The sequence below is a fragment of the Vanacampus margaritifer genome, unplaced genomic scaffold, assembly GCF_051991255.1.
Source record: "Vanacampus margaritifer isolate UIUO_Vmar unplaced genomic scaffold, RoL_Vmar_1.0 HiC_scaffold_27, whole genome shotgun sequence".
In the NCBI taxonomy this organism is placed as follows: Eukaryota; Metazoa; Chordata; class Actinopteri; order Syngnathiformes; family Syngnathidae; genus Vanacampus; species Vanacampus margaritifer.
In genome coordinates, this window is record NW_027520737.1 from 325515 (window position 1) to 396596 (window position 71082).

Consider the following 71082-nt stretch of genomic DNA (forward strand, 5'->3'; position numbering starts at 1 on the left):
GGGTTTCAAATTAGGGTTAGGGTTTCAAACTAGTGTTTTACATTAGGGTTAGGGTTTCAAACTAGGGTTTCAAATTAGGGTTACGGTTTCAAACTAGGGTTTTACATTAGGGTAAGTGTTTCAAACTAGGGTTTCAAATTAGCGTTACGGTTTCAAACTCGCGTTTTACATTAGGGTAAGTGTTTCAAACTAGGGTTTTACATTAGGGTTAGGGTTACAAACTAGGGTTTTACATTAGGGTTAGGGTTTTAAACTAGGGTTTTGCATTAGGGTTAGGGATTGAAACTAGGGTTTTACGTTAGGGTTAGGGTTTCAAACTAGGGTTTAACATTAGGCTTAGGGTTTCAAACTAGGGTTTCAAATTAGGGTTAGGGTTACAAACAAGGGGTTTTACATTAGGGTTAGGGTTGCAAACTAGGGTTTAACATTAGGGTTAGTGTTTCAAACTAGGGTTTCAAATTAGAGTTACGGTTTCAAACTAGGGTTTTACATTAGGGTTAGGGTTTTAAACTAGGGTTTTGCATTAGGGTTAGGGATTGAAACTAGGGTTTTACGTTAGGGTTAGGGTTTCAAACTAGGGTTTTATATTAGGGTTAGGTTTTAAAACTACGGTTTCAAATTAGGGTTAGGGTTTCAAACTAGGGTGTAACATTAGGGTTAGGGTTTCAAAATATTGTTTCAAATTAGGGTTAGTGTTACAAACAAGGGGTTTTACATTAGGGTTAGCGTTTCAAACTAGGGTTTAACATTAGGGTTAGGGTTTCAAACTAGGGTTTCAAATTAGAGTTACGGTTTCAAACTTGGGTTTTACATTAGAGTTAGGGATTCAAACTAGGGTTTTACGTTAGGGTTAGGGTTTTAAACTCGGTTTTCAAATTAGGGTTAGGGTTACAAACTAGTGTTTTACATTAGGGTTAGGGTTTCAAACTAGGGTTTTACGTTAGGGTTAGGTTTTAAAAATTGGGTTTACCATTAGGGTTAGGGTTTCAAACTAGGGTTTTACGTTAGGGTTAGGTTTTAAAAATTGGGTTTACCATTAGGGTTAGGGTTTCAAACTAGGGTTTTGCATTAGGGTTAGGGTTTCAAACTAGGGTTTCAAATTAGGGTTAGGGTTTCAAACTAGTGTTTTACATTAGGGTTAGGGTTTCAAACTAGGGTTTCAAATTAGGGTTACGGTTTCAAACTAGGGTTTTACATTAGGGTAAGTGTTTCAAACTAGGGTTTCAAATTAGCGTTACGGTTTCAAACTAGCGTTTTACATTAGGGTAAGTGTTTCAAACTAGGGTTTTACATTAGGGTTAGGGTTACAAACTAGGGTTTTACATTAGGGTTAGGGTTTTAAACTAGGGTTTTGCATTAGGGTTAGGGATTGAAACTAGGGTTTTACGTTAGGGTTAGGGTTTCAAACTAGGGTTTAACATTAGGCTTAGGGTTTCAAACTAGGGTTTCAAATTAGGGTTAGGGTTACAAACAAGGGGTTTTACATTAGGGTTAGGGTTGCAAACTAGGGTTTAACATTAGGGTTAGGGTTTCAAACTAGGGTTTTACATTAGGGTTAGGGTTAAAAACTAGGGTTTCTATATTAGGGTTAGGGTTACAAACTAGGGTTTAACATTAGGGTTAGCGTTTCAAACTAGGGTTTTACATTAGGGTTAGGGTTTCAAACTAGGGTTTTACATTAGGGTTAGGGTTACAAACTAGGGTTTTACATTAGGGTTAGGGTTTCAAACTAGGGTTTTGCATTATGGGTAGGGTTTCAAACTAGGGTTTTACATTAGGGTTAGTGTTTCAAACTAGGGTTTTACATTAGGGTTAGTGTTTCAAACTAGGGTTTTAAATTAGAGTTACGGTTTCAAACTAGGGTTTTACATTAGGGTTAGGGTTTTAAACTAGGGTTTTGCATTAGGGTTAGGGATTGAAACTAGGGTTTAACGTTAGGGTTAGGGTTTCAAACTAGGGTTTCAAATTAGGGTTAGGCTTTCAAACTAGTGTTTTACATTAGGTTTAGGGTTTCAAACAAGGGTTTCAAATTAGGGTTACGGTTTAAAACTAGGGTTTTACATTAGGGTTAGTGTTTCAAATTAGGGTTTCAAATTAGCGTTACGGTTTCAAATTAGGGTTTTACATTAGGGTTAGGGATTCAAACTAGGGTTTTACGTTAGGGTTAGGGTTTCAAACTAGGGTTTTACATTAGGGTTAGGGTTAGAAACTAGGGTTTTTATATTAGGGTTAGGGTTACAAACTAGGGTTTATCATTAGGGTTAGGGTTTCAAACTAGGGTTTTACATTAGGGTTAGGGTTTCAAACTCGGGTTTCAAATTAGGGTTAGGGTTACAAACTAGGGTTTTACATTAGGTTTAGGGTTTCAAACTAGGTTTTTGCATTAGGGTTAGGGTTTCAAACTAGGGTTTCAAATTAGGGTTAGGGTTTCAAACTATTGTTTTACATTAGGGTTAGGGTTTCAAACTAGGGTTTCAAATTAGGGTTACGGTTTCAAACTAGGGTTTTACATTAGGGTTAGGGTTTCAAACTAGGGTTTAACATTAGGGTTAGGGTTTCAAGCTAGGGTTTTACATTAGGGTTAGGGTTACAAGCTAGGGTTTAACATTTGGGTTAGGGTTTCAAACTAGGGTTTTACATTAGGGTTAGGGTTTCAAACTAGGGTTTCAAATTAGGGTTACGGTTTCAAACTAGGGTTTTACATTAGGGTTAGTGTTTCAAACTAGGGTTTCAAATTAGGGTTACGGTTAGGGTTAGGGATTCAAACTAGGGTTTTACGTTAGGGTTAGGGTTTCAAACTCGGGTTTCAAATTAGGTTTAGGGTTACAAACTAGGGTTTTACATTAGGGTTAGGGTTTCAAACTAGGGTTTTGCATTAGGGTTAGGGTTTCAAACTAAGGTTTCAAATTAGGGTTATGGCTTCAAACTAGGGTTTATCATTAGGGTTAGGGTTTCAAACTAGGGTTTTACATTAGGGTTAGGGTTTCAAACTAGGGTTTAACATTAGGGTTAGGGTTTCAAAATAGTGTTTCATATTAGGGTTAGGGTTACAAACAAGGGGTTTTACATTAGGGTTTGCGTTTCAAACTAGGGTTTAACATTAGGGTTAGGGTTTCAAACTAGGGTTTTACATTAGGGTTAGGGTTACAAACTAGGGTTTTTATATTAGGGTTAGGGTTACAAACTAGGGTTTAACATTAGGGTTAGGGTTTCAAACTAGGGTTTTACATTAGGGTTAGGGTTTCAAACTCAGGTTTCAAATTAGGGTTAGGGTTACAAACTAGGGTTTCAAATTAGGGTTAGGGTTTCAAACTAGGGTTTCAAATTAGGGTTAGGGTTTCAAACTAGGGTTTATCATTAGGGTTAGGGTTTCAAACTAGGGTTTTACATTAGGGTTAGGGTTTCAAACTAGGGTTTCAAATTAGGGTTAGGGTTTCAAACTATTGTTTTACATTAGGGTTAGGGTTTCAAACTAGGGTCTCAAATAAGGGTTACGGTTTCAAACTAGGGTTTTACATTAGGGTTAGGGTTTCAAACTAGGGTTTAACATTAGGGTTAGGGTTTCAAGCTAGGGTTTTACATTAGGGTTAGGGTTACAAGCTAGGGTTTAACATTTGGGTTAGGGTTTCAAACTAGGGTTTTACATTAGGGTTAGGGTTTCAAACTAGGGTTTCAAATTAGGGTTACGGTTTCAAACTAGGGTTTTACATTAGGGTTAGTGTTTCAAACTAGGGTTTCAAATTAGGGTTACGGTTTCAAACTAGGGTTTCAAATTAGGGTTAGGGTTTCAAACAAGGGTTTATCATTAGGGTTAGGGTTTCAAACTAGGGTTTTACATTAGGGTTAGGGTTTCAAACTAGGGTTTTACATTAGGGTTAGGGTTACAAACTAGGGTTTTACATTAGGGTTAGGGTTTCAAACTAGGGTTTCAAATTAGGGTTAGGGTTTCAAACTAGGGTTTCAAATTAGGTTTAGTCTTTCAAACTAGTGTTTTACATTAGGGTTAGGGTTTCAAACTAGGGTTTTACATTAGGGTTAGGGTTACAAACTAGGGTTTTACATTAGGGTTAGGGTTTCAAACTAGGGTTTTACGTTAGGGTTACAAACTAGGGTTTTACATTAGGGTTAGGGTTTCAAACTAGGGTTTTACGTTAGGGTTAGGGTTTCAAACTAGGGTTTAACATTAGGGTTAGGGTTTCAAACTAGGGTTTTACATTAGGGTTAGGGTTTCAAACTAGGGTTTAACATTAGGGTTAGGGTTTCAAACTAGGGTTTAACATTAGGGTTAGGGTTTCAAACTAGGGTTTTACATTAGGGTTAGGGTTTCAAACTAGGGTTTAACATTAGGGTTAGGGTTTCAAACTAGGGTTTTACGTTAGGGTTAGGATTAAAAACTGGGGTTTTATATTAGGGTTAGGGTTTCAAACTAGGGTTTTACGTTAGGGTTAGGGTTTCAAACTAGGGTTTAACATTAGGGTTAGGGTTTCAAACTAGGGTTATACATTAGGGTTAATGCTTCAAACTAGGGTTTTACATTAGGGTTAGGGTTTCAAACTAGGGTTTTACATTAGGGTTAAGGTTTCAAACTAGGGTTTAACATTAGGGTTAGGGTTTCAAACTAGGGTTTAACATTAGAGTTAGGGTTTCAAACTAGGGTTTTACATTAGGGTTAGGGTTACAAACTAGGGTTTTACAGTAGGGTTAGGGTTTCAAACTAGGGTTTTGCATTAGGGTTAGGGTTTCAAACTAGGGTTTAAAATTAGGGTTAGGGTTCCAAACTAGTGTTTGACATTAGGGTTAGGGTTTCAAACTAGGGTTTCAAATTAGGGTTACGGTTTCAATCTCGGGTTTTACATTAGGGTTAGTGTTTCAAACTAGGATTTCAAATTAGCGTTACGGTTTCAAAATAGGGTTTTACATTAGGGTTAGGGATTCAATATAGGGTTTTAAGTTAGGGTTAGGGTTTCAAACTCGGGTTTCAAATTAGGGTTAGGGTTACACACTAGGGTTTTACATTAGGGTTAGGGTTTCAAACTAGGGTTTTACGTTAGGGTTAGGGTTTCAAACTAGGGTTTAACATTAGGGTTAGGGTTTCAAACTAGGGTTTTACGTTAGGGTTAGGGTTACAAACTGGGGTTTTACATTAGGGTTAGGGTTTCAAACTGGGGTTTTACATTAGGGTTAGGGTAACAAACTAGGGTTTTACATTAGGTTTAGGGTTTCAAACTAGGGTTTAACATTAGGGTTAGGGTTTCAAACTAGGGTTTTACATTACGGTTAGGGTTTCAAACTAGGGTTTAACATTAGAGTTAGGGTTTCAAACTAGGGTTTTACGTTAGGGTTAGGGTTACAAACTGGGGTTTTATATTAGGGTTAGGGTTTCAAACTAGGGTTTTACGTTAGGGTTAGGGTTTCAAACTAGGCTTTAACATTAGGGTTAGGGTTTCAAACTAGGGTTTCAAATTAGGGTTAGGGTTACAAACAAGGGGTTTTACATTAGGGTTAGGGTTTCAAACTAGGGTTTAACATTAGGGTTAGGGTTTCAAACTAGCGTTTTACATTAGGGTTAGGGTTACAAACTAGGGTTTTTATATTAGGGTTAGGGTTTCAAACAAGGGTTTTACATGAGGGTTAGGGTTACAAACTAGGGTTTTACATTAGGGTTAGTGTTTCAAACTAGGGTTTCAAATTAGGGTTACGGTTTCAAACTAGGGTTTTACATTAGAGTTAGGGATTCAAACTAGGGTTTTACGTTAGGGTTAGGGTTTCAAACTCGGTTTTCAAATTAGGGTTAGGGTTACAAACTAGGGTTTTACATTAGGGTTAGGGTTTCAAACTAGGGTTTTGCATTAGGGTTAGGGTTTTAAACTAGGGTTTCAAATTAGGGTTAGGGTTTCAAACTAGTGTTTTACATTAGGGTTAGGGTTTCAAACTAGGGTTTCAAATTAGGGTTACGGTTTCAAACTAGGGTTTTACATTAGGGTTAGGGTTTCAAACTAGGGTTTCAAATTAGGGTTAGGGTTTCAAACTAGGGTTTCAAATTAGGGTTAGGCTTTCAAACTAGTGTTTTACATTAGGTTTAGGGTTTCAAACAAGGGTTTCAAATTAGGGTTACGGTTTAAAACTAGGGTTTTACATTAGGGTTAGTGTTTCAAATTAGGGTTTCAAATTAGCGTTACGGTTTCAAATTAGGGTTTTACATTAGGGTTAGGGATTCAAACTAGGGTTTTACGTTAGGGTTAGGGTTAGAAACTAGGGTTTTTATATTAGGGTTAGGGTTACAAACTAGGGTTTATCATTAGGGTTAGGGTTTCAAACTAGGGTTTTACATTAGGGTTAGGGTTTCAAACTCGTGTTTCAAATTAGGGTTAGGGTTACAAACTAGGGTTTTACATTAGGTTTAGGGTTTCAAACTAGGGTTTTGCATTAGGGTTAGGGTTTCAAACTAGGGTTTCAAATTAGGGTTAGGGTTTCAAACTAGGGTTTTACATTAGGGTTAGGGTTTCAAACTAGGGTTTCAAATTAGGGTTACGGTTTCAAACTAGGGTTTTACATTAGGGTTAGGGTTTCAAACTAGGGTTTAACATTAGGGTTAGGGTTTCAAGCTAGGGTTTTACATTAGGGTTAGGGTTACAAGCTAGGGTTTAACATTTGGGTTAGGGTTTCAAACTAGGGTTTTACATTAGGGTTAGGGTTTCAAACTAGGGTTTCAAATTAGGGTTACGGTTTCAAACTAGGGTTTTACTATAGGGTTAGTGTTTCAAACTAGGGTTTCAAATTAGGGTTACGGTTTCAAACTAGGGTTTCAAATTAGGGTTAGGGTTTCAAACAAGGGTTTATCATTAGGGTTAGGGTTTCAAACTAGGGTTTTACATTAGGGTTAGGGTTTCAAACTAGGGTTTTACATTAGGGTTAGGGTTACAAACTAGGGTTTTACATTAGGGTTAGGGTTTCAAACTAGGGTTTCAAATTAGGGTTAGGGTTTCAAACTAGGGTTTCAAATTAGGTTTAGTCTTTCAAACTAGTGTTTTACATTAGGGTTAGGGTTTCAAACTAGGGTTTTACATTAGGGTTAGGGTTACAAACTAGGGTTTTACATTAGGGTTAGGGTTTCAAACTAGGGTTTAACATTAGGGTTAGGGTTTCAAACTAGGGTTTTACGTTAGGGTTAGGATTAAAAACTGGGGTTTTATATTAGGGTTAGGGTTACAAACTAGGGTTTTACATTAGGGTTAGGGTTTCAAACTAGGGTTTCAAATTAGGGTTAGGGTTTCAAACTAGGGTTTCAAATTAGGTTTAGTCTTTCAAACTAGTGTTTTACATTAGGGTTAGGGTTTCAAACTAGGGTTTTACATTAGGGTTAGGGTTACAAACTAGGGTTTTACATTAGGGTTAGGGTTTCAAACTAGGGTTTTACGTTAGGGTTACAAACTAGGGTTTTACATTAGGGTTAGGGTTTCAAACTAGGGTTTTACGTTAGGGTTAGGGTTTCAAACTAGGGTTTAACATTAGGGTTAGGGTTTCAAACTAGGGTTTTACATTAGGGTTAGGGTTTCAAACTAGGGTTTAACATTAGGGTTAGGGTTTCAAACTAGGGTTTAACATTAGGGTTAGGGTTTCAAACTAGGGTTTTACATTAGGGTTAGGGTTTCAAACTAGGGTTTAACATTAGGGTTAGGGTTTCAAACTAGGGTTTTACGTTAGGGTTAGGATTAAAAACTGGGGTTTTATATTAGGGTTAGGGTTTCAAACTAGGGTTTTACGTTAGGGTTAGGGTTTCAAACTAGGGTTTAACATTAGGGTTAGGGTTTCAAACTAGGGTTATACATTAGGGTTAATGCTTCAAACTAGGGTTTTACATTAGGGTTAGGGTTTCAAACTAGGGTTTTACATTAGGGTTAAGGTTTCAAACTAGGGTTTAACATTAGGGTTAGGGTTTCAAACTAGGGTTTTACATTAGGGTTAGGGTTACAAACTAGGGTTTTACAGTAGGGTTAGGGTTTCAAACTAGGGTTTTGCATTAGGGTTAGGGTTTCAAACTAGGGTTTAAAATTAGGGTTAGGGTTCCAAACTAGTGTTTGACATTAGGGTTAGGGTTTCAAACTAGGGTTTCAAATTAGGGTTACGGTTTCAATCTCGGGTTTTACATTAGGGTTAGTGTTTCAAACTAGGATTTCAAATTAGCGTTACGGTTTCAAAATAGGGTTTTACATTAGGGTTAGGGATTCAATATAGGGTTTTAAGTTAGGGTTAGGGTTTCAAACTCGGGTTTCAAATTAGGGTTAGGGTTACACACTAGGGTTTTACATTAGGGTTAGGGTTTCAAACTAGGGTTTTACGTTAGGGTTAGGGTTTCAAACTAGGGTTTAACATTAGGGTTAGGGTTTCAAACTAGGGTTTTACGTTAGGGTTAGGGTTACAAACTGGGGTTTTACATTAGGGTTAGGGTTTCAAACTGGGGTTTTACATTAGGGTTAGGGTAACAAACTAGGGTTTTACATTAGGTTTAGGGTTTCAAACTAGGGTTTAACATTAGGGTTAGGGTTTCAAACTAGGGTTTTACATTACGGTTAGGGTTTCAAACTAGGGTTTAACATTAGGGTTAGGGTTTCAAACTAGGGTTTTACGTTAGGGTTAGGGTTACAAACTGGGGTTTTATATTAGGGTTAGGGTTTCAAACTAGGGTTTTACGTTAGGGTTAGGGTTTCAAACTAGGCTTTAACATTAGGGTTAGGGTTTCAAACTAGGGTTTCAAATTAGGGTTAGGGTTACAAACAAGGGGTTTTACATTAGGGTTAGGGTTTCAAACTAGGGTTTAACATTAGGGTTAGGGTTTCAAACTAGCGTTTTACATTAGGGTTAGGGTTACAAACTAGGGTTTTTATATTAGGGTTAGGGTTACAAACTAGGGTTTAACATTAGGGTTAGGGTTTCAAACTAGGGTTTTACATTAGGGTTAGGGTTTCAAACAAGGGTTTTACATGAGGGTTAGGGTAACAAACTAGGGTTTTACATTAGGGTTAGTGTTTCAAACTAGGGTTTCAAATTAGGGTTACGGTTTCAAACTAGGGTTTTACATTAGAGTTAGGGATTCAAACTAGGGTTTTACGATAGGGTTAGGGTTTCAAACTCGGTTTTCAAATTAGGGTTAGGGTTACAAACTAGGGTTTTACATTAGGGTTAGGGTTTCAAACTAGGGTTTTGCATTAGGGTTAGGGTTTTAAACTAGGGTTTCAAATTAGGGTTAGGGTTTCAAACTAGTGTTTTACATTAGGGTTAGGGTTTCAAACTAGGGTTTCAAATTAGGGTTACGGTTTCAAACTAGGGTTTTACATTAGGGTTAGGGTTTCAAACTAGGGTTTCAAATTAGGGTTAGGGTTTCAAACTAGGGTTTCAAATTAGGGTTAGGCTTTCAAACTAGTGTTTTACATTAGGTTTAGGGTTTCAAACAAGGGTTTCAAATTAGGGTTACGGTTTAAAACTAGGGTTTTACATTAGGGTTAGTGTTTCAAATTAGGGTTTCAAATTAGCGTTACGGTTTCAAATTAGGGTTTTACATTAGGGTTAGGGATTCAAATTAGGGTTTTACGTTAGGGTTAGGGTTTCAAACTAGGGTTTTACATTAGGGTTAGGGTTAGAAACTAGGGTTTTTATATTAGGGTTAGGGTTACAAACTAGGGTTTATCATTAGGGTTAGGGTTTCAAACTAGGGTTTTACATTAGGGTTAGGGTTTCAAACTCGGGTTTCAAATTAGGGTTAGGGTTACAAACTAGGGTTTTACATTAGGTTTAGGGTTTCAAACTAGGTTTTTGCATTAGGGTTAGGGTTTCAAACTAGGGTTTCAAATTAGGGTTAGGGTTTCAAACTATTGTTTTACATTAGGGTTAGGGTTTCAAACTAGGGTTTCAAATTAGGGTTACGGTTTCAAACTAGGGTTTTACATTAGGGTTAGGGTTTCAAACTAGGGTTTAACATTAGGGTTAGGGTTTCAAGCTAGGGTTTTACATTAGGGTTAGGGTTACAAGCTAGGGTTTAACATTTGGGTTAGGGTTTCAAACTAGGGTTTTACATTAGGGTTAGGGTTTCAAACTAGGGTTTCAAATTAGGGTTACGGTTTCAAACTAGGGTTTTACATTAGGGTTAGTGTTTCAAACTAGGGTTTCAAATTAGGGTTACGGTTAGGGTTAGGGATTCAAACTAGGGTTTTACGTTAGGGTTAGGGTTTCAAACTCGGGTTTCAAATTAGGTTTAGGGTTACAAACTAGCGTTTTACATTAGGGTTAGGGTTTCAAACTAGGGTTTTGCATTAGGGTTAGGGTTTCAAACTAAGGTTTCAAATTAGGGTTATGGCTTCAAACTAGGGTTTATCATTAGGGTTAGGGTTTCAAACTAGGGTTTTACATTAGGGTTAGGGTTTCAAACTAGGGTTTAACATTAGGGTTAGGGTTTCAAACTAGGGTTTCAAATTAGGGTTAGGGTTACAAACAAGGGGTTTTACATTAGGGTTAGGGTTTCAAACTAGGGTTTAACATTAGGGTTAGGGTTTCAAACTAGCGTTTTACATTAGGGTTAGGGTTACAAACTAGGGTTTTTATATTAGGGTTAGGGTTACAAACTAGGGTTTAACATTAGGGTTAGGGTTTCAAACTAGGGTTTTACATTAGGGTTAGGGTTTCAAACAAGGGTTTTACATGAGGGTTAGGGTTACAAACTAGGGTTTTACATTAGGGTTAGTGTTTCAAACTAGGGTTTCAAATTAGGGTTACGGTTTCAAACTAGGGTTTTACATTAGAGTTAGGGATTCAAACTAGGGTTTTACGTTAGGGTTAGGGTTTCAAACTCGGTTTTCAAATTAGGGTTAGGGTTACAAACTAGGGTTTTACATTAGGGTTAGGGTTTCAAACTAGGGTTTTGCATTAGGGTTAGGGTTTTAAACTAGGGTTTCAAATTAGGGTTAGGGTTTCAAACTAGTGTTTTACATTAGGGTTAGGGTTTCAAACTAGGGTTTCAAATTAGGGTTACGGTTTCAAACTAGGGTTTTACATTAGGGTTAGGGTTTCAAACTAGGGTTTCAAATTAGGGTTAGGGTTTCAAACTAGGGTTTCAAATTAGGGTTAGGCTTTCAAACTAGTGTTTTACATTAGGTTTAGGGTTTCAAACAAGGGTTTCAAATTAGGGTTACGGTTTAAAACTAGGGTTTTACATTAGGGTTAGTGTTTCAAATTAGGGTTTCAAATTAGCGTTACGGTTTCAAATTAGGGTTTTACATTAGGGTTAGGGATTCAAACTAGGGTTTTACGTTAGGGTTAGGGTTTCAAACTAGGGTTTTACATTAGGGTTAGGGTTAGAAACTAGGGTTTTTATATTAGGGTTAGGGTTACAAACTAGGGTTTCAAATTAGGGTTACGGTTTCAAACTAGGGTTTCAAATTAGGGTTAGGGTTTCAAACAAGGGTTTATCATTAGGGTTAGGGTTTCAAACTAGGGTTTTACATTAGGGTTAGGGTTTCAAACTAGGGTTTTACATTAGGGTTAGGGTTACAAACTAGGGTTTTACATTAGGGTTAGGGTTTCAAACTAGGGTTTCAAATTAGGGTTAGGGTTTCAAACTAGGGTTTCAAATTAGGTTTAGTCTTTCAAACTAGTGTTTTACATTAGGGTTAGGGTTTCAAACTAGGGTTTTACATTAGGGTTAGGGTTACAAACTTGGGTTTTACATTAGGGTTAGGGTTTCAAACTAGGGTTTTACGTTAGGGTTACAAACTAGGGTTTTACATTAGGGTTAGGGTTTCAAACTAGGGTTTTACGTTAGGGTTAGGGTTTCAAACTAGGGTTTAACATTAGGGTTAGGGTTTCAAACTAGGGTTTTACATTAGGGTTAGGGTTTCAAACTAGGGTTTAACATTAGGGTTAGGGTTTCAAACTAGGGTTTAACATTAGGGTTAGGGTTTCAAACTAGGGTTTTACATTAGGGTTAGGGTTTCAAACTAGGGTTTAACATTAGGGTTAGGGTTTCAAACTAGGGTTTTACGTTAGGGTTAGGATTAAAAACTGGGGTTTTATATTAGGGTTAGGGTTTCAAACTAGGGTTTTACGTTAGGGTTAGGGTTTCAAACTAGGGTTTAACATTAGGGTTAGGGTTTCAAACTAGGGTTATACATTAAGGTTAATGCTTCAAACTAGGGTTTTACATTAGGGTTAGGGTTTCAAACTAGGGTTTTACATTAGGGTTAAGGTTTCAAACTAGGGTTTAACATTAGGGTTAGGGTTTCAAACTAGGGTTTAACATTAAGGTTAGGGTTTCAAACTAGGGTTTTACATTAGGGTTAGGGTTACAAACTAGGGTTTTACAGTAGGGTTAGGGTTTCAAACTAGGGTTTTGCATTAGGGTTAGGGTTTTAAACTAGGGTTTAAAATTAGGGTTAGGGTTCCAAACTAGTGTTTGACATTAGGGTTAGGGTTTCAAACTAGGGTTTCAAATTAGGGTTACGGTTTCAATCTCGGGTTTTACATTAGGGTTAGTGTTTCAAACTAGGATTTCAAATTAGCGTTACGGTTTCAAAATAGGGTTTTACATTAGGGTTAGGGATTCAATATAGGGTTTTAAGTTAGGGTTAGGGTTTCAAACTCGGGTTTCAAATTAGGGTTAGGGTTACACACTAGGGTTTTACATTAGGGTTAGGGTTTCAAACTAGGGTTTTACGTTAGGGTTAGGGTTTCAAACTAGGGTTTAACATTAGGGTTAGGGTTTCAAACTAGGGTTTTACGTTAGGGTTAGGGTTACAAACTGGGGTTTTACATTAGGGTTAGGGTTTCAAACTGGGGTTTTACATTAGGGTTAGGGTAACAAACTAGGGTTTTACATTAGGTTTAGGGTTTCAAACTAGGGTTTAACATTAGGGTTAGTGTTTCAAACTAGGGTTTTACATTACGGTTAGGGTTTCAAACTAGGGTTTAACATTAGGGTTAGGGTTTCAAACTAGGGTTTTACGTTAGGGTTAGGGTTACAAACTGGGGTTTTATATTAGGGTTAGGGTTTCAAACTAGGGTTTTACGTTAGGGTTAGGGTTTCAAACTAGGCTTTAACATTAGGGTTAGGGTTTCAAACTAGGGTTTTACATTAGGGTTAATGCTTCAAACTAGGGTTTTACATTAGGGTTAGGGATTCAAACTAGGGTTTTACGTTAGGGTTAGGGTTTCAAACTAGGGTTTTACATTAGGGTTAGGGTTAGAAACTAGGGTTTTTATATTAGGGTTAGGGTTACAAACTAGGGTTTATCATTAGGGTTAGGGTTTCAAACTAGGGTTTTACATTAGGGTTAGGGTTTCAAACTCGGGTTTCAAATTAGGGTTAGGGTTACAAACTAGGGTTTTACATTAGGTTTAGGGTTTCAAACAAGGTTTTTGCATTAGGGTTAGGGTTTCAAACTAGGGTTTCAAATTAGGGTTAGGGTTTCAAACTATTGTTTTACATTAGGGTTAGGGTTTCAAACTAGGGTTTCAAATTAGGGTTACGGTTTCAAACTAGGGTTTTACATTAGGGTTAGGGTTTCAAACTAGGGTTTAACATTAGGGTTAGGGTTTCAAGCTAGGGTTTTACATTAGGGTTAGGGTTACAAGCTAGGGTTTAACATTTGGGTTAGGGTTTCAAACTAGGGTTTTACATTAGGGTTAGGGTTTCAAACTAGGGTTTCAAATTAGGGTTACGGTTTCAAACTAGGGTTTTACATTAGGGTTAGTGTTTCAAACTAGGGTTTCAAATTAGGGTTACGGTTAGGGTTAGGGATTCAAACTAGGGTTTTACGTTAGGGTTAGGGTTTCAAACTCGGGTTTCAAATTAGGTTTAGGGTTACAAACTAGGGTTTTACATTAGGGTTAGGGTTTCAAACTAGGGTTTTGCATTAGGGTTAGGGTTTCAAACTAAGGTTTCAAATTAGGGTTATGGCTTCAAACTAGGGTTTATCATTAGGGTTAGGGTTTCAAACTAGGGTTTTACATTAGGGTTAGGGTTTCAAACTAGGGTTTAACATTAGGGTTAGGGTTTCAAACTAGGGTTTCAAATTAGGGTTAGGGTTACAAACAAGGGGTTTTACATTAGGGTTAGGGTTTCAAACTAGGGTTTAACATTAGGGTTAGGGTTTCAAACTAGCGTTTTACATTAGGGTTAGGGTTACAAACTAGGGTTTTTATATTAGGGTTAGGGTTACAAACTAGGGTTTAACATTAGGGTTAGGGTTTCAAACTAGGGTTTTACATTAGGGTTAGGGTTTCAAACAAGGGTTTTACATGAGGGTTAGGGTTACAAACTAGGGTTTTACATTAGGGTTAGTGTTTCAAACTAGGGTTTCAAATTAGGGTTACGGTTTCAAACTAGGGTTTTACATTAGAGTTAGGGATTCAAACTAGGGTTTTACGTTAGGGTTAGGGTTTCAAACTCGGTTTTCAAATTAGGGTTAGGGTTACAAACTAGGGTTTTACATTAGGGTTAGGGTTTCAAACTAGGGTTTTGCATTAGGGTTAGGGTTTTAAACTAGGGTTTCAAATTAGGGTTAGGGTTTCAAACTAGTGTTTTACATTAGGGTTAGGGTTTCAAACTAGGGTTTCAAATTAGGGTTACGGTTTCAAACTAGGGTTTTACATTAGGGTTAGGGTTTCAAACTAGGGTTTCAAATTAGGGTTAGGGTTTCAAACTAGGGTTTCAAATTAGGGTTAGGCTTTCAAACTAGTGTTTTACATTAGGTTTAGGGTTTCAAACAAGGGTTTCAAATTAGGGTTACGGTTTAAAACTAGGGTTTTACATTAGGGTTAGTGTTTCAAATTAGGGTTTCAAATTAGCGTTACGGTTTCAAATTAGGGTTTTACATTAGGGTTAGGGATTCAAACTAGGGTTTTACGTTAGGGTTAGGGTTTCAAACTAGGGTTTTACATTAGGGTTAGGGTTAGAAACTAGGGTTTTTATATTAGGGTCAGGGTTACAAACTAGGGTTTCAAATTAGGGTTACGGTTTCAAACTAGGGTTTCAAATTAGGGTTAGGGTTTCAAACAAGGGTTTATCATTAGGGTTAGGGTTTCAAACTAGGGTTTTACATTAGGGTTAGGGTTTCAAACTAGGGTTTTACATTAGGGTTAGGGTTACAAACTAGGGTTTTACATTAGGGTTAGGGTTTCAAACTAGGGTTTCAAATTAGGGTTAGGGTTTCAAACTAGGGTTTCAAATTAGGTTTAGTCTTTCAAACTAGTGTTTTACATTAGGGTTAGGGTTTCAAACTAGGGTTTTACATTAGGGTTAGGGTTACAAACTTGGGTTTTACATTAGGGTTAGGGTTTCAAACTAGGGTTTTACGTTAGGGTTACAAACTAGGGTTTTACGTTAGGGTTAGGGTTAGGGTTTCAAACTAGGGTTTTACGTTAGGGTTAGGGTTTCAAACTAGGGTTTAACATTAGGGTTAGGGTTTCAAACTAGGGTTTTACATTAGGGTTAGGGTTTCAAACTAGGGTTTAACATTAGGGTTAGGGTTTCAAACTAGGGTTTTACATTAGGGTTAGGGTTTCAAACTAGGGTTTAACATTAGGGTTAGGGTTTCAAACTAGGGTTTTACGTTAGGGTTAGGATTAAAAACTGGGGTTTTATATTAGGGTTAGGGTTTCAAACTAGGGTTTTACGTTAGGGTTAGGGTTTCAAACTAGGGTTTAACATTAGGGTTAGGGTTTCAAACTAGGGTTATACATTAAGGTTAATGCTTCAAACTAGGGTTTTACATTAGGGTTAGGGTTTCAAACTAGGGTTTTACATTAGGGTTAAGGTTTCAAACTAGGGTTTAACATTAGGGTTAGGGTTTCAAACTAGGGTTTAACATTAGGGTTAGGGTTTCAAACTAGGGTTTTACATTAGGGTTAGGGTTACAAACTAGGGTTTTACAGTAGGGTTAGGGTTTCAAACTAGGGTTTTGCATTAGGGTTAGGGTTTCAAACTAGGGTTTAAAATTAGGGTTAGGGTTCCAAACTAGTGTTTGACATTAGGGTTAGGGTTTCAAACTAGGGTTTCAAATTAGGGTTACGGTTTCAATCTCGGGTTTTACATTAGGGTTAGTGTTTCAAACTAGGATTTCAAATTAGCGTTACGGTTTCAAAATAGGGTTTTACATTAGGGTTAGGGATTCAATATAGGGTTTTAAGTTAGGGTTAGGGTTTCAAACTCGGGTTTCAAATTAGGGTTAGGGTTACACACTAGGGTTTTACATTAGGGTTAGGGTTTCAAACTAGGGTTTTACGTTAGGGTTAGGGTTTCAAACTAGGGTTTAACATTAGGGTTAGGGTTTCAAACTAGGGTTTTACGTTAGGGTTAGGGTTACAAACTGGGGTTTTACATTAGGGTTAGGGTTTCAAACTGGGGTTTTACATTAGGGTTAGGGTAACAAACTAGGGTTTTACATTAGGTTTAGGGTTTCAAACTAGGGTTTAACATTAGGGTTAGGGTTTCAAACTAGGGTTTTACATTACGGTTAGGGTTTCAAACTAGGGTTTAACATTAGGGTTAGGGTTTCAAACTAGGGTTTTACGTTAGGGTTAGGGTTACAAACTGGGGTTTTATATTAGGGTTAGGGTTTCAAACTAGGGTTTTACGTTAGGGTTAGGGTTTCAAACTAGGCTTTAACATTAGGGTTAGGGTTTCAAACTAGGGTTTTACATTAGGGTTAATGCTTCAAACTAGGGTTTTACATTAGGGTTAGGGTTTCAAACTAGGGTTTTACATTAGGGTTAGGGTTTCAAACTAGGGTTTAACATTAGGGTTAGGGTTTCAAACTAGGGTTTAACATTAGGGTTAGGGTTTCAAACTAGGGTTTTACATTAGGGTTAGGGTTTCAAACTAGGGTTTCAAATTAGGGTTACGGTTTCAAACTCGGGTTTTACATTAGGGTTAGTGTTTCAAACTAGGGTTTCAAATTAGCGTTACGGTTTCAAAATAGGGTTTTACATTAGGGTTAGGGATTCAATATAGGGTTTTACGTTAGGGTTAGGGTTTCAAACTCAGGTTTCAAATTAGGGTTAGGGTTACAAACTAGGGTTTTACATTAGGGTTAGGGTTTCAAACAAGGGTTTCAAATTAGGGTTACGGTTTAAAACTAGGGTTTTACATTAGGGTTAGTGTTTCAAATTAGGGTTTCAAATTAGCGTTATGGTTTCAAATTAGGGTTTTACATTAGGGTTAGGGATTCAAACTAGGGTTTTACGTTAGGGTTAGGGTTTCAAACTAGGGTTTTACATTAGGGTTAGGGTTAGAAACTAGGGTTTTTATATTAGGGTTAGGGTTACAAACTAGGGTTTATCATTAGGGTTAGGGTTTCAAACTAGGGTTTTACATTAGGGTTAGGGTTTCAAACTCGGGTTTCAAATTAGGGTTAGGGTTACAAACTAGGGTTTTACATTAGGTTTAGGGTTTCAAACTAGGGTTTTGCATTAGGGTTAGGGTTTCAAACTAGGGTTTCAAATTAGGGTTAGGGTTTCAAACTATTGTTTTACATTAGGGTTAGGGTTTCAAACTAGGGTTTCAAATTAGGGTTACGGTTTCAAACTAGGGTTTTACATTAGGGTTAGGGTTTCAAACTAGGGTTTAACATTAGGGTTAGGGTTTCAAGCTAGGGTTTTACATTAGGGTTAGGGTTACAAGCTAGGGTTTAACATTTGGGTTAGGGTTTCAAACTAGGGTTTTACATTAGGGTTAGGGTTTCAAACTAGGGTTTCAAATTAGGGTTACGGTTTCAAACTAGGGTTTTACATTAGGGTTAGTGTTTCAAACTAGGGTTTCAAATTAGGGTTACGGTTTCAAACTAGGGTTTCAAATTAGGGTTAGGGTTTCAAACAAGGGTTTATCATTAGGGTTAGGGTTTCAAACTAGGGTTTTACATTAGGGTTAGGGTTTCAAACTAGGGTTTTACATTAGGGTTAGGGTTACAAACTAGGGTTTTACATTAGGGTTAGGGTTACAAACTAGGGTTTCAAATTAGGGTTAGGGTTTCAAACTAGGGTTTTACGTTAGGGTTACAAACTAGGGTTTTACATTAGGGTTAGGGTTTCAAACTAGGGTTTTACGTTAGGGTTAGGGTTTCAAACTAGGGTTTAACGTTAGGGTTAGGGTTTCAAACTAGGGTTTTACATTAGGGTTAGGGTTTCAAACTAGGGTTTAACATTAGGGTTAGGGTTTCAAACTAGGGTTTAACATTAGGGTTAGGGTTTCAAACTAGGGTTTTACATTAGGGTTAGGGTTTCAAACTAGGGTTTAACATTAGGGTTAGGGTTTCAAACTAGGGTTTTACGTTAGGGTTAGGATTAAAAACTGGGGTTTTATATTAGGGTTAGGGTTTCAAACTAGGGTTTTACGTTAGGGTTAGGGTTTCAAACTAGGGTTTAACATTAGGGTTAGGGTTTCAAACTAGGGTTATACATTAAGGTTAATGCTTCAAACTAGGGTTTTACATTAGGGTTAGGGTTTCAAACTAGGGTTTTACATTAGGGTTAAGGTTTCAAACTAGGGTTTAACATTAGGGTTAGGGTTTCAAACTAGGGTTTAACATTAGGGTTAGGGTTTCAAACTAGGGTTTTACATTAGGGTTAGGGTTACAAACTAGGGTTTTACAGTAGGGTTAGGGTTTCAAACTAGGGTTTTGCATTAGGGTTAGGGTTTCAAACTAGGGTTTAAAATTAGGGTTAGGGTTCCAAACTAGTGTTTGACATTAGGGTTAGGGTTTCAAACTAGGGTTTCAAATTAGGGTTACGGTTTCAATCTCGGGTTTTACATTAGGGTTAGTGTTTCAAACTAGGATTTCAAATTAGCGTTACGGTTTCAAAATAGGGTTTTAAATTAGGGTTAGGGATTCAATATAGGGTTTTAAGTTAGGGTTAGGGTTTCAAACTAGGGTTTTACATTAGGGTTAGGGTTTCAAACTAGGGTTTTACGTTAGGGTTAGGGTTTCAAACTAGGGTTTAACATTAGGGTTAGGGTTTCAAACTAGGGTTTTACGTTAGGGTTAGGGTTACAAACTGGGGTTTTACATTAGGGTTAGGGTTTCAAACTGGGGTTTTACATTAGGGTTAGGGTAACAAACTAGGGTTTTACATTAGGTTTAGGGTTTCAAACTAGGGTTTAACATTAGGGTTAGGGTTTCAAACTAGGGTTTTACATTACGGTTAGGGTTTCAAACTAGGGTTTAACATTAGGGTTAGGGTTTCAAACTAGGGTTTTACATTAGGGTTAATGCTTCAAACTAGGGTTTTACATTAGGGTTAGGGTTTCAAACTAGGGTTTTACATTAGGGTTAGGGTTTCAAACTAGGGTTTAACATTAGGGTTAGGGTTTCAAACTAGGGTTTAACATTAGGGTTAGGGTTTCAAACTAGGGTTTTACATTAGGGTTAGGGTTACAAACTAGGGTTTTACATTAGGGTTTGGGTTTCAAACTAGGGTTTTGCATTAGGGTTAGGGTTTCAAACTAGGGTTTAAAATTAGGGTTAGGGTTTCAAACTAGTGTTTGACATTAGGGTTAGGGTTTCAAACTAGGGTTTCAAATTAGGGTTACGGTTTCAAACTCGGGTTTTACATTAGGGTTAGTGTTTCAAACTAGGGTTTCAAATTAGCGTTACGGTTTCAAAATAGGGTTTTACATTAGGGTTAGGGATTCAATATAGGGTTTTACGTTAGGGTAAGGGTTTCAAACTCGGGTTTCAAATTAGGGTTAGGGTTACAAACTAGGGTTTTACATTAGGGTTAGGGTTTCAAACTAGGGTTTTACGTTAGGGTTAGGGTTTCAAACTAGGGTTTAACATTAGGGTTAGGGTTTCAAACTAGGGTTTTACATTAGGGTTAATGCTTCAAACTAGGGTTTTACATTAGGGTTAGGGTTTCAAACTAGGGTTTTACATTAGGGTTAGGGTTTCAAACTAGGGTTTTGCATTAGGGTTAGGATTTCAAACTAGGGTTTCAAATTAGGGTTAGGGTTTCAAACTAGTGTTTTACATTAGAGTTAGGGTTTCAAACTAGGGTTTCAAATTAGGGTTATGGTTTCAAACTAGGGTTTTACATTAGGGTTAGTGTTTCAAACTAGGGTTTTGCATTAGGGTTAGGGTTTCAAACTAGGGTTTAACATTAGGGTTAGGCTTTCAAACTAGGGTTTTACATTAGAGTTAGGGATTCAAACTAGGGTTTTACGTTAGGGTTAGGGTTTCAAACTCGGTTTTCAAATTAGGGTTAGGGTTACAAACTAGGGTTTTACATTAGGGTTAGGGTTTCAAACTAGGGTTTTGCATTAGGGTTAGGGTTTTAAACTAGGGTTTCAAATTAGGGTTAGGGTTTCAAACTAGTGTTTTACATTAGGGTTAGGGTTTCAAACTAGGGTTTCAAATTAGGGTTACGGTTTCAAACTAGGGTTTTACATTAGGGTTAGGGTTTCAAACTAGGGTTTCAAATTAGGGTTAGGGTTTCAAACTAGGGTTTCAAATTAGGGTTAGGGTTTCAAACTAGGGTTTTGCATTAGGGTTAGGGTTTTAAACTAGGGTTTCAAATTAGGGTTACGGTTTAAAACTAGGGTTTTACATTAGGGTTAGTGTTTCAAATTAGGGTTTCAAATTAGCGTTACGGTTTCAAATTAGGGTTTTACATTAGGGTTAGGGATTCAAACTAGGGTTTTACGTTAGGGTTAGGGTTTCAAACTAGGGTTTTACATTAGGGTTAGGGTTAGAAACTAGGGTTTTTACATTAGGGTTAGTGTTTCAAACTAGGGTTTTGCATTAGGGTTAGGGTTTCAAACTAGGGTTTAACATTAGGGTTAGGCTTTCAAACTAGGGTTTTACATTAGAGTTAGGGATTCAAACTAGGGTTTTACGTTAGGGTTAGGGTTTCAAACTCGGTTTTCAAATTAGGGTTAGGGTTACAAACTAGGGTTTTACATTAGGGTTAGGGTTTCAAACTAGGGTTTTGCAATAGGGTTAGGGTTTTAAACTAGGGTTTCAAATTAGGGTTAGGGTTTCAAACTAGTGTTTTACATTAGGGTTAGGGTTTCAAACTAGGGTTTCAAATTAGGGTTAGGGTTTCAAACTAGGGTTTTACATTAGGGTTAGGGTTTCAAACTAGGGTTTCAAATTAGGGTTAGGGTTTCAAACTAGGGTTTCAAATTAGGGTTAGGCTTTCAAACTAGTGTTTTACATTAGGTTTAGGGTTTCAAACAAGGGTTTCAAATTAGGGTTACGGTTTAAAACTAGGGTTTTACATTAGGGTTAGTGTTTCAAATTAGGGTTTCAAATTAGCGTTACGGTTTCAAATTAGGGTTTTACATTAGGGTTAGGGATTCAAACTAGGGTTTTACGTTAGGGTTAGGGTTTCAAACTAGGGTTTTACATTAGGGTTAGGGTTAGAAACTAGGGTTTTTATATTAGGGTTAGGGTTACAAACTAGGGTTTATCATTAGGGTTAGGGTTTCAAACTAGGGTTTTACATTAGGGTTAGGGTTTCAAACTCGGGTTTCAAATTAGGGTTAGGGTTACAAACTAGGGTTTTACATTAGGTTTAGGGTTTCAAACTAGGGTTTTGCATTAGGGTTAGGGTTTCAAACTAGGGTTTCAAATTAGGGTTAGGGTTTCAAACTATTGTTTTACATTAGGGTTAGGGTTTCAAACTAGGGTTTCAAATTAGGGTTACGGTTTCAAACTAGGGTTTTACATTAGGGTTAGGGTTTCAAACTAGGGTTTAACATTAGGGTTAGGGTTTCAAGCTAGGGTTTTACATTAGGGTTAGGGTTACAAGCTAGGGTTTAACATTTGGGTTAGGGTTTCAAACTAGGGTTTTACATTAGGGTTAGGGTTTCAAACTAGGGTTTCAAATTAGGGTTACGGTTTCAAACTAGGGTTTTACATTAGGGTTAGTGTTTCAAACTAGGGTTTCAAATTAGGGTTACGGTTTCAAACTAGGGTTTCAAATTAGGGTTAGGGTTTCAAACAAGGGTTTATCATTAGGGTTAGGGTTTCAAACTAGGGTTTTACATTAGGGTTAGGGTTTCAAACTAGGGTTTTACATTAGGGTTAGGGTTACAAACTAGGGTTTTACATTAGGGTTAGGGTTTCAAACTAGGGTTTCAAATTAGGGTTAGGGTTTCAAACTAGGGTTTCAAATTAGGTTTAGTCTTTCAAACTAGTGTTTTACATTAGGGTTAGGGTTTCAAACTAGGGTTTTACATTAGGGTTAGGGTTACAAACTAGGGTTTTACATTAGGGTTAGGGTTTCAAACTAGGGTTTTACGTTAGGGTTACAAACTAGGGTTTTACATTAGGGTTAGGGTTTCAAACTAGGGTTTTACGTTAGGGTTAGGGTTTCAAACTAGGGTTTAACATTAGGGTTAGGGTTTCAAACTAGGGTTTTACATTAGGGTTAGGGTTTCAAACTAGGGTTTAACATTAGGGTTAGGGTTTCAAACTAGGGTTTAACATTAGGGTTAGGGTTTCAAACTAGGGTTTTACATTAGGGTTAGGGTTTCAAACTAGGGTTTAACATTAGGGTTAGGGTTTCAAACTAGGGTTTTACGTTAGGGTAAGGATTAAAAACTGGGGTTTTATATTAGGGTTAGGGTTTCAAACTAGGGTTTTACGTTAGGGTTAGGGTTTCAAACTAGGGTTTAACATTAGGGTTAGGGTTTCAAACTAGGGTTATACATTAGGGTTAATGCTTCAAACTAGGGTTTTACATTAGGGTTAGGGTTTCAAACTAGGGTTTTACATTAGGGTTAAGGTTTCAAACTAGGGTTTAACATTAGGGTTAGGGTTTCAAACTAGGGTTTAACATTAGGGTTAGGGTTTCAAACTAGGGTTTTACATTAGGGTTAGGGTTACAAACTAGGGTTTTACAGTAGGGTTAGGGTTTCAAACTAGGGTTTTGCATTAGGGTTAGGGTTTCAAACTAGGGTTTAAAATTAGGGTTAGGGTTCCAAACTAGTGTTTGACATTAGGGTTAGGGTTTCAAACTAGGGTTTCAAATTAGGGTTACGGTTTCAATCTCGGGTTTTACATTAGGGTTAGTGTTTCAAACTAGGATTTCAAATTAGCGTTACGGTTTCAAAATAGGGTTTTACATTAGGGTTAGGGATTCAATATAGGGTTTTAAGTTAGGGTTAGGGTTTCAAACTCGGGTTTCAAATTAGGGTTAGGGTTACACACTAGGGTTTTACATTAGGGTTAGGGTTTCAAACTAGGGTTTTACGTTAGGGTTAGGGTTTCAAACTAGGGTTTAACATTAGGGTTAGGGTTTCAAACTAGGGTTTTACGTTAGGGTTAGGGTTACAAACTGGGGTTTTGCATTAGGGTTAGGGTTTCAAACTGGGGTTTTACATTAGGGTTAGGGTAACAAACTAGGGTTTTACATTAGGTTTAGGGTTTCAAACTAGGGTTTAACATTAGGGTTAGGGTTTCAAACTAGGGTTTTACATTACGGTTAGGGTTTCAAACTAGGGTTTAACATTAGGGTTAGGGTTTCAAACTAGGGTTTTACGTTAGGGTTAGGGTTACAAACTGGGGTTTTATATTAGGGTTAGGGTTTCAAACTAGGGTTTTACGTTAGGGTTAGGGTTTCAAACTAGGCTTTAATATTAGGGTTTAGGGTTTCAAACTAGGGTTTTACATTAGGGTTAATGCTTCAAACTAGGGTTTTACATTAGGGTTAGGGTTTCAAACTAGGGTTTTACATTAGGGTTAGGGTTTCAAACTAGGGTTTAACATTAGGGTTAGGGTTTCAAACTAGTGTTTAACATTAGGGTTAGGGTTTCAAACTAGGGTTTTACATTAGGGTTAGGGTTACAAACTAGGGTTTTACATTAGGGTTAGGGTTTCAAACTAGGGTTTTGCATTAGGGTTAGGGTTTCAAACTAGGGTTTAAAATTAGGGTTAGGGTTTCAAACTAGTGTTTGACATTAGGGTTAGGGTTTCAAACTAGGGTTTCAAATTAGGGTTACGGTTTCAAACTCGGGTTTTACATTAGGGTTAGTGTTTCAAACTAGGGTTTCAAATTAGCGTTACGGTTTCAAAATAGGGTTTTACATTAGGGTTAGGGATTCAATATAGGGTTTTACGTTAGGGTTAGGGTTTCAAACTCGGGTTTCAAATTAGGGTTAGGGTTACAAACTAGGGTTTTACATTAGGGTTAGGGTTACAAACTAGGGTTTTACATTAAGGTTAGGGTTTCAAACTAGGGTTTTGCATTAGGGTTAGGGTTTCAAACTAGGGTTTCAAATTAGGGTTAGGGTTTCAAACTAGTGTTTTACATTAGGGTTAGGGTTTCAAACTAGGGTTTCAAATTAGGGTTACGGTTTCAAACTAGGGTTTTACATTAGGGTTAGGGTTACAAACTAGGGTTTTACATTAGGGTTAGGGTTTTAAACTAGGGTTTTGCATTAGGGTTAGGGATTGAAACTAGGGTTTTACGTTAGGGTTAGGGTTTCAAACTAGGGTTTTATATTAGGGTTAGGTTTTCAAACTACGGTTTCAAATTAGGGTTAGGGTTTCAAACTAGGGTTTAACATTAGGGTTAGGGTTTCAAAATAGTGTTTCAAATTAGGGTTAGGGTTACAAACAAGGGGTTTTACATTAGGGTTAGCGTTTCAAACTAGGGTTTAACATTAGGGTTAGGGTTTCAAACTAGGGTTTTACATTAGGGTTAGGGTTAGAAACTAGGGTTTTTATATTAGGGTTAGGGTTACAAACTAGGGTTTATCATTAGGGTTAGGGTTTCAAACTCGGGTTTCAAATTAGGGTTAGGGTTACAAACTAGGGTTTTACATTAGGTTTAGGGTTTCAAACTAGGGTTTTGCATTAGGGTTAGGGTTTCAAACTAGGGTTTCAAATTAGGGTTAGGGTTTCAAACTATTGTTTTACATTAGGGTTAGGGTTTCAAACTAGGGTTTCAAATTAGGGTTACGGTTTCAAACTAGGGTTTTACATTAGGGTTAGGGTTTCAAACTAGGGTTTAACATTAGGGTTAGGGTTTCAAGCTAGGGTTTTACATTAGGGTTAGGGTTACAAGCTAGGGTTTAACATTTGGGTTAGGGTTTCAAACTAGGGTTTTACATTAGGGTTAGGGTTTCAAACTAGGGTTTCAAATTAGGGTTACGGTTTGAAACTAGGGTTTTACATTAGGGTTAGTGTTTCAAACTAGGGTTTCAAATTAGGGTTACGGTTTCAAACTAGGGTTTCAAATTAGGGTTAGGGTTTCAAACAAGGGTTTATCATTAGGGTTAGGGTTTCAAACTAGGGTTTTACATTAGGGTTAGGGTTTCAAACTAGGGTTTTACATTAGGATTAGGGTTACAAACTAGGGTTTTACATTAGGGTTAGGGTTTCAAACTAGGGTTTCAAATTAGGGTTAGGGTTTAAAACTAGGGTTTCAAATTAGGTTTAGTCTTTCAAACTAGTGTTTTACATTAGGGTTAGGGTTTCAAACTAGGGTTTTACATTAGGGTTAGGGTTACAAACTAGGGTTTTACATTAGGGTTAGGGTTTCAAACTAGGGTTTTACGTTAGGGTTACAAACTAGGGTTTTACATTAGGGTTAGGGTTTCAAACTAGGGTTTTACGTTAGGGTTAGGGTTTCAAACTAGGGTTTAACATTAGGGTTAGGGTTTGAAACTAGGGTTTTACATTAGGGTTAGGGTTTCAAACTAGGGTTTAACATTAGGGTTAGGGTTTCAAACTAGGGTTTAACATTAGGGTTAGGGTTTCAAACTAGGGTTTTACATTAGGGTTAGGGTTTCAAACTAGGGTTTAACATTAGGGTTAGGGTTTCAAACTAGGGTTTTACGTTAGGGTTAGGATTAAAAACTGGGGTTTTATATTAGGGTTAGGGTTTCAAACTAGGGTTTTACGTTAGGGTTAGGGTTTCAAACTAGGGTTTAACATTAGGGTTAGGGTTTCAAACTAGGGTTATACATTAGGGTTAATGCTTCAAACTAGGGTTTTACATTAGGGTTAGGGTTTCAAACTAGGGTTTTACATTAGGGTTAGGGTTTCAAACTAGGGTTTAACATTAGGGTTAGGGTTTCAAACTAGGGTTTAACATTAGGGTTAGGGTTTCAAACTAGGGTTTTACATTACGGTTAGGGTTTCAAACTAGGGTTTAACATTAGGGTTAGGGTTTCAAACTAGGGTTTTACGTTAGGGTTAGGGTTACAAACTGGGGTTTTATATTAGGGTTAGGGTTTCAAACTAGGGTTTTACGTTAGGGTTAGGGTTTCAAACTAGGCTTTAACATTAGGGTTAGGGTTTCAAACTAGGGTTTTACATTAGGGTTAATGCTTCAAACTAGGGTTTTACATTAGGGTTAGGGTTTCAAACTAGGGTTTTACATTAGGGTTAGGGTTTCAAACTAGGGTTTAACATTAGGGTTAGGGTTTCAAACTAGGGTTTAACATTAGGGTTAGGGTTTCAAACTAGGGTTTCAAATTAGAGTTACGGTTTCAAACTTGGGTTTTACATTAGAGTTAGGGATTCAAACTAGGGTTTTACGTTAGGGTTAGGGTTTCAAACTCGGTTTTCAAATTAGGGTTAGGGTTACAAACTAGGGTTTTACATTAGGGTTAGGGTTTCAAACTAGGGTTTTACGTTAGGGTTAGGTTTTCAAACTAGGGTTTACCATTAGGGTTAGGGTTTCAAACTAGGGTTTTGCATTAGGGTTAGGGTTTCAAACTAGGGTTTCAAATTAGGGTAAGGGTTTCAAACTAGTGTTTTACATTAGGGTTAGGGTTTCAAACTAGGGTTTCAAATTAGGGTTACGGTTTCAAACTAGGGTTTTACATTAGGGTAAGTGTTTCAAACTAGGGTTTCAAATTAGGGTTACGGTTTCAAACTAGGGTTTCAAATTAGGGTTAGGGTTTCAAACAAGGGTTTATCATTAGGGTTAGGGTTTCAAACTAGGGTTTTACATTAGGGTTAGGGTTTCAAACTAGGGTTTTACATTAGGATTAGGGTTACAAACTAGGGTTTTACATTAGGGTTAGGGTTTCAAACTAGGGTTTCAAATTAGGGTTAGGGTTTAAAACTAGGGTTTCAAATTAGGTTTAGTCTTTCAAACTAGTGTTTTACATTAGGGTTAGGGTTTCAAACTAGGGTTTTACATTAGGGTTAGGGTTACAAACTAGGGTTTTACATTAGGGTTAGGGTTTCAAACTAGGGTTTTACGTTAGGGTTACAAACTAGGGTTTTACATTAGGGTTAGGGTTTCAAACTAGGGTTTTACGTTAGGGTTAGGGTTTCAAACTAGGGTTTAACATTAGGGTTAGGGTTTCAAACTAGGGTTTTACATTAGGGTTAGGGTTTCAAACTAGGGTTTAACATTAGGGTTAGGGTTTCAAACTAGGGTTTAACATTAGGGTTAGGGTTTCAAACTAGGGTTTTACATTAGGGTTAGGGTTTCAAACTAGGGTTTAACATTAGGGTTAGGGTTTCAAACTAGGGTTTTACGTTAGGGTTAGGATTAAAAACTGGGGTTTTATATTAGGGTTAGGGTTTAAAACTAGGGTTTTACGTTAGGGTTAGGGTTTCAAACTAGGGTTTAACATTAGGGTTAGGGTTTCAAACTAGGGTTATACATTAGGGTTAATGCTTCAAACTAGGGTTTTACATTAGGGTTAGGGTTTCAAACTAGGGTTTTACATTAGGGTTAGGGTTTCAAACTAGGGTTTAACATTAGGGTTAGGGTTTCAAACTAGGGTTTAACATTAGGGTTAGGGTTTCAAACTAGGGTTTTACATTAGGGTTAGGGTTACAAACTAGGGTTTTACATTAGGGTTAGGGTTTCAAACTAGGGTTTTGCATTAGGGTTAGGGTTTCAAACTAGGGTTTAAAATTAGGGTTAGGGTTTCAAACTAGTGTTTGACATTAGGGTTAGGGTTTCAAACTAGGGTTTCAAATTAGGGTTACGGTTTCAAACTCGGGTTTTACATTAGGGTTAGTGTTTCAAACTAGGGTTTCGAATTAGCGTTACGGTTTCAAAATAGGGTTTTACATTAGGGTTAGGGATTCAATATAGGGTTTTACGTTAGGGTTAGGGTTTCAAACTCGGGTTTCAAATTAGGGTTAGGGTTACACACTAGGGTTTTACATTAGGGTTAGGGTTTCAAACTAGGGTTTTACGTTAGGGTTAGGGTTTCAAACTAGGGTTTAACATTAGGGTTAGGGTTTCAAACTAGGGTTTTACGTTAGGGTTAGGGTTACAAACTGGGGTTTTACATTAGGGTTAGGGTTTCAAACTAGGGTTTTACATTAGGGTTAGGGTAACAAACTAGGGTTTTACATTAGGTTTAGGGTTTCAAACTAGGGTTTAACATTAGGGTTAGGGTTTCAAACTAGGGTTTTACATTACGGTTAGGGTTTCAAACTAGGGTTTAACATTAGGGTTAGGGTTTCAAACTAGGGTTTTACGTTAGGGTTAGGGTTACAAACTGGGGTTTTATATTAGGGTTAGGGTTTCAAACTAGGGTTTTACGTTAGGGTTAGGGTTTCAAACTAGGCTTTAACATTAGGGTTAGGGTTTCAAACTAGGGTTTTACATTAGGGTTAATGCTTCAAACTAGGGTTTTACATTAGGGTTAGGGTTTCAAACTAGGGTTTTACATTAGGGTTAGGGTTTCAAACTAGGGTTTAACATTAGGGTTAGGGTTTCAAACTAGGGTTTAACATTAGGGTTAGGGTTTCAAACTAGGGTTTCAAATTAGAGTTACGGTTTCAAACTTGGGTTTTACATTAGAGTTAGGGATTCAAACTAGGGTTTTACGTTAGGGTTAGGGTTTCAAACTCGGTTTTCAAATTAGGGTTAGGGTTACAAACTAGGGTTTTACATTAGGGTTAGGGTTTCAAACTAGGGTTTTACGTTAGGGTTAGGTTTTCAAACTAGGGTTTACCATTAGGGTTAGGGTTTCAAACTAGGGTTTTGCATTAGGGTTAGGGTTTCAAACTAGGGTTTCAAATTAGGGTAAGGGTTTCAAACTAGTGTTTTACATTAGGGTTAGGGTTTCAAACTAGGGTTTCAAATTAGGGTTACGGTTTCAAACTAGGGTTTTACATTAGGGTAAGTGTTTCAAACTAGGGTTTCAAATTAGCGTTACGGTTTCAAACTAGCGTTTTACATTAGGGTAAGTGTTTCAAACTAGGGTTTTACATTAGGGTTAGGGTTACAAACTAGGGTTTTACATTAGGGTTAGGGTTTTAAACTAGGGTTTTGCATTAGGGTTAGGGATTGAAACTAGGGTTTTACGTTAGGGTTAGGGTTTCAAACTAGGGTTTAACATTAGGCTTAGGGTTTCAAACTAGGGTTTCAAATTAGGGTTAGGGTTACAAACAAGGGGTTTTACATTAGGGTTAGGGTTGCAAACTAGGGTTTAACATTAGGGTTAGGGTTTCAAACTAGGGTTTTACATTAGGGTTAGGGTTAAAAACTAGGGTTTCTATATTAGGGTTAGGGTTACAAACTAGGGTTTAACATTAGGGTTAGCGTTTCAAACTAGGGTTTTACATTAGGGTTAGGGTTTCAAACTAGGGTTTTACATTAGGGTTAGGGTTACAAACTAGGGTTTTACATTAGGGTTAGGGTTTCAAACTAGGGTTTTGCATTAGGGGTAGGGTTTCAAACTAGGGTTTTACATTAGGGTTAGTGTTTCAAACTAGGGTTTTACATTAGGGTTAGTGTTTCAAACTAGGGTTTTAAATTAGAGTTACGGTTTCAAACTAGGGTTTTACATTAGGGTTAGGGTTTTAAACTAGGGTTTTGCATTAGGGTTAGGGATTGAAACTAGGGTTTTACGTTAGGGTTAGGGTTTCAAACTAGGGTTTTATATTAGGGTTAGGTTTTAAAACTACGGTTTCAAATTAGGGTTAGGGTTTCAAACTAGGGTTTAACATTAGGGTTAGGGTTTCAAAATATTGTTTCAAATTAGGGTTAGTGTTACAAACAAGGGGTTTTACATTAGGGTTAGCGTTTCAAACTAGGGTTTAACATTAGGGTTAGGGTTTCAAACTAGGGTTTCAAATTAGAGTTACGGTTTCAAACTAGGGTTTTACATTAGGGTTAGGGATTCAAACTAGGGTTTTACGTTAGGGTTAGGGTTTCAAACTTGGGTTTCAAATTAGGGTTAGGGTTACAAACTAGGGTTTTACATTAGGGTTAGTGTTTCAAACTAGGGTTTCAAATTAGGGTTAGGGTCTCAAACTAGGGTTTCAAATTAGGGTTAGGGTTTCAAACTAGGGTTTCAAATTAGGGTTAGGGTTTCAAACTAGGGTTTATCATTAGGGTTAGGGTTTCAAACTAGGGTTTTACATTAGGGTTAGGGTTTCAAACTAGGGTTTCAAATTAGGGTTAGGGTTTCAAACTAGGGTTTCAAATTAGGGTTAGGCTTTCAAACTAGTGTTTTACATTAGGGTTAGGGTTTCAAACTAGGGTTTCAAATTAGGGTTAAGGTTTAAAACTAGGGTTTTACATTAGGGTTAGTGTTTCAAATTAGGGTTTCAAATTAGCGTTACGGTTTCAAACTAGGGTTTTACATTAGGGTTAGGGATTCAAACTAGGGTTTTACGTTAGGGTTAGGCTTTCAAACTCGGGTTTCAAATTAGTGTTAGGGTTACAAACTAGGGTTTTACATAAGGGTTAGGGTTTCAAACTAGGGTTTTACGTTAGGGTTAGTGTTTCAAACTAGGGTTTCAAATTAGGGTTACGGTTTCAAACTAGGGTTTTACATTAGGGTTAGTGTTTCAAACTAGGGCTTCAAATTAGGGTTACGGTTTCAAACTAGGGTTTTACATTAGAGTTAGGGATTCAAACTAGGGTTTTACGTTAGGGTTAGGGTTTCAAACTCGGTTTACAAATTAGGGTTAGGGTTACAAACTAGGGTTTTACATTAGGGTTAGGGTTTCAAACTAGGGTTTTACGTTAGGGTTAGGTTTTCAAACTAGGGTTTACCATTAGGGTTAGGGATTGAAACTAGGGTTTTACGTTAGGGTTTCAAACTAGGGTTTTATATTAGGGTTAGGTTTTAAAACTACGGTTTCAAATTAGGGTTAGGGTTTCAAACTAGGGTTTAACATTAGGGTTAGGGTTTCAAAATATTGTTTCAAATTAGGGTTAGTGTTACAAACAAGGGGTTTTACATTAGGGTTAGCGTTTCAAACTAGGGTTTAACATTAGGGTTAGGGTTTCAAATTAGAGTTACGGTTTCAAACTAGGGTTTTACATTAGGGTTAGGGATTCAAACTAGGGTTTTACGTTAGGGTTAGGGTTTCAAACTTGGGTTTCAAATTAGGGTTAGGGTTACAAACTAGGGTTTTACATTAGGGTTAGTGTTTCAAACTAGGGTTTCAAATTAGGGTTAGGGTTTCAAACTAGGGTTTCAAATTAGGGTTAGGGTTTCAAACTAGGGTTTCAAATTAGGGTTAGGGTTTCAAACTAGGGTTTATCATTAGGGTTAGGGTTTCAAACTAGGGTTTCAAATTAGGGTTACGGTTTCAAACTAGGGTTTTACATTAGGGTTAGGGTTACAAACTAGGGTTTTACATTAGGGTTAGGGTTTTAAACTAGGGTTTTGCATTAGGGTTAGGGATTGAAACTAGGGTTTTACGTTAGGGTTAGGGTTTCAAACTAGGGTTTCTATATTAGGGTTAGGGTTACAAACTAGGGTTTAACATTAGGGTTAGGGTTTCAAACTAGGGTTTTACATTAGGGTTAGGGTTTCAAACTAGGGTTTTACATTAGGGTTAGGGTTACAAACTAGGGTTTTACATTAGGGTTAGGGTTTCAAACTAGGGTTTTGCATTAGGGTTAGGGTTTCAAACTAGGGTTTTACATTAGGGTTAGTGTTTCAAACTAGGGTTTTACATTAGGGTTAGTGTTTCAAACTAGGGTTTCAAATTAGAGTTACGGTTTCAAACTAGGGTTTTACATTAGGGTTAGGGTTTTAAACTAGGGTTTTGCATTAGGGTTAGGGATTGAAACTAGGGTTTTACGTTAGGGTTAGGGTTTCAAACTAGGGTTTTATATTAGGGTTAAGTTTTAAAACTACGGTTTCAAATTAGGGTTAAGTTTTAAAACTACGGTTTCAAATTAGGGTTAGGGTTTCAAACTAGGGTTTAACATTAGGGTTAGGGTTTCAAAATATTGTTTCAAATTAGGGTTAGTGTTACAAACAAGGGGTTTTACATTAGGGTTAGCGTTTCAAACTAGGGTTTAACATTAGGGTTAGGGTTTCAAACTAGGGTTTCAAATTAGAGTTACGGTTTCAAACTAGGGTTTTACATTAGGGTTAGAGATTCAAACTAGGGTTTTACGTTAGGGTTAGGGTTTCAAACTTGGGTTTCAAATTAGGGTTAGGGTTACAAACTAGGGTTTTACATTAGGGTTAGGGTTTCAAACTAGGGTTTCAAATTAGGGTTAGGGTTTCAAACTAGGGTTTCAAATTAGGGTTAGGGTTTCAAACTAGGGTTTCAAATTAGGGTTAGGGTTTCAAACTAGGGTTTATCATTAGGGTTAGGGTTTCAAACTAGGGTTTTACATTAGGGTTAGGGTTTCAAACTAGGGTTTCAAATTAGGGTTAGGGTTTCAAACTAGGGTTTCAAATTAGGGTTAGGCTTTCAAACTAGTGTTTTACATTAGGGTTAGGGTTTCAAACTAGGGTTTCAAATTAGGGTTACGGTTTAAAACTAGGGTTTTACATTTGGGTTAGTGTTTCAAATTAGGGTTTCAAATTAGCGTTACGGTTTCAAACTAGGGTTTTACATTAGGGTTAGGGATTCAAACTAGGGTTTTACGTTAGGGTTAGGCTTTCAAACTCGGGTTTCAAATTAGTGTTAGGGTTACAAACTAGGGTTTTACATAAGGGTTAGGTTTTCAAACTAGGGTTTTACGTTAGGGTTAGTGTTTCAAACTAGGGTTTCAAATTAGGGTTACGGTTTCAAACTAGGGTTTTACATTAGGGTTAGTGTTTCAAACTAGGGCTTCAAATTAGGGTTACGGTTTCAAACTAGGGTTTTACATTAGATTTAGGGATTCAAACTAGGGTTTTACGTTAGGGTTAGGGTTTCAAACTCGGTTTTCAAATTAGGGTTAAGGTTACAAACTAGGGTTTTACATTAGGGTTAGGGTTTCAAACTAGGGTTTTACGTTAGGGTTAGGTTTTCAAACTAGGGTTTACCATTAGGGTTAGGGTTTCAAACTAGGGTTTTGCATTAGGGTTAGGGTTTCAAACTAGGGTTTCAAATTAGGGTTAGGGTTTCAAACTAGTGTTTTACATTAGGGTTAGGGTTTCAAACTAGGGTTTCAAATTAGGGTTACGGTTTCAAACTAGGGTTTTACATTAGGGTAAGTGTTTCAAACTAGGGTTTCAAATTAGCGTTACGGTTTCAAACTAGCGTTTTACATTAGGGCAAGTGTTTCAAACTAGGGTTTTACATTAGGGTTAGGGTTACAAACTAGGGTTTTACATTAGGGTTAGGGTTTTAAACTAGGGTTTTGCATTAGGGTTAGGGATTGAAACTAGGGTTTTACGTTAGGGTTAGGGTTTCAAACTAGGGTTTAACATTAGGCTTAGGGTTTCAAACTAGGGTTTCAAATTAGGGTTAGGGTTTCAAACTAGGGTTTTGCATTAGGGTTAGGGTTTCAAACTAGGGTTTAAAATTAGGGTTAGGGTTTCAAACTAGTGTTTGACATTATGGTTAGGGTTTCAAACTAGGGTTTCAAATTAGGGTTACGGTTTCAAACTCGGGTTTTACATTAGGGTTAGTGTTTCAAACTAGGGTTTCAAATTAGCGTTACGGTTTCAAAATAGGGTTTTACATTAGGGTTAGGGATTCAATATAGGGTTTTACGTTAGGGTTAGGGTTTCAAACTCGGGTTTCAAATTAGGGTTAGGGTTACAAACTAGGGTTTTACATTAGGGTTAGGGTTTCAAACTAGGGTTTTACGTTAGGGTTAGGGTTTCAAACTAGGGTTTAACATTAGGGTTAGGGTTTCAAACTAGGGTTTTACATTAGGGTTAATGCTTCAAACTAGGGTTTTACATTAGGGTTAGGGTTTCAAACTAGGGTTTTACATTAGGGTTAGGGTTTCAAACTAGGGTTTTGCATTAGGGTTAGGGTTTCAAACTAGGGTTTCAAATTAGGGTTAGGGTTTCAAACTAGTGTTTTACATTAGAGTTAGGGTTTCAAACTAGGGTTTCAAATTAGGGTTATGGTTTCAAACTAGGGTTTTACATTAGGGTTAGTGTTTCAAACTAGGGTTTTGCATTAGGGTTAGGGTTTCAAACTAGGGTTTAACATTAGGGTTAGGCTTTCAAACTAGGGTTTCAAATTAGGGTTTTACGTTAGGGTTAGGGTTTCAAACTCGGTTTTCAAATTAGGGTTAGGGTTACAAACTAGGGTTTTACATTAGGGTTAGGGTTTCAAACTAGGGTTTTACGTTAGGGTTAGGTTTTCAAACTAGGGTTTACCATTAGGGTTAGGGTTTCAAACTAGGGTTTTGCATTAGGGTTAGGGTTTCAAACTAGGGTTTCAAATTAGGGTTAGGGTTTCAAACTAGTGTTTTACATTAGGGTTAGGGTTTCAAACTAGGGTTTCAAATTAGGGTTACGGTTTCAAACTAGGGTTTTACATTAGGGTAAGTGTTTCAAACTAGGGTTTCAAATTAGCGTTACGGTTTCAAACTAGCGTTTTACATTAGAGTAAGTGTTTCAAACTAGGGTTTTACATTAGGGTTAGGGTTACAAACTAGGGTTTTACATTAGGGTTAGGGTTTTAAACTAGGGTTTTGCATTAGGGTTAGGGATTGAAACTAGGGTTTTACGTTAGGGTTAGGGTTTCAAACTAGGGTTTAACATTAGGCTTAGGGTTTCAAACTAGGGTTTCAAATTAGGGTTAGGGTTACAAACAAGGGGTTTTACATTAGGTTTAGGGTTGCAAACTAGGGTTTAACATTAGGGTTAGGGTTTCAAACTAGGGTTTTACATTAGGGTTAGGGTTAAAAACTAGGGTTTCTATATTAGGGTTAGGGTTACAAACTAGGGTTAAACATTAGGGTTAGCGTTTCAAACTAGGGTTTTACATTAGGGTTAGGGTTTCAAACTAGGGTTTTACATTAGGGTTAGGGTTACAAACTAGGGTTTTACATTAGGGTTAGGGTTTCAAACTAGGGTTTTGCATTAGGGGTAGGGTTTCAAACTAGGGTTTTACATTAGGGTTAGTGTTTCAAACTAGGGTTTTACATTAGGGTTAGTGTTTCAAACTAGGGTTTTAAATTAGAGTTACGGTTTCAAACTAGGGTTTTACATTAGGGTTAGGGTTTTAAACTAGGGTTTTGCATTAGGGTTAGGGATTGAAACTAGGGTTTTACGTTAGGGTTAGGGTTTCAAACTAGGGTTTTATATTAGGGTTAGGTTTTAAAACTACGGTTTTAAATTAGGGTTAGGGTTTCAAACTAGGGTTTAACATTAGGGTTAGGGTTTCAAAATATTGTTTCAAATTAGGGTTAGTGTTACAAACAAGGGGTTTTACATTAGGGTTAGCGTTTCAAACTAGGGTTTAACATTAGGGTTAGGGTTTCAAACTAGGGTTTTAAATTAGAGTTACGGTTTCAAACTAGGGTTTTACATTAGGGTTAGGGATTCAAACTAGGTTTTTACGTTAGGGTTAGGGTTTCAAACTTGGGTTTCAAATTAGGGTTAGGGTTACAAACTAGGGTTTTACATTAGGGTTAGTGTTTCAAACTAGGGTTTCAAATTAGGGTTAGGGTTTCAAACTAGGGTTTTACATTAGGGTTAGGGTTTCAAACTAGGGTTTCAAATTAGGGTTACGGTTTAAAACTAGGGTTTTACATTAGGGTTAGTGTTTCAAATTAGGGTTTCAAATTAGCGTTACGGTTTCAAACTAGGGTTTTACATTAGGGTTAGGGATTCAAACTAGGGTTTTACGTTAGGGTTAGGCTTTCAAAATCGGGTTTCAAATTAGTGTTAGGGTTACAAACTAGGGTTTTACATAAGGGTTAGGGTTTCAAACTAGGGTTTTACGTTAGGGTTAGTGTTTCAAACTAGGGTTTCAAATTAGGGTTACGGTTTCAAACTAGGGTTTTACATTAGGGTTAGTGTTTCAAACTAGGGCTTCAAATTAGGGTTACGGTTTCAAACTAGGGTTTTACATTAGAGTTAGGGATTCAAACTAGGGTTTTACGTTAGGGTTAGGGTTTCAAACTCGGTTTACAAATTAGGGTTAGGGTTACAAACTAGGGTTTTACATTAGGGTTAGGGTTTCAAACTAGGGTTTTACGTTAGGGTTAGGTTTTCAAACTAGGGTTTACCATTAGGGTTAGGGTTTCAAACTAGGGTTTTGCATTAGGGTTAGGGTTTCAAACTAGGGTTTCAAATTAGGGTTAGGGTTTCAAACTAGTGTTTTACATTAGGGTTAGGGTTTCAAACTAGGGTTTCAAATTAGGGTTACGGTTTCAAACTAGGGTTTTACATTAGGGTAAGTGTTTCAAACTAGGGTTTCAAATTAGGGTTACGGTTTAAAACTAGGGTTTTACATTAGGGTTAGGGTTTCAAACTAGGGTTTCAAATTAGGGTTAGGGTTTCAAACTAGGGTTTCAAATTAGGGTTAGGCTTTCAAACTAGTGTTTTACATTAGGTTTAGGGTTTCAAACTAGGGTTTCAAATTAGGGTTACGGTTTAAAACTAGGGTTTTACATTAGGGTTAGTGTTTCAAATTAGGGTTTCAAATTAGCGTTACGGTTTCAAACTAGGGTTTTACATTAGGGTTAGGGATTCAAACTAGGGTTTTACGTTAGGGTTAGGGTTTCAAACTCGTGTTTCAAATTAGTGTTAGGGTTACAAACTAGGGTTTTACATAAGGGTTAGGGTTTCAAACTAGGGTTTTACGTTAGGGTTAGGGTTTCAAACTAGGGTTCCAAATTAGGGTTACGGTTTCAAACTAGGGTTTTACATTAGGGTTAGTGTTTCAAACTAGGGTTTCAAATTAGGGTTACGGTTTCAAACTAGGGTTTTACATTAGAGTTAGGGATTCAAACTAGGGTTTTACGTTAGGGTTAGGGTTTCAAACTCGGTTTTAAAATTAGGGTTAGGGTTGCAAACTAGGGTTTTACATTAGAGTTAGGGTTTCAAACTAGGGTTTTACGTTAGGGTTAGGTTTTCAAACTAGGGTTTAACATTAGGGTTATGGTTTTAAACTAGGGTTTTACATTAGGGTTAATGCTTCAAACTAGAGTTTTACATTAGGGTTAGGGTTTCAAACTAGGGTTTTACATTAGGGTTAGGGTTACAAACTAGGGTTTTACATTAGGGTTAGGGTTTCAAACTAGGGTTTTGCATTAGGGTTAGGGTTTCAAACTAGGGTTTCAAATTAGGGTTAGGGTTTCAAACTAGTGTTTTACATTAGGGTTAGGGTTTCAAACTAGGGTTTCAAATTAGGGTTACGGTTTCAAACTAGGGTTTTACATTAGGGTAAGTATTTCAATCTAGGGTTTCAAATTAGGGTTACGGTTTCAAACTAGGGTTTTACATTAGGGTTAGTGTTTCAAACTAGGGTTTCAAATTAGGGTTACGGTTTCAAACTAGGGTTTTACATTAGAGTTAGGGATTCAAACTAGGGTTTTACGTTAGGTTTAGGGTTTCAAACTCGGTTTTCAAATTAGGGTTATGGTTTCAAACTAGGGTTTTACATTAGGGTTAATGCTTCAAACTAGGGTTTTACATTAGGGTTAGGGTTTCAAACTAGGGTTTTACATTAGGGTTAGGGTTACAAACTAGGGTTTAACATTAGGGTTAGGGTTACAAACTAGGGTTTTGCATTAGGGTTAGGGTTTCAAACTAGGGTTTCAAATTAGGGTTAGGGTTTCAAACTAGTGTTTTACATTAGGGTTAGGGTTTCAAACTAGGGTTTCAAATTAGGGTTACGGTTTCAAACTAGGGTTTTACATTAGGGTAAGTGTTTCAAACTAGGGTTTCAAATTAGCGTTACGGTTTCAAACTAGCGTTTTACATTAGGGTTGGTGTTTCAAACTAGGGTTTTACATTAGGGTTAGGGTTACAAACTAGGGTTTTACATTAGGGTTAGGGTTTTAAACTAGGGTTTTGCATTAGGGTTAGGGATTGAAACTAGGGTTTTACGTTAGGGTTAGGGTTTGAAACTAGGGTTTAACATTAGGGTTAGGGTTTCAAACTAGGGTTTTACGTTAGGGTTAGGGTTACAAACTGGGGTTTTACATTAGGGTTAGGGTTTCAAACTAGGTTTTTACATTAGGGTTAGGGTAACAAACTAGGGTTTTACATTAGGTTTAGGGTTTCAAACTAGGGTTTAACATTAGGGTTAGGGTTTCAAACTAGGGTTTTACATTACGGTTAGGGTTTCAAACTAGGGTTTAACATTAGGGTTAGGGTTTCAAACTAGCGTTTTACGTTAGGGTTAGGGTTACAAACTGGGGTTTTATATTAGGGTTAGGGTTTCAAACTAGGGTTTTACGTTAGGGTTAGGGTTTCAAACTAGGCTTTAACATTAGGGTTAGGGTTTCAAACTAGGGTTTTACATTAGGGTTAATGCTTCAAACTAGGGTTTTACATTAGGGTTAGGGTTTCAAACTAGGGTTTTACATTAGGGTTAGGGTTTCAAACTAGGGTTTAACATTAGGGTTAGGGTTTCAAACTAGGGTTTAACATTAGGGTTAGGGTTTCAAACTAGGGTTTTACATTAGGGTTAGGGTTACAAACTAGGGTTTTACATTAGGGTTAGGTTTTCAAACTAGGGTTTTGCATTAGGGTTAGGGTTTCAAACTAGGGTTTAAAATTAGGGTTAGGGTTTCAAACTAGTGTTTGACATTAGGGTTAGGGTTTCAAACTAGGGTTTCAAATTAGGGTTACGGTTTCAAACTCGGGTTTTACATTAGGGTTAGTGTTTCAAACTAGGGTTTCAAATTAGCGTTACGGTTTCAAAATAGGGTTTTACATTAGGGTTAGGGATTCAATATAGGGTTTTACGTTAGGGTTAGGGTTTCAAACTCGGGTTTAAAATTAGGGTTAGGGTTACAAACTAGGGTTTTACATTAGGGTTAGGGTTACAAACTAGGGTTTTACGTTAGGGTTAGGGTTTCAAACTAGGGTTTAACATTAGGGTTAGGGTTTCAAACTAGGGTTTTACATTAGGGTTAATGCTTCAAACTAGGGTTTTACATTAGGGTTAGGGTTTCAAACTAGGGTTTTACATTAGGGATAGGGTTTCAAACTAGGGTTTTGCATTAGGATTAGGGTTTCAAACTAGGGTTTCAAATTAGGGTTAGGGTTTCAAACTAGTGTTTTACATTAGAGTTAGGGTTTCAAACTAGGGTTTCAAATTAGGGTTATGGTTTCAAACTAGGGTTTTACATTAGGGTTAGTGTTTCAAACTAGGGTTTTGCATTAGGGTTAGGGTTTCAAACTAGGGTTTAACATTAGGGTTAGGCTTTCAAACTAGGGTTTCAAATTAGGGTAAGGGTTACAAACAAGGGGTTTTACATTAGGGTTAGGGTTTCAAACTAGGGTTTAACATCAGGGTTTGGGTTTCAAACTAGGGTTTAACATTAGGGTTAGGGTTTCAAACTAGGGTTTTACATTAGGGTTAGGGTTACAAACTAGGGTTTTACATTAGGGTTAGGGTTACAAACTAGGGTTTTACATTAGGGTTAGTGTTACAAACTAGGGTTTAACATTAGGGTTAGGGTTTCAAACTAGGGTTTTATATTAGGGTTAATGCTTCAAACTAGGGTTTTACATTAGGGTTAGGGTTTCAAACTAGGGTTTTACATTAGGGTTAGTGTTTCAAACTAGGGTTTCAAATTAGGGTTATGGTTTCAAACTAGGGTTTTACATTAGGGTTAATGCTTCAAACTAGGGTTTTACATTAGGGTTAGGGTTTCAAACTAGGGTTTTACATTAGGGTTAGGGTTACAAACTAGGGTTTTACATTAGGGTTAGGGTTACAAACTAGGGTTTTACATTAAGGTTAGGGTTTCAAACTAGGGTTTTGCATTAGGGTTAGGGTTTCAAACTAGGGTTTCAAATTAGGGTTAGGGTTTCAAACTAGTGTTTTACATTAGGGTTAGGGTTTCAAACTAGGGTTTCAAATTAGGGTTACGGTTTCAAACTAGGGTTTTACATTAGGGTAAGTGTTTCAAACTAGGGTTTCAAATTAGCGTTACGGTTTCAAACTCGCGTTTTACATTAGGGTTGGTGTTTCAAACTAGGGTTTTACATTAGGGTTAGGGTTACAAACTAGGGTTTTACATTAGGGTTAGGGTTTTAAACTAGGGTTTTGCATTAGGGTTAGGGATTGAAACTAGGGTTTTACGTTAGGGTTAGGGTTTCAAACTAGGGTTTTATATTAGGGTTAGGTTTTCAAACTACGGTTTCAAATTAGGGTTAGGGTTTCAAACTAGGGTTTAACATTAGGGTTAGGGTTTCAAAATAGTGTTTCAAATTAGGGTTAGGGTTACAAACAAGGGGTTTTACATTAGGGTTAGCGTTTCAAACTAGGGTTTAACATTAGGGTTAGGGTTTCAAACTAGGGTTTTACATTAGGGTTAGGGTTAGAAACTAGGGTTTTTATATTAGGGTTAGGGTTACAAACTAGGGTTTATCATTAGGGTTAGGGTTTCAAACTAGGGTTTTACATTAGGGTTAGGGTTTCAAACTCGGGTTTCAAATTAGGGTTAGGGTTACAAACTAGGGTTTTACATTAGGTTTAGGGTTTCAAACTAGGGTTTTGCATTAGGGTTAGGGTTTCAAACTAGGGTTTCAAATTAGGGTTAGGGTTTCAAACTATTGTTTTACATTAGGGTTAGGGTTTCAAACTAGGGTTTCAAATTAGGGTTACGGTTTCAAACTAGGGTTTTACATTAGGGTTAGGGTTTCAAACTAGGGTTTAACATTAGGGTTAGGGTTTCAAGCTAGGGTTTTACATTAGGGTTAGGGTTACAAGCTAGGGTTTACCATTTGGGTTAGGGTTTCAAACTAGGGTTTTACATTAGGGTTAGGGTTTCAAACTAGGGTTTCAAATTAGGGTTACGGTTTCAAACTAGGGTTTTACATTAGGGTTAGTGTTTCAAACTAGGGTTTCAAATTAGGGTTACGGTTTCAAACTAGGGTTTCAAATTAGGGTTAGGGTTTCAAACTAGGGTTTTACATTAGGGTTAGGGTTTCAAACTAGGGTTTTACATTAGGGTTAGGGTTACAAACTAGGGTTTTACATTAGGGTTAGGGTTTCAAACTAGGGTTTCAAATTAGGGTTAGGGTTTCAAACTAGGGTTTCAAATTAGGTTTAGTCTTTCAAACTAGTGTTTTACATTAGGGTTAGGGTTTCAAACTAGGGTTTTACATTAGGGTTAGGGTTACAAACTAGGGTTTTACATTAGGGTTAGGGTTTCAAACTAGGGTTTTACGTTAGGGTTACAAACTAGGGTTTTACATTAGGGTTAGGGTTTCAAACTAGGGTTTTACGTTAGGGTTAGGGTTTCAAACTGTGTTTAACATTAGGGTTAGGGTTTCAAACTAGGGTTTTACATTAGGGTTAGGGTTTCAAACTAGGGTTTAACATTAGGGTTAGGGTTTCAAACTAGGGTTTTACATTAGGGTTAGGGTTTCAAACTAGGGTTTAACATTAGGGTTAGGGTTTCAAACTAGGGTTTAACATTAGGGTTAGGGTTTCAAACTAGGGTTTTACATTAGGGTTAGGGTTTCAAACTAGGGTTTAACATTAGGGTTAGGGTTTCAAACTAGGGTTTTACGTTAGGGTTAGGATTAAAAACTGGGGTTTTATATTAGGGTTAGGGTTTCAAACTAGGGTTTTACGTTAGGGTTAGGGTTTCAAACTAGGGTTTAACATTAGGGTTAGGGTTTCAAACTAGGGTTATACATTAGGGTTAATGCTTCAAACTAGGGTTTTACATTAGGGTTAGGGTTTCAAACTAGGGTTTTACATTAGGGTTAGGGTTTCAAACTAGGGTTTAACATTAGGGTTAGGGTTTCAAACTAGGGTTTAACATTAGGGTTAGGGTTTCAAACTAGGGTTTTACATTAGGGTTAGGGTTACAAACTAGGGTTTTACATTAGGGTTAGGGTTTCAAACTAGGGTTTTGCATTAGGGTTAGGGTTTCAAACTAGGGTTTAAAATTAGGGTTAGGGTTTCAAACTAGTGTTTGACATTAGGGTTAGGGTTTCAAACTAGGGTTTCAAATTAGGGTTACGGTTTCAAACTCGGGTTTTACATTAGGGTTAGTGTTTCAAACTAGGGTTTCAAATTAGCGTTACGGTTTCAAAATAGGGTTTTACATTAGGGTTAGGGATTCAATATAGGGTTTTACGTTAGGGTTAGGGTTTCAAACTCGGGTTTCAAATTAGGGTTATGGTTTCAAACTAGGGTTTTACATTAGGGTTAGTGTTTCAAACTAGGGTTTTGCATTAGGGTTAGGGTTTCAAACTAGGGTTTAACATTAGGGTTAGGGTTTCAAACTAGGGTTTTGCATTAGGGTTAGGGTTACAAACTAGGGTTTTACATTAGGGTTAGGGTTTCAAACTAGGGTTTTGCATTAGGGTTAGGGTTTCAAACTAGGGTTTAAAATTAGGGTTAGGGTTTCAAACTAGTGTTTGACATTAGGGTTAGGGTTTCAAACTAGGGTTTCAAATTAGGGTTACGGTTTCAAACTCGGGTTTTACATTAGGGTTAGTGTTTCAAACTAGCGTTTCAAATTAGCGTTACGGTTTCAAAATAGGGTTTTACATTAGGGTTAGGGATTCAATATAGGGTTTTACGTTAGGGTTAGGGTTTCAAACTCGGGTTTCAAATTAGGGTTACGGTTACAAACTAGGGTTTTACATTAGGGTTAGGGTTTCAAACTAGGGTTTTACGTTAGGGTTAGGGTTTCAAACTAGGGTTTAACATTAGGGTTATGGTTTCAAACTAGGGTTTTACATTAGGGTTAATGCTTCAAACTAGGGTTTTACATTAGGGTTAGGGTTTCAAACTAGGGTTTTACATTAGGGTTAGGGTTTCAAACTAGGGTTTCAAATTAGGGTTAGGGTTTCAAACTAGTGTTTTACATTAGAGTTAGGGTTTCAAACTAGGGTTTCAAATTAGGGTTATGGTTTCAAACTAGGGTTTTACATTAGGGTTAGTGTTTCAAACTAGGGTTTTGCATTAGGGTTAGGGTTTCAAACTAGGGTTTAACATTAGGGTTAGGCTTTCAAACTAGGGTTTCAAATTAGGGTAAGGGTTACAAACAAGGGGTTTTACATTAGGGTTAGGGTTTCAAACTAGGGTTTAACATCAGGGTTAGGGTTTCAAACTAGGGTTTTACATTAGGGTTAGGGTTACAAACTAGGGTTTTACATTAGGGTTAGGGTTTCAAACTAGTGTTTTACATTAGGGTAAGGGTTTCAAATTAGGGTTTCAAATTAGGGTTACGGTTTCAAACTAGGGTTTTACATTAGGGTTAGTGTTTCAAACTAGGGTTTAAAATTAGGGTTACGGTTTCAAACTAGGGTTTTACATTAGGGATTAGGGATTCAAACTAGGGTTTTAAGTTAGTGTTAGGGTTTCAAACTAGGATTTAACATTAGGGTTAGGGTTTCAAACTAGGGTTTTACGTTAGGGTTAGGGTTACAAACTGGGGTTTTACATTAGGGTTAGGGTTTCAAACTAGGGTTTTACGTTAGGGTTAGGGTTTCAAACTAGGGTTTAACATTAGGGTTAGGGTTTCAAACTAGGGTTTTACATTAGGGTTAATCCTTCAAACTAGGGTTTTACATTAGGGTTAGGGTTTCAAACTAGGGTTTTACATTAGGGTTGGGGTTTCAAACTAGGGTTTAACATTAGGGTTGGGTTTCAAACTAGGGTTTTACATTAGGGTTAGGGTTTCAAACTAGGGTTTAACATTAGGGTTAGGGTTACAAACTAGGGTTTTGCATTAGGGTTAGGGTTTCAAACTAGGGTTTTGCATTAGGGTTAGGGTTTCAAACTAGGGTTTCAAATTAGGGTTTGGGTTTCAAACTATTGTTTTACATTAGGGTTAGGGTTTCAAACTAGGGTTTTACATTAGGGTTAGGGTTACAAACTAGGGTTTTACATTAGGTTTAGGGTTTCAAACTAGGGTTTTGCATTAGGGTTAGGGTTTCAAACTAGGGTTTCAAATTAGGGTTAGGGTTTCAAACTATTGTTTTACATTAGGGTTAGGGTTTCAAACTAGGGTTTCAAATTAGGGTTACGGTTTCAAACTAGGGTTTTACATTAGGGTTAGGGTTTCAAACTAGGGTTTAACATTAGGGTTAGTGTTTCAAACTAGGGTTTCAAATTAGGGTTACGGTTTCAAACTAGGGTTTCAAATTAGGGTTAGGGTTTCAAACAAGGGTTTATCATTAGGGTTAGGGTTTCAAACTAGGGTTTTACATTAGGGTTAGGGTTTCAAACTAGGGTTTCAAATTAGGGTTACGGTTTCAAACTAGGGTTTTACATTAGGTTTAGGGTTTCAAACTAGGGTTTTGCATTAGGGTTAGGGTTTCAAACTAGGGTTTCAAATTAGGGTTAGGGTTTCAAACTATTGTTTTACATTAGGGTTAGGGTTTCAAACTAGGGTTTCAAATTAGGGTTACGGTTTCAAACTAGGGTTTTACATTAGGGTTAGGGTTTAAACTTGGGTTTAACATTAGGGTTAGGGTTTCAAACTAGGGTTTTACATTAGGGTTAGGGTTACAAACTAGGGTTTAACATTAGGGTTAGGGTTTCAAACTAGGATTTTACATTAGGGTTAGGGTTTCAAACTAGGGTTTCAAATTAGGGTTACGGTTTCAAACTAGGGTTTTACATTAGGGTTAGTGTTTCAAACTAGGGTTTCAAATTAGGGTTACGGTTTCAAACTAGGGTTTCAAATTAGGGTTAGGGTTTCAAACAAGGGTTTATCATTAGGGTTAGGGTTTCAAACTAGGGTTTTACATTAGGGTTAGGGTTTCAAACTAGGGTTTTACATTAGGGTTAGGGTTACAAACTAGGGTTTTACATTAGGGTTAGGGTTTCAAACTAGGGTTTCAAATTAGGGTTAGGGTTTCAAACTAGGGTTTCAAATTAGGTTTAGTCTTTCAAACTAGTGTTTTACATTAGGGTTAGGGTTTCAAACTAGTGTTTTACATTAGGGTAAGGGTTTCAAATTAGGGTTTCAAATTAGGGTTACGGTTTCAAACTAGGGTTTTACATTAGGGTTAGTGTTTCAAACTAGGGTTTCAAATTAGGGTTACGGTTTCAAACTAGGGTTTTACATTAGAGTTAGGGATTCAAACTAGGGTTTTACGTTAGGGTTAGGGTTTCAAACTCGGTTTTAAAATTAGGGTTAGGGTTGCAAACTAGGGTTTTACATTAGGGTTAGGGTTTCAAACTAGGGTTTTACGTTAGGGTTATGGTTTTAAACTAGGGTTTTACATTAGGGTTAATGCTTCAAACTAGAGTTTTACATTAGGGTTAGGGTTTCAAACTAGGGTTTTACATTAGGGTTAGGGTTACAAACTAGGGTTTTACATTAGGGTTAGGGTTTCAAACTAGGGTTTTGCATTAGGGTTAGGGTTTCAAACTAGGGTTTCAAATTAGGGTTAGGGTTTCAAACTAGTGTTTTACATTAGGGTTAGGGTTTCAAACTAGGGTTTCAAATTAGGGTTACGGTTTCAAACTAGGGTTTTACATTAGGGTAAGTGTTTCAAACTAGGGTTTCAAATTAGGGTTACGGTTTCAAACTAGGGTTTTACATTAGGGTTAGTGTTTCAAACTAGGGTTTCAAATTAGGGTTACGGTTTCAAACTAGGGTTTTACATTAGAGTTAGGGATTCAAACTAGGGTTTTACGTTAGGTTTAGGGTTTCAAACTCGGTTTTCAAATTAGGGTTATGGTTTCAAACTAGGGTTTTACATTAGGGTTAATGCTTCAAACTAGGGTTTTACATTAGGGTTAGGGTTTCAAACTAGGGTTTTACATTAGGGTTAGGGTTACAAACTAGGGTTTAACATTAGGGTTAGGGTTTCAAACTAGTGTTTTACATTAGGGTTAGGGTTTCAAACTAGGGTTTCAAATTAGGGTTACGGTTTCAAACTAGGGTTTTACATTAGGGTATGTGTTTCAAACTAGGGTTTCAAATTAGCGTTACGGTTTCAAACTAGCGTTTTTACATTAGGGTTGGTGTTTCAAACTAGGGTTTTACATTAGGGTTAGGGTTACAAACTAGGGTTTTACATTAGGGTTAGGGTTTTAAACTAGGGTTTTGCATTAGGGTTAGGGATTGAAACTAGGGTTTTACGTTAGGGTTAGGGTTTGAAACTAGGGTTTAACATTAGGGTTAGGGTTTCAAACTAGGGTTTTACGTTAGGGTTAGGGTTACAAACTGGGGTTTTACATTAGGGTTAGGGTTTCAAACTAGGTTTTTACATTAGGGTTAGGGTAACAAACTAGGGTTTTACATTAGGTTTAGGGTTTCAAACTAGGGTTTAACATTAGGGTTAGGGTTTCAAACTAGGGTTTTACATTACGGTTAGGGTTTCAAACTAGGGTTTAACATTAGGGTTAGGGTTTCAAACTAGGGTTTTACGTTAGGGTAAGGGTTACAAACTGGGGTTTTATATTAGGGTTAGGGTTTCAAACTAGGGTTTTACGTTAGGGTTAGGGTTTCAAACTAGGCTTTAACATTAGGGTTAGGGTTTCAAACTAGGGTTTTACATTAGGGTTAATGCTTCAAACTAGGGTTTTACATTAGGGTTAGGGTTTCAAACTAGGGTTTTACATTAGGGTTAGGGTTTCAAACTAGGGTTTAACATTAGGGTTAGGGTTTCAAACTAGGGTTTAACATTAGGGTTAGGGTTTCAAACTAGGGTTTTACATTAGGGTTAGGGTTACAAACTAGGGTTTTACATTAGGGTTAGGTTTTCAAACTAGGGTTTTGCATTAGGGTTAGGGTTTCAAACTAGGGTTTAAAATTAGGGTTAGGGTTTCAAACTAGTGTTTGACATTAGGGTTAGGGTTTCAAACTAGGGTTTCAAATTAGGGTTACGGTTTCAAACTCGGGTTTTACATTAGGGTTAGTGTTTCAAACTAGGGTTTCAAATTAGCGTTACGGTTTCAAAATAGGGTTTTACATTAGGGTTAGGGATTCAATATAGGGTTTTACGTTAGGGTTAGGGTTTCAAACTCGGGTTTAAAATTAGGGTTAGGGTTACAAACTAGGGTTTTACATTAGGGTTAGGGTTTCAAACTAGGGTTTTACGTTAGGGTTAGGGTTTCAAACTAGGGTTTAACATTAGGGTTAGGGTTTCAAACTAGGGTTTTACATTAGGGTTAATGCTTCAAACTAGGGTTTTACATTAGGGTTAGGGTTTCAAACTAGGGTTTTACATTAGGGATAGGGTTTCAAACTAGGGTTTTGCATTAGGGTTAGGGTTTCAAACTAGGGTTTCAAATTAGGGTTAGGGTTTCAAACTAGTGTTTTACATTAGAGTTAGGGTTTCAAACTAGGGTTTCAAATTAGGGTTATGGTTTCAAACTAGGGTTTTACATTAGGGTTAGTGTTTCAAACTAGGGTTTTGCATTAGGGTTAGGGTTTCAAACTAGGGTTTAACATTAGGGTTAGGCTTTCAAACTAGGGTTTCAAATTAGGGTAAGGGTTACAAACAAGGGGTTTTACATTAGGGTTAGGGTTTCAAACTAGGGTTTAACATCAGGGTTTGGGTTTCAAACTAGGGTTTAACATTAGGGTTAGGGTTTCAAACTAGGGTTTTACATTAGGGTTAGGGTTACAAACTAGGGTTTTACATTAGGGTTAGGGTTACAAACTAGGGTTTTACATTAGGGTTAGGGTTACAAACTAGGGTTTAACATTAGGGTTAGGGTTTCAAACTAGGGTTTTATATTAGGGTTAATGCTTCAAACTAGGGTTTTACATTAGGGTTAGGGTTTCAAACTAGGGTTTTACATTAGGGTTAGTGTTTCAAACTAGGGTTTCAAATTAGGGTTATGGTTTCAAACTAGGGTTTTACATTAGGGTTAATGCTTCAAACTAGGGTTTTACATTAGGGTTAGGGTTTCAAACTAGGGTTTTACATTAGGGTTAGGGTTACAAACTAGGGTTTTACATTAGGGTTAGGGTTACAAACTAGGGTTTTACATTAAGGTTAGGGTTTCAAACTAGGGTTTTGCATTAGGGTTAGGGTTTCAAACTAGGGTTTCAAATTAGGGTTAGGGTTTCAAACTAGTGTTTTACATTAGGGTTAGGGTTTCAAACTAGGGTTTCAAATTAGGGTTACGGTTTCAAACTAGGGTTTTACATTAGGGTAAGTGTTTCAAACTAGGGTTTCAAATTAGCGTTACGGTTTCAAACTCGCGTTTTACATTAGGGTTGGTGTTTCAAACTAGGGTTTTACATTAGGGTTAGGGTTACAAACTAGGGTTTTACATTAGGGTTAGGGTTTTAAACTAGGGTTTTGCATTAGGGTTAGGGATTGAAACTAGGGTTTTACGTTAGGGTTAGGGTTTCAAACTAGGGTTTTATATTAGGGTTAGGTTTTCAAACTACGGTTTCAAATTAGGGTTAGGGTTTCAAACTAGGGTTTAACATTAGGGTTAGGGTTTCAAAATAGTGTTTCAAATTAGGGTTAGGGTTACAAACAAGGGGTTTTACATTAGGGTTAGCGTTTCAAACTAGGGTTTAACATTAGGGTTAGGGTTTCAAACTAGGGTTTTACATTAGGGTTAGGGTTAGAAACTAGGGTTTTTATATTAGGGTTAGGGTTACAAACTAGGGTTTATCATTAGGGTTAGGGTTTCAAACTAGGGTTTTACATTAGGGTTAGGGTTTCAAACTCGGTTTTAAAATTAGGGTTAGGGTTGCAAACTAGGGTTTTACATTAGGGTTAGGGTTTCAAACTAGGGTTTTACGTTAGGGTTATGGTTTTAAACTAGGGTTTTACATTAGGGTTAATGCTTCAAACTAGAGTTTTACATTAGGGTTAGGGTTTCAAACTAGGGTTTTACATTAGGGTTAGGGTTACAAACTAGGGTTTTACATTAGGGTTAGGGTTTCAAACTAGGGTTTTGCATTAGGGTTAGGGTTTCAAACTAGGGTTTCAAATTAGGGTTAGGGTTTCAAACTAGTGTTTTACATTAGGGTTAGGGTTTCAAACTAGGGTTTCAAATTAGGGTTACGGTTTCAAACTAGGGTTTTACATTAGGGTAAGTGTTTCAAACTAGGGTTTCAAATTAGGGTTACGGTTTCAAACTAGGGTTTTACATTAGGGTTAGTGTTTCAAACTAGGGTTTCAAATTAGGGTTACGGTTTCAAACTAGGGTTTTACATTAGAGTTAGGGATTCAAACTAGGGTTTTACGTTAGGTTTAGGGTTTCAAACTCGGTTTTCAAATTAGGGTTATGGTTTCAAACTAGGGTTTTACATTAGGGTTAATGCTTCAAACTAGGGTTTTACATTAGGGTTAGGGTTTCAAACTAGGGTTTTACATTAGGGTTAGGGTTACAAACTAGGGTTTAACATTAGGGTTAGGGTTACAAACTAGGGTTTTGCATTAGGGTTAGGGTTTCAAACTAGGGTTTCAAATTAGGGTTAGGGTTTCAAACTAGTGTTTTACATTAGGGTTAGGGTTTCAAACTAGGGTTTCAAATTAGGGTTACGGTTTCAAACTAGGGTTTTACATTAGGGTATGTGTTTCAAACTAGGGTTTCAAATTAGCGTTACGGTTTCAAACTAGCGTTTTACATTAGGGTTGGTGTTTCAAACTAGGGTTTTACATTAGGGTTAGGGTTACAAACTAGGGTTTTACATTAGGGTTAGGGTTTTAAACTAGGGTTTTGCATTAGGGTTAGGGATTGAAACTAGGGTTTTACGTTAGGGTTAGGGTTTGAAACTAGGGTTTAACATTAGGGTTAGGGTTTCAAACTAGGGTTTTACGTTAGGGTTAGGGTTACAAACTGGGGTTTTACATTAGGGTTAGGGTTTCAAACTAGGTTTTTACATTAGGGTTAGGGTAACAAACTAGGGTTTTACATTAGGTTTAGGGTTTCAAACTAGGGTTTAACATTAGGGTTAGGGTTTCAAACTAGGGTTTTACATTACGGTTAGGGTTTCAAACTAGGGTTTAACATTAGGGTTAGGGTTTCAAACTAGGGTTTTACGTTAGGGTTAGGGTTACAAACTGGGGTTTTATATTAGGGTTAGGGTTTCAAACTAGGGTTTTACGTTAGGGTTAGGGTTTCAAACTAGGCTTTAACATTAGGGTTAGGGTTTCAAACTAGGGTTTTACATTAGGGTTAATGCTTCAAACTAGGGTTTTACATTAGGGTTAGGGTTTCAAACTAGGGTTTTACATTAGGGTTAGGGTTTCAAACTAGGGTTTAACATTAGGGTTAGGGTTTCAAACTAGGGTTTAACATTAGGGTTAGGGTTTCAAACTAGGGTTTTACATTAGGGTTAGGGTTACAAACTAGGGTTTTACATTAGGGTTAGGTTTTCAAACTAGGGTTTTGCATTAGGGTTAGGGTTTCAAACTAGGGTTTAAAATTAGGGTTAGGGTTTCAAACTAGTGTTTGACATTAGGGTTAGGGTTTCAAACTAGGGTTTCAAATTAGGGTTACGGTTTCAAACTCGGGTTTTACATTAGGGTTAGTGTTTCAAACTAGGGTTTCAAATTAGCGTTACGGTTTCAAAATAGGGTTTTACATTAGGGTTAGGGATTCAATATAGGGTTTTACGTTAGGGTTAGGGTTTCAAACTCGGGTTTAAAATTAGGGTTAGGGTTACAAACTAGGGTTTTACATTAGGGTTAGGGTTTCAAACTAGGGTTTTACGTTAGGGTTATGGTTTCAAACTAGGGTTTAACATTAGGGTTAGGGTTTCAAACTAGGGTTTTACATTAGGGTTAATGCTTCAAACTAGGGTTTTACATTAGGGTTAGGGTTTCAAACTAGGGTTTTACATTAGGGATAGGGTTTCAAACTAGGGTTTTGCATTAGGGTTAGGGTTTCAAACTAGGGTTTCAAATTAGGGTTAGAGTTTCAAACTAGTGTTTTACATTAGAGTTAGGGTTTCAAACTAGGGTTTCAAATTAGGGTTATGGTTTCAAACTAGGGTTTTACATTAGGGTTAGTGTTTCAAACTAGGGTTTTGCATTAGGGTTAGGGTTTCAAACTAGGGTTTAACATTAGGGTTAGGCTTTCAAACTAGGGTTTCAAATTAGGGTAAGGGTTACAAACAAGGGGTTTAACATTAGGGTTAGGGTTTCAAACTAGGGTTTAACATCAGGGTTTGGGTTTCAAACTAGGGTTTAACATTAGGGTTAGGGTTTCAAACTAGGGTTTTACATTAGGGTTAGGGTTACAAACTAGGGTTTTACATTAGGGTTAGGGTTACAAACTAGGGTTTTACATTAGGGTTAGGGTTACAAACTAGGGTTTAACATTAGGGTTAGGGTTTCAAACTAGGGTTTTATATTAGGGTTAATGCTTCAAACTAGGGTTTTACATTAGGGTTAGGGTTTCAAACTAGGGTTTTACATTAGGGTTAGTGTTTCAAACTAGGGTTTCAAATTAGGGTTATGGTTTCAAACTAGGGTTTTACATTAGGGTTAATGCTTCAAACTAGGGTTTTACATTAGGGTTAGGGTTTCAAACTAGGGTTTTACATTAGGGTTAGGGTTACAAACTAGGGTTTTACATTAGGGTTAGGGTTACAAACTAGGGTTTTACATTAAGGTTAGGGTTTCAAACTAGGGTTTTGCATTAGGGTTAGGGTTTCAAACTAGGGTTTCAAATTAGGGTTAGGGTTTCAAACTAGTGTTTTACATTAGGGTTAGGGTTTCAAACTAGGGTTTCAAATTAGGGTTACGGTTTCAAACTAGGGTTTTACATTAGGGTAAGTGTTTCAAACTAGGGTTTCAAATTAGCGTTACGGTTTCAAACTCGCGTTTTACATTAGGGTTGGTGTTTCAAACTAGGGTTTTACATTAGGGTTAGGGTTACAAACTAGGGTTTTACATTAGGGTTAGGGTTTTAAACTAGGGTTTTGCATTAGGGTTAGGGATTGAAACTAGGGTTTTACGTTAGGGTTAGGGTTTCAAACTAGGGTTTTATATTAGGGTTAGGTTTTCAAACTACGGTTTCAAATTAGGGTTAGGGTTTCAAACTAGGGTTTAACATTAGGGTTAGGGTTTCAAAATAGTGTTTCAAATTAGGGTTAGGGTTACAAACAAGGGGTTTTACATTAGGGTTAGCGTTTCAAACTAGGGTTTAACATTAGGGTTAGGGTTTCAAACTAGGGTTTTACATTAGGGTTAGGGTTAGAAACTAGGGTTTTTATATTAGGGTTAGGGTTACAAACTAGGGTTTATCATTAGGGTTAGGGTTTCAAACTAGGGTTTTACATTAGGGTTAGGGTTTCAAACTCGGGTTTCAAATTAGGGTTAGGGTTACAAACTAGGGTTTTACATTAGGTTTAGGGTTTCAAACTAGGGTTTATCATTAGGGTTAGGGTTTCAAACTAGGGTTTTACATTAGGGTTAGGGTTTCAAACTAGGGTTTTACATTAGGGTTAGGGTTACAAACTAGGGTTTTGCATTAGGGTTAGGGTTTCAAACTAGGGTTTCAAATTAGGGTTAGGGTTTCAAACTATTGTTTTACATTAGGGTTAGGGTTTCAAACTAGGGTTTCAAATTAGGGTTACGGTTTCAAACTAGGGTTTTACATTAGGGTTAGGGTTTCAAACTAGGGTTTAACATTAGGGTTAGGGTTTCAAGCTAGGGTTTTACATTAGGGTTAGGGTTACAAGCTAGGGTTTAACATTTGGGTTAGGGTTTCAAACTAGGGTTTTACATTAGGGTTAGGGTTTCAAACTAGGGTTTCAAATTAGGGTTACGGTTTCAAACTAGGGTTTTACATTAGGGTTAGTGTTTCAAACTAGGGTTTCAAATTAGGGTTACGGTTTCAAACTAGGGTTTCAAATTAGGGTTAGGGTTTCAAACTAGGGTTTTACATTAGGGTTAGGGTTTCAAACTAGGGTTTTACATTAGGGTTAGGGTTACAAACTAGGGTTTTACATTAGGGTTAGGGTTTCAAACTAGGGTTTCAAATTAGGGTTAGGGTTTCAAACTAGGGTTTCAAATTAGGTTTAGTCTTTCAAACTAGTGTTTTACATTAGGGTTAGGGTTTCAAACTAGGGTTTTACATTAGGGTTAGGGTTACAAACTAGGGTTTTACATTAGGGTTAGGGTTTCAAACTAGGGTTTTACGTTAGGGTTACAAACTAGGGTTTTACATTAGGGTTAGGGTTTCAAACTAGGGTTTTACGTTAGGGTTAGGGTTTCAAACTAGGGTTTAACATTAGGGTTAGGGTTTCAAACTAGGGTTTTACATTAGGGTTAGGGTTTCAAACTAGGGTTTAACATTAGGGTTAGGGTTTCAAACTAGGGTTTAACATTAGGGTTAGGGTTTCAAACTAGGGTTTTACATTAGGGTTAGGGTTTCAAACTAGGGTTTAACATTAGGGTTAGGGTTTCAAACTAGGGTTTTACGTTAGGGTTAGGATTAAAAACTGGGGTTTTATATTAGGGTTAGGGTTTCAAACTAGGGTTTTACGTTAGGGTTAGGGTTTCAAACTAGGGTTTAACATTAGGGTTAGGGTTTCAAACTAGGGTTATACATTAGGGTTAATGCTTCAAACTAGGGTTTTACATTAGGGTTAGGGTTTCAAACTAGGGTTTTACATTAGGGTTAGGGTTTCAAACTAGGGTTTAACATTAGGGTTAGGGTTTCAAACTAGGGTTTAACATTAGGGTTAGGGTTTCAAACTAGGGTTTTACATTAGGGTTAGGGTTACAAACTAGGGTTTTACATTAGGGTTAGGGTTTCAAACTAGGGTTTTGCATTAGGGTTAGGGTTTCAAACTAGGGTTTAAAATTAGGGTTAGGGTTTCAAACTAGTGTTTGACATTAGGGTTAGGGTTTCAAACTAGGGTTTCAAATTAGGGTTACGGTTTCAAACTCGGGTTTTACATTAGGGTTAGTGTTTCAAACTAGGGTTTCAAATTAGCGTTACGGTTTCAAAATAGGGTTTTACATTAGGGTTAGGGATTCAATATAGGGTTTTACGTTAGGGTTAGGGTTTCAAACTCGGGTTTCAAATTAGGGTTAGGGTTACACACTAGGGTTTTACATTAGGGTTAGGGTTTCAAACTAGGGTTTTACGTTAGGGTTAGGGTTTCAAACTAGGGTTTAACATTAGGGTTAGGGTTTCAAACTAGGGTTTTACGTTAGGGTTAGGGTTACAAACTGGGGTTTTACATTAGGGTTAGGGTTTCAAACTAGGGTTTTACATTAGGGTTAGGGTAACAAACTAGGGTTTTACATTAGGTTTAGGGTTTCAAACTAGGGTTTAACATTAGGGTTAGGGTTTCAAACTAGGGTTTTACATTACGGTTAGGGTTTCAAACTGAGGTTTAACATTAGGGTTAGGGTTTCAAACTAGGGTTTTACGTTAGGGTTAGGGTTACAAACTGGGGTTTTATATTAGGGTTAGGGTTTCAAACTAGGGTTTTACGTTAGGGTTAGGGTTTCAAACTAGGCTTTAACATTAGGGTTAGGGTTTCAAACTAGGGTTTTACATTAGGGTTAATGCTTCAAACTAGGGTTTTACATTAGGGTTAGGGTTTCAAACTAGGGTTTTACATTAGGGTTAGGGTTTCAAACTAGGGTTTAACATTAGGGTTAGGGTTTCAAACTAGGGTTTAACATTAGGGTTAGGGTTTCAAACTAGGGTTTTACATTAGGGTTAGGGTTACAAACTAGGGTTTTACATTAGGGTTAGGGTTTCAAACTAGGGTTTTGCATTAGGGTTAGGGTTTCAAACTAGGGTTTAAAATTAGGGTTAGGGTTTCAAACTAGTGTTTGACATTAGGGTTAGGGTTTCAAACTAGGGTTTCAAATTAGGGTTACGGTTTCAAACTCGGGTTTTACATTAGGGTTAGTGTTTCAAACTAGCGTTTCAAATTAGCGTTACGGTTTCAAAATAGGGTTTTACATTAGGGTTAGGGATTTAATATAGGGTTTTACGTTAGGGTTAGGGTTTCAAACTCGGGTTTCAAATTAGGGTTACGGTTACAAACTAGGGTTTTACATTAGGGTTAGGGTTTCAAACTAGGGTTTTACGTTAGGGTTAGGGTTTCAAACTAGGGTTTAACATTAGGGTTAGGGTTTCAAACTAGGGTTTCAAATTAGGGTTATGGTTTCAAACTAGGGTTTTACATTAGGGTTAGTGTTTCAAACTAGGGTTTTGCATTAGGGTTAGGGTTTCAAACTAGGGTTTCAAATTAGTGTTAGGGTTTCAAACTAGTGTTTTACATTAGAGTTAGGGTTTCAAACTAGGGTTTCAAATTAGGGTTATGGTTTCAAACTAGGGTTTTACATTAGGGTTAGTGTTTCAAACTAGGGTTTTGCATTAGGGTTAGGGTTTCAAACTAGGGTTTAACATTAGGGTTAGGCTTTCAAACTAGGGTTTCAAATTAGGGTAAGGGTTACAAACAAGGGGTTTTACATTAGGGTTAGGGTTTCAAACTAGGGTTTAACATCAGGGTTTGGGTTTCAAACTAGGGTTTAACATTAGGGTTAGGGTTTCAAACTAGGGTTTTACATTAGGGTTAGGGTTACAAACTAGGGTTTTACATTAGAGTTAGGGTTTCAAACTAGGGTTTCAAATTAGGGTTATGGTTTCAAACTAGGGTTTTACATTAGGGTTAGTGTTTCAAACTAGGGTTTTGCATTAGGGTTAGGGTTTCAAACTAGGGTTTAACATTAGGGTTAGGGTTTCAAACTAGGGTTTTACATTAGGGTTAGGGTTACAAACTAGGGTTTTACATTAGGGTTAGGGTTACAAACTAGGGTTTTACATTAGGGTTAGGGTTTCAAACTAGTGTTTTACATTAGGGTAAGGGTTTCAAATTAGGGTTTCAAATTAGGGTTACGGTTTCAAACTAGGGTTTTACATTAGGGTTAGTGTTTCAAACTAGGGTTTAAAATTAGGGTTACGGTTTCAAACTAGGGTTTTACATTAGGGATTAGGGATTCAAACTAGGGTTTTAAGTTAGTGTTAGGGTTTCAAACTAGGATTTAACATTAGGGTTAGGGTTTCAAACTAGGGTTTTACGTTAGGGTTAGGGTTACAAACGGGTTTTACATTAGGGTTAGGGTTTCAAACTAGGGTTTTACGTTAGGGTTAGGGTTTCAAACTAGGGTTTAACATTAGGGTTAGGGTTTCAAACTAGGGTTTTACATTAGGGTTAATGCTTCAAACTAGGGTTTTACATTAGGGTTAGGGTTTCAAACTAGGGTTTTACATTAGGGTTGGGGTTTCAAACTAGGGTTTAACATTAGGGTTGGGTTTCAAACTAGGGTTTTACATTAGGGTTAGGGTTTCAAACTAGGGTTTAACATTAGGGTTAGGGTTACAAACTAGGGTTTTGCATTAGGGTTAGGGTTTCAAACTAGGGTTTTGCATTAGGGTTAGGGTTTCAAACTAGGGTTTCAAATTAGGGTTTGGGTTTCAAACTATTGTTTTACATTAGGGTTAGGGTTTCAAACTAGGGTTTTACATTAGGGTTAGAGTTACAAACTAGGGTTTTACATTAGGTTTAGGGTTTCAAACTAGGGTTTTGCATTAGGGTTAGGGTTTCAAACTAGGGTTTCAAATTAGGGTTAGGGTTTCAAACTATTGTTTTACATTAGGGTTAGGGTTTCAAACTAGGGTTTCAAATTAGGGTTACGGTTTCAAACTAGGGTTTTACATTAGGGTTAGGGTTTCAAACTAGGGTTTAACATTAGGGTTAGTGTTTCAAACTAGGGTTTCAAATTAGGGTTACGGTTTCAAACTAGGGTTTCAAATTAGGGTTAGGGTTTCAAACAAGGGTTTATCATTAGGGTTAGGGTTTCAAACTAGGGTTTTACATTAGGGTTAGGGTTTCAAACTAGGGTTTTACATTAGGGTTAGGGTTACAAACTAGGGTTTTACATTAGGGTTAGGGTTTCAAACTAGGGTTTCAAATTAGGGTTACGGTTTCAAACTAGGGTTTTACATTAGGTTTAGGGTTTCAAACTAGGGTTTTGCATTAGGGTTAGGGTTTCAAACTAGGGTTTCAAATTAGGGTTAGGGTTTCAAACTATTGTTTTACATTAGGGTTAGGGTTTCAAACTAGGGTTTCAAATTAGGGTTACGGTTTCAAACTAGGGTTTTACATTATGGTTAGGGTTTAAACTTGGGTTTAACATTAGGGTTAGGGTTTCAAACTAGGGTTTTACATTAGGGTTAGGGTTACAAACTAGGGTTTAACATTAGGGTTAGGGTTTCAAACTAGGATTTTACATTAGGGTTAGGGTTTCAAACTAGGGTTTCAAATTAGGGTTACGGTTTCAAACTAGGGTTTTACATTAGGGTTAGTGTTTCAAACTAGGGTTTCAAATTAGGGTTACGGTTTCAAACTAGGGTTTCAAATTAGGGTTAGGGTTTCAAACAAGGGTTTATCATTAGGGTTAGGGTTTCAAACTAGGGTTTTACATTAGGGTTAGGGTTTCAAACTAGGGTTTTACATTAGGGTTAGGGTTACAAACTAGGGTTTTACATTAGGGTTAGGGTTTCAAACTAGGGTTTCAAATTAGGGTTAGGGTTTCAAACTAGGGTTTCAAATTAGGTTTAGTCTTTCAAACTAGTGTTTTACATTAGGGTTAGGGTTTCAAACTAGTGTTTTACATTAGGGTAAGGGTTTCAAATTAGGGTTTCAAATTAGGGTTACGGTTTCAAACTAGGGTTTTACATTAGGGTTAGTGTTTCAAACTAGGGTTTCAAATTAGGGTTACGGTTTCAAACTAGGGTTTTACATTAGAGTTAGGGATTCAAACTAGGGTTTTACGTTAGGGTTAGGGTTTCAAACTCGGTTTTAAAATTAGGGTTAGGGTTGCAAACTAGGGTTTTACATTAGGGTTAGGGTTTCAAACTAGGGTTTTACGTTAGGGTTAGGTTTTCAAACTAGGGTTTAACATTAGGGTTATGGTTTTAAACTAGGGTTTTACATTAGGGTTAATGCTTCAAACTAGAGTTTTACATTAGGGTTAGGGTTTCAAACTAGGGTTTTACATTAGGGTTAGGGTTACAAACTAGGGTTTTACATTAGGGTTAGGGTTTCAAACTAGGGTTTTGCATTAGGGTTAGGGTTTCAAACTAGGGTTTCAAATTAGGGTTAGGGTTTCAAACTAGTGTTTTACATTAGGGTTAGGGTTTCAAACTAGGGTTTCAAATTAGGGTTACGGTTTCAAACTAGGGTTTTACATTAGGGTAAGTGTTTCAAACTAGGGTTTCAAATTAGGGTTACGGTTTCAAACTAGGGTTTTACATTAGGGTTAGTGTTTCAAACTAGGGTTTCAAATTAGGGTTACGGTTTCAAACTAGGGTTTTACATTAGAGTTAGGGATTCAAACTAGGGTTTTACGTTAGGTTTAGGGTTTCAAACTCGGTTTTCAAATTAGGGTTATGGTTTCAAACTAGGGTTTTACATTAGGGTTAATGCTTCAAACTAGGGTTTTACATTAGGGTTAGGGTTTCAAACTAGGGTTTTACATTAGGGTTAGGGTTACAAACTAGGGTTTTACATTAGGGTTAGGGTTACAAACTAGGGTTTTGCATTAGGGTTAGGGTTTCAAACTAGGGTTTCAAATTAGGGTTAGGGTTTCAAACTAGTGTTTTACATTAGGGTTAGGGTTTCAAACTAGGGTTTCAAATTAGGGTTACGGTTTCAAACTAGGGTTTTACATTAGGGTAAGTGTTTCAAACTAGGGTTTCAAATTAGCGTTACGGTTTCAAACTAGCGTTTTACATTAGGGTTGGTGTTTCAAACTAGGGTTTTACATTAGGGTTAGGGTTACAAACTAGGGTTTTACATTAGGGTTAGGGTTTTAAACTAGGGTTTTGCATTAGGGTTAGGGATTGAAACTAGGGTTTTACATTAGGATTAGGGTTTCAAACTAGGGTTTCAAATTAGGGTTAGGGTTTCAAACTAGTGTTTTACATTAGGGTAAGGGTTTCAAATTAGGGTTTCAATTTACGGTTACGGTTTCAAACTAGGGTTTTACATTAGGGTTAGTGTTTCAAACTAGGGTTTAAAATTAGGGTTACGGTTTCAAACTAGGGTTTTACATTAGGGATTAGGGATTCAAACTAGGGTTTTACGTTAGTGTTAGGGTTTCAAACTAGGATTTAACATTAGGGTTAGGGTTTCAAACTAGGGTTTTACGTTAGGGTTAGGGTTACAAACTAGGGTTTTACATTAGAGTTAGGGTTTCAAACTAGGGTTTCAAATTAGGGTTATGGTTTCAAACTAGGGTTTTACATTAGGGTTAGTGTTTCAAACTAGGGTTTTGCATTAGGGTTAGGGTTTCAAACTAGGGTTTTACGTTAGTGTTAGGGTTTCAAACTAGGATTTAACATTAGGGTTAGGGTTTCAAACTAGGGTTTTACATTAGGGTTAGGGTTACAAACTAGGGTTTTACATTAGAGTTAGGGTTTCAAACTAGGGTTTCAAATTAGGGTTATGGTTTCAAACTAGGGTTTTACATTAGGGTTAGTGTTTCAAACTAGGGTTTTGCATTAGGGTTAGGATTTCAAACTAGGGTTTAACATTAGGGTTAGGCTTTCAAACTAGGGTTTCAAATTAGGGTAAGGGTTACAAACAAGGGGTTTTACATTAGGGTTAGGGTTTCAAACTAGGGTTTAACATCAGGGTTTGGGTTTCAAACTAGGGTTTAACATTAGGGTTAGGGTCTCAAACTAGGGTTTTACATTAGGGTTAGGGTTACAAACTAGGGTTTTACATTAGGGTTAGGGTTACAAACTAGGGTTTAACATCAGGGTTTGGGTTTCAAACTAGGGTTTTACATTAGGGTTAGGGTTACAAACTAGGGTTTAACATTAGGGTTAGGGTTTCAAACTAGGGTTTTATATTAGGGTTAATGCTTCAAACTAGGGTTTTACATTAGGGTTAGGGTTTCAAACTAGGGTTTTGCATTAGGATTAGGGTTTCAAACTAGGGTTTCAAATTAGGGTTAGGGTTTCAAACTAGTGTTTTACATTAGGGTAAGGGTTTCAAATTAGGGTTTCAATTTAGGGTTACGGTTTCAAACTAGGGTTTTACATTAGGGTTAGTGTTTCAAACTAGGGTTTAAAATTAGGGTTACGGTTTCAAACTAGGGTTTTACATTAGGGATTAGGGATTCAAACTAGGGTTTTACGTTAGTGTTAGGGTTTCAAACTAGGATTTAACATTAGGGTTAGGGTTTCAAACTAGGGTTTTACGTTAGGGTTAGGGTTACAAACTGGGGTTTTACATTAGGGTTAGGGTTTCAAACTAGGGTTTTACGTTAGGGTTAGGGTTTCAAACTAGGGTTTAACATTAGGGTTAGGGTTTCAAACTAGGGTTTTACATTAGGGTTAATGCTTCAAACTAGGGTTTTACATTAGGGTTAGGGTTTCAAACTAGGGTTTTACATTAGGGTTAGGGTTTCAAACTAGGGTTTAACATTAGGGTTGGGTTTCAAACTAGGGTTTTACATTAGGGTTAGGGTTTCAAACTAGGGTTTAACATTAGGGTTAGGGTTACAAACTAGGGTTTTGCATTAGGGTTAGGGTTTCAAACTAGGGTTTTGCATTAGGGTTAGGGTTTCAAACTAGGGTTTCAAATTAGGGTTTGGGTTTCAAACTATTGTTTTACATTAGGGTTAGGGTTTCAAACTAGGGTTTTACATTAGGGTTAGGGTTACAAACTAGGGTTTTACATTAGGTTTAGGGTTTCAAACTAGGGTTTTGCATTAGGGTTAGGGTTTCAAACTAGGGTTTCAAATTAGGGTTTAGGGTTTCAAACTATTGTTTTACATTAGGGTTAGGGTTTCAAACTAGGGTTTCAAATTAGGGTTACGGTTTCAAACTAGGGTTTTACATTAGGGTTAGGGTTTCAAACTAGGGTTTAACATTAGGGTTAGTGTTTCAAACTAGGGTTTCAAATTAGGGTTACGGTTTCAAACTAGGGTTTCAAATTAGGGTTAGGGTTTCAAACAAGGGTTTATCATTAGGGTTAGGGTTTCAAACTAGGGTTTTACATTAGGGTTAGGGTTTCAAACTAGGGTTTTACATTAGGGTTAGGGTTACAAACTAGGGTTTTGCATTAGGGTTAGGGTTTCAAACTAGGGTTTCAAATTAGGGTTACGGTTTCAAACTAGGGTTTTACATTAGGTTTAGGGTTTCAAACTAGGGTTTTGCATTAGGGTTAGGGTTTCAAACTAGGGTTTCAAATTAGGGTTAGGGTTTCAAACTATTGTTTTACATTAGGGTTAGGGTTTCAAACTAGGGTTTCAAATTAGGGTTACGGTTTCAAACTAGGGTTTTACATTAGGGTTAGGGTTTCAAACTAGGGTTTAACATTAGGGTTAGGGTTTCAAACTAGGGTTTTACATTAGGGTTAGGGTTACAAACTAGGGTTTAACATTAGGGTTAGGGTTTCAAACTAGGATTTTACATTAGGGTTAGGGTTTCAAACTAGGGTTTCAAATTAGGGTTACGGTTTCAAACTAGGGTTTTACATTAGGGTTAGTGTTTCAAACTAGGGTTTCAAATTAGGGTTACGGTTTCAAACTAGGGTTTCAAATTAGGGTTAGGGTTTCAAACAAGGGTTTATCATTAGGGTTAGGGTTTCAAACTAGGGTTTTACATTAGGGTTAGGGTTTCAAACTAGGGTTTTACATTAGGGTTAGGGTTACAAACTAGGGTTTTACATTAGGGTTAGGGTTTCAAACTAGGGTTTCAAATTAGGGTTAGGATTTCAAACTAGGGTTTCAAATTAGGTTTAGTCTTTCAAACTAGTGTTTTACATTAGGGTTAGGGTTTCAAACTAGTGTTTTACATTAGGGTAAGGGTTTCAAATTAGGGTTTCAAATTAGGGTTACGGTTTCAAACTAGGGTTTTACATTAGGGTTAGTGTTTCAAACTAGGGTTTAAAATTAGGGTTACGGTTTCAAACTAGGGTTTTACATTAGGGTTAGGGATTCAAACTAGGGTTTTACGTTAGTGTTAGGGTTTCAAACTAGGATTTAACATTAGGGTTAGGGTTTCAAACTAGGGTTTTACGTTAGGGTTAGGGTTACAAACTGGGGTTTTACATTAGGGTTAGGGTATCAAACTAGGGTTTTACGTTAGGGTTAGGGTTTCAAACTAGGGTTTCAAATTAGGCTTAGGGTTTCAATCTAGGGTTTTGTTTTAGGGTTAGGGTTTCAAACAAGGGTTTTACATTAGGGTTAGGGATTCAAACTAGGGTTTAACATTAGGGTTAGGATTTCAAACTAGGGTTTTACATTAGAGTTAGGGTTACAAACTAGGGTTTTACATTAGGGTTAGGGTTTCAAACTAGGGTTTTACATTAGGGTTAGGGTTTCAAACTATGGTTTTACATTAGGGTTAGGGTTACAAACTAGGGTTTTACATTAGGGTTAGGGTTTCAAACTAAGGTTTTACATTAGGGTTAATGCTTCAAATTAGGGTTTTACCTTAGGGTTAGGGTTTCAAACTAGGGTTTAAATTTAGGGCTAGGGTTTCAAATTAGGGTTTCAATTTAGGGTTAGGGTTACAAACTAGGGTTTTACATTAGGGTTAGGGTTTCAAACTAGGGTTTTACATTAGGGTTAGGGTTTCAAACTAGGGTTTCAATTTAGGGTTAGGGTTTCAAACTAGGGTTTAACATTTGGGTTAGGGTTTCAAACTAGGGTTTTACATTAGGGTTAATGCTTCAAACTAGGGTTTTACATTAAGGTTAGGGTTTCAAACTAGGGTTTTACATTAGGGTTAGGGTTTCAAACTAGGGTTTTACATTTGGGTTAGGGTTACAAACTAGGGTTTTACATTAGGGTTAGGGTTTCAAACTAGGGTTTCAAATTAGGCTTAGGGTTTCAAACTAGGGTTTTACATTAGGGTTAGGGTTTCAAACAAGGGTTTTACATTAGGGTTAGGGTTTCAAACTAGGGTTTCAAATTAGGGTTAGGGTTTCAAACTAGGGTTTTACATTAGGGTTAGGGTTTCAAACTAGGGTTTTACATTAGGGTTAGGGTTTCACACTAAGGTTTTACATTAGGGTTAGGGTTACAAACTAGGGTTTTACATTAGGGTTAGGGTTTCAAACTAGGGTTTTACATTAGGGTTAGGGTTTCAAACTAGGGTTTCAAATTAGGCTTAGGGTTTCAAACAAGGGTTTTACATTAGGGTTAGGGTTTCAAACTAGTGTTTTACATTAGGGTTAGTGCTTCAAACAAGGGTTTTACATTAGGGTTAGCGTTTCAAACTAGTGTTTTACATTAGGGTTAGTGCTTCAAACTAGGGTTTTACATCAGGGTTAGGGTTTCAAACTAGGGTTTTACATTAGGGTTAGGGTTTCAAACTAGGGTTTTACATTAGGGTTAGGGTTACAAACTAGGGTTTTACATTAGGGTTAGGGTTTCAAACTAGGGTTTTACATTAGGGTTAGGGTTTCAAACTAGGGTTTCAATTTAGGGTTAGGGTTTCAAACTAGGGTTTATCATTAGGGTTAGGGTTTCAAACTAGGGGTTTTACATTAGGGTTAGGGTTTCAAACTAGGGTTTAACATTAGGGTTAGGGTTTCAAACTAGGGTTTCAAATTAGGGTTAGGGTTACAAACAAGGGGTTTTACATTAGGGTTAGGGTTTCAAACTAGGGTTTTACATTAGGGTTAGGGTTTCAAACTCGGGTTTAAAATTAGGGTTAGGGTTTCAAACTAGGGCTTTACATTAGGGTTCGGGTTTAAAACTAGGGTTTCAAATTAGGCTTAGGGTTTCAATCTAGGGTTTTGTTTTAGGGTTAGGGTTTCAAACAAGGGTTTTACATTAGGGTTAGGGTTTCAAACTAGGGTTTTACATTAGGGTTAGGATTTCAAACTAGGGTTTTACATTAGAGTTAGGGTTACAAACTAGGGTTTTACATTAGGGTTAGGGTTTCAAACTAGGGTTTTACATTAGGGTTAGGGTTTCAAACTATGGTTTTACATTAGGGTTAGGGTTACAAACTAGGGTTTTACATTAGGGTTAGGGTTTCAAACTAAGGTTTTACATTAGGGTTAATGCTTCAAATTAGGGTTTTACATTAGGGTTAGGGTTTCAAACTAGGGTTTTACATTAGGGTTAGTGTTTCAAACTAGGGTTTTACATTTGGGTTAGGGTTGCAAACTGGGGTTTTACATTAGGGTTAGGGTTTCAAACTAGGGTTTCAAATTAGGCTTAGGGTTTCAAACAAGGGTTTTACATTAGGGTTAGGGTTTCAAACAAGGGTTTTACATTAGGGTTAGGGTTTCAAACTCGGGTTTAACATTAGGGTTAGGGTTTCAAACTAGGGTTTTACATTAGGGTTAGGGTTACAAACTAGGCTTTAACATTAGGGTTAGGGTTTCAAACTAGGGTTTTACATTAGGGTTAGGGTTTCAAACAAGGGTTTTACATTAGGGTTAGGGTTTCAAACTAGGGTTTTACATTAGGGTTAGGGTTTCACACTAAGGTTTTACATTAGGGTTAGGGTTACAAACTAGGGTTTTACATTAGGGTTAGGGTTTCAAACTAGGGTTTTATATTAGGGTTAGGGTTTCAAACTGGGGTTTCAATTTAGTGTTAGGGTTTCAAACTAGGGTTTAACATTAGGGTTAATGCTTCAAACTAGGGTTTTACATTAGGGTTAGCGTTTCAAACTAGTGTTTTACATTAGGGTTAGTGCTTCAAACTAGGGTTTTACATTAGGGTTAGGGTTTCAAACTAGGGTTTTACATTAGGGTTAGGGTTTCAAACAAGTGTTTTACATTAGGGTTAGGGTTTCAAACTAGGGTTTAACATTAGGGTTAGGGTTTCAAACTAGGGTTTTACATTAGGGTTAGGGTTACAAACTAGGCTTTAACATTAGGGTTAGGGTTTCAAACTAGGGTTTTACATTAGGGTTAGGGTTTCAAACAAGGGTTTTACATTAGGGTTAGGGTTTCAAACTAGGGTTTCAAATTAGGGTTAGGGTTTCAAACTAGGGTTTTACATTAGGGTTAGGGTTTCAAACTAGGGTTTTACATTAGGGTTAGGGTTTCAAACTGGGGTTTCAATTTAGTGTTAGGGTTTCAAACTAGTGTTTAACATTAGGGTTAATGCTTCAAACTAGGGTTTTACATTAGGGTCAGCGTTTCAAACTAGTGTTTTACATTAGGGTTAGTGCTTCAAACTAGGGTTTAACATTAGGGTTAGGGTTTCAAACTAGTGTTTTACTTTAGGGTTAATGCTTCAAACTAGGGTTTTACATTAGGGTTAGCGTTTCAAACTAGGGTTTTACATTAGGGTTAGTGTTTCAAACTAGGGTTTTACATTTGGGTTAGGGTTACAAACTAGGGTTTTTTATGAGAGTTAGGATTTCAAACTAAGGTTTCACTTTAGAGTTAGGATTTCAAACAGGGGTTTCAAATTAGGGTTAGGGTTTCAAACTAGGGTTTCAAATTAGGGTTAGGGTTTCAAACTAGGGTTTTACATTAGGGTTAGGGTTTCAAACTAGGGTTTAACATTAGGGTTAGGGTTTCAAACTAGGGTTTCAAATTAGGGTTAGGGTTACAAACAAGGGGTTTTACATTAGGGTTAGGGTTTCAAACTAGGGTTTTACATTAGGGTTAGGGTTTCAAACTCGGGTTTAAAATTAGGGTTAGGGTTTCAAACTAGGGCTTTACATTAGGGTTCGGGTTTAAAACTAGGGTTTCAAATTAGGCTTAGGGTTTCAATCTAGGGTTTTGTTTTAGGGTTATGGTTTCAAACAAGGGTTTTACATTAGGGTTAGGGTTTCAAACTAGGGTTTTACATTAGGGTTAGGGTTTCAAACTCGGTTTTAAAATTAGGGTTAGGGTTGCAAACTAGGGTTTTACATTAGGGTTAGGGTTTCAAACTAGGGTTTTACGTTAGGGTTATGGTTTTAAACTAGGGTTTTACATTAGGGTTAATGCTTCAAACTAGAGTTTTACATTAGGGTTAGGGTTTCAAACTAGGGTTTTACATTAGGGTTAGGGTTACAAACTAGGGTTTTACATTAGGGTTAGGGTTTCAAACTAGGGTTTTGCATTAGGGTTAGGGTTTCAAACTAGGGTTTCAAATTAGGGTTAGGGTTTCAAACTAGTGTTTTACATTAGGGTTAGGGTTTCAAACTAGGGTTTCAAATTAGGGTTACGGTTTCAAACTAGGGTTTTACATTAGGGTAAGTGTTTCAAACTAGGGTTTCAAATTAGGGTTACGGTTTCAAACTAGGGTTTTACATTAGGGTTAGTGTTTCAAACTAGGGTTTCAAATTAGGGTTACGGTTTCAAACTAGGGTTTTACATTAGAGTTAGGGATTCAAACTAGGGTTTTACGTTAGGTTTAGGGTTTCAAACTCGGTTTTCAAATTAGGGTTATGGTTTCAAACTAGGGTTTTACATTAGGGTTAATGCTTCAAACTAGGGTTTTACATTAGGGTTAGGGTTTCAAACTAGGGTTTTACATTAGGGTTAGGGTTACAAACTAGGGTTTAACATTAGGGTTAGGGTTACAAACTAGGGTTTTGCATTAGGGTTAGGGTTTCAAACTAGGGTTTCAAATTAGGGTTAGGGTTTCAAACTAGTGTTTTACATTAGGGTTAGGGTTTCAAACTAGGGTTTCAAATTAGGGTTACGGTTTCAAACTAGGGTTTTACATTAGGGTATGTGTTTCAAACTAGGGTTTCAAATTAGCGTTACGGTTTCAAACTAGCGTTTTACATTAGGGTTGGTGTTTCAAACTAGGGTTTTACATTAGGGTTAGGGTTACAAACTAGGGTTTTACATTAGGGTTAGGGTTTTAAACTAGGGTTTTGCATTAGGGTTAGGGATTGAAACTAGGGTTTTACGTTAGGGTTAGGGTTTGAAACTAGGGTTTAACATTAGGGTTAGGGTTTCAAACTAGGGTTTTACGTTAGGGTTAGGGTTACAAACTGGGGTTTTACATTAGGGTTAGGGTTTCAAACTAGGTTTTTACATTAGGGTTAGGGTAACAAACTAGGGTTTTACATTAGGTTTAGGGTTTCAAACTAGGGTTTAACATTAGGGTTAGGGTTTCAAACTAGGGTTTTACATTACGGTTAGGGTTTCAAACTAGGGTTTAACATTAGGGTTAGGGTTTCAAACTAGGGTTTTACGTTAGGGTTAGTGTTACAAACTGGGGTTTTATATTAGGGTTAGGGTTTCAAACTAGGGTTTTACGTTAGGGTTAGGGTTTCAAACTAGGCTTTAACATTAGGGTTAGGGTTTCAAACTAGGGTTTTACATTAGGGTTAATGCTTCAAACTAGGGTTTTACATTAGGGTTAGGGTTTCAAACTAGGGTTTTACATTAGGGTTAGGGTTTCAAACTAGGGTTTAACATTAGGGTTAGGGTTTCAAACTAGGGTTTAACATTAGGGTTAGGGTTTCAAACTAGGGTTTTACATTAGGGTTAGGGTTACAAACTAGGGTTTTACATTAGGGTTAGGTTTTCAAACTAGGGTTTTGCATTAGGGTTAGGGTTTCAAACTAGGGTTTAAAATTAGGGTTAGGGTTTCAAACTAGTGTTTGACATTAGGGTTAGGGTTTCAAACTAGGGTTTCAAATTAGGGTTACGGTTTCAAACTCGGGTTTTACATTAGGGTTAGTGTTTCAAACTAGGGTTTCAAATTAGCGTTACGGTTTCAAAATAGGGTTTTACATTAGGGTTAGGGATTCAATATAGGGTTTTACGTTAGGGTTAGGGTTTCAAACTCGGGTTTAAAATTAGGGTTAGGGTTACAAACTAGGGTTTTACATTAGGGTTAGGGTTTCAAACTAGGGTTTTACGTTAGGGTTATGGTTTCAAACTAGGGTTTAACATTAGGGTTAGGGTTTCAAACTAGGGTTTTACATTAGGGTTAATGCTTCAAACTAGGGTTTTACATTAGGGTTAGGGTTTCAAACTAGGGTTTTACATTAGGGATAGGGTTTCAAACTAGGGTTTTGCATTAGGGTTAGGGTTTCAAACTAGGGTTTCAAATTAGGGTTAGAGTTTCAAACTAGTGTTTTACATTAGAGTTAGGGTTTCAAACTAGGGTTTCAAATTAGGGTTATGGTTTCAAACTAGGGTTTTACATTAGGGTTAGTGTTTCAAACTAGGGTTTTGCATTAGGGTTAGGGTTTCAAACTAGGGTTTAACATTAGGGTTAGGCTTTCAAACTAGGGTTTCAAATTAGGGTAAGGGTTACAAACAAGGGGTTTAACATTAGGGTTAGGGTTTCAAACTAGGGTTTAACATCAGGGTTTGGGTTTCAAACTAGGGTTTAACATTAGGGTTAGGGTTTCAAACTAGGGTTTTACATTAGGGTTAGGGTTACAAACTAGGGTTTTACATTAGGGTTAGGGTTACAAACTAGGGTTTTACATTAGGGTTAGGGTTACAAACTAGGGTTTAACATTAGGGTTAGGGTTTCAAACTAGGGTTTTATATTAGGGTTAATGCTTCAAACTAGGGTTTTACATTAGGGTTAGGGTTTCAAACTAGGGTTTTACATTAGGGTTAGTGTTTCAAACTAGGGTTTCAAATTAGGGTTATGGTTTCAAACTAGGGTTTTACATTAGGGTTAATGCTTCAAACTAGGGTTTTACATTAGGGTTAGGGTTTCAAACTAGGGTTTTACATTAGGGTTAGGGTTACAAACTAGGGTTTTACATTAGGGTTAGGGTTACAAACTAGGGTTTTACATTAAGGTTAGGGTTTCAAACTAGGGTTTTGCATTAGGGTTAGGGTTTCAAACTAGGGTTTCAAATTAGGGTTAGGGTTTCAAACTAGTGTTTTACATTAGGGTTAGGGTTTCAAACTAGGGTTTCAAATTAGGGTTACGGTTTCAAACTAGGGTTTTACATTAGGGTAAGTGTTTCAAACTAGGGTTTCAAATTAGCGTTACGGTTTCAAACTCGCGTTTTACATTAGGGTTGGTGTTTCAAACTAGGGTTTTACATTAGGGTTAGGGTTACAAACTAGGGTTTTACATTAGGGTTAGGGTTTTAAACTAGGGTTTTGCATTAGGGTTAGGGATTGAAACTAGGGTTTTACGTTAGGGTTAGGGTTTCAAACTAGGGTTTTATATTAGGGTTAGGTTTTCAAACTACGGTTTCAAATTAGGGTTAGGGTTTCAAACTAGGGTTTAACATTAGGGTTAGGGTTTCAAAATAGTGTTTCAAATTAGGGTTAGGGTTACAAACAAGGGGTTTTACATTAGGGTTAGCGTTTCAAACTAGGGTTTAACATTAGGGTTAGGGTTTCAAACTAGGGTTTTACATTAGGGTTAGGGTTAGAAACTAGGGTTTTTATATTAGGGTTAGGGTTACAAACTAGGGTTTATCATTAGGGTTAGGGTTTCAAACTAGGGTTTTACATTAGGGTTAGGGTTTCAAACTCGGGTTTCAAATTAGGGTTAGGGTTACAAACTAGGGTTTTACATTAGGTTTAGGGTTTCAAACTAGGGTTTATCATTAGGGTTAGGGTTTCAAACTAGGGTTTTACATTAGGGTTAGGGTTTCAAACTAGGGTTTTACATTAGGGTTAGGGTTACAAACTAGGGTTTTGCATTAGGGTTAGGGTTTCAAACTAGGGTTTCAAATTAGGGTTAGGGTTTCAAACTATTGTTTTACATTAGGGTTAGGGTTTCAAACTAGGGTTTCAAATTAGGGTTACGGTTTCAAACTAGGGTTTTACATTAGGGTTAGGGTTTCAAACTAGGGTTTAACATTAGGGTTAGGGTTTCAAGCTAGGGTTTTACATTAGGGTTAGGGTTACAAGCTAGGGTTTAACATTTGGGTTAGGGTTTCAAACTAGGGTTTTACATTAGGGTTAGGGTTTCAAACTAGGGTTTCAAATTAGGGTTACGGTTTCAAACTAGGGTTTTACATTAGGGTTAGTGTTTCAAACTAGGGTTTCAAATTAGGGTTACGGTTTCAAACTAGGGTTTCAAATTAGGGTTAGGGTTTCAAACTAGGGTTTTACATTAGGGTTAGGGTTTCAAACTAGGGTTTTACATTAGGGTTAGGGTTACAAACTAGGGTTTTACATTAGGGTTAGGGTTTCAAACTAGGGTTTCAAATTAGGGTTAGGGTTTCAAACTAGGGTTTCAAATTAGGTTTAGTCTTTCAAACTAGTGTTTTACATTAGGGTTAGGGTTTCAAACTAGGGTTTTACATTAGGGTTAGGGTTACAAACTAGGGTTTTACATTAGGGTTAGGGTTTCAAACTAGGGTTTTACGTTAGGGTTACAAACTAGGGTTTTACATTAGGGTTAGGGTTTCAAACTAGGGTTTTACGTTAGGGTTAGGGTTTCAAACTAGGGTTTAACATTAGGGTTAGGGTTTCAAACTAGGGTTTTACATTAGGGTTAGGGTTTCAAACTAGGGTTTAACATTAGGGTTAGGGTTTCAAACTAGGGTTTAACATTAGGGTTAGGGTTTCAAACTAGGGTTTTACATTAGGGTTAGGGTTTCAAACTAGGGTTTAACATTAGGGTTAGGGTTTCAAACTAGGGTTTTACGTTAGGGTTAGGATTAAAAACTGGGGTTTTATATTAGGGTTAGGGTTTCAAACTAGGGTTTTACGTTAGGGTTAGGGTTTCAAACTAGGGTTTAACATTAGGGTTAGGGTTTCAAACTAGGGTTATACATTAGGGTTAATGCTTCAAACTAGGGTTTTACATTAGGGTTAGGGTTTCAAACTAGGGTTTTACATTAGGGTTAGGGTTTCAAACTAGGGTTTAACATTAGGGTTAGGGTTTCAAACTAGGGTTTAACATTAGGGTTAGGGTTTCAAACTAGGGTTTTACATTAGGGTTAGGGTTACAAACTAGGGTTTTACATTAGGGTTAGG